Genomic DNA, 72,089 nt, shown 5'->3' with positions numbered 1-72,089 from the left:
CTCTCATTCTCTCTCAAATAAATAAATAAAAAAAATCTGATTTCAAATTTCAAAGTAGCTTAAGTAGTTTCCTCAATCTTTCATATTCTGCATCACCTAAAACAAAACTTGTAAAACAGAGGAGTTTATAATCAGGGGATATATTTGGCACATTAGATATTCCCTATGAATATGAGAATTTTTTTGTTTTGATCCCTCTAGAACCAGTTTATACTTAGGTAGAGAAGTTTCTTTAAAAAAAAAAACAAATAATACCTTATGACCCAACTGTACAACTCCACCCAGTTTTATTCCCTCTCTGCTCTGTTCTCTATTCTTAATCCTACCTCTTCTTCATACCCCTTTGATGACTTGTTAATTAGTGTTTCCCAGAACTAGAATTATTTGTCAAAGCTCCTCAAAGAAACTCCCTATTTCAGATGCATTCCACGTATGCTTTCATACCAGAATCCTGCTGTTTAATCTCTTCCTCAGAGCAAAGAGCCATTCAGGTATTGTGTTTTTTACACTAGATGAATCACTCTTTAAAAGGAGTATGCAATTAAGGTAATTAATAGCTATTTAGAACCCAATGACTATCTGATAATAAATCTTTTCAAATAAGTAGAAATGTTTACTGTGATACTGAGGTCTCAGATTTGTTTTGGATTAGTCAGTGGTAACTTAGTCTGGTAGCTTAGTCTTTCTGAAATGTGCAAATTAATTTGAAGGACTTTTAACATTATGTGCCCCGAATAATGACTCTAAAGTAGCTGAAATGGTTTCTGTATAAGTAATCACCAGATTATCGTTTATATTTCTTTGGAAGCTCCTTTAAGAAGTTCTGGGAAGTGGTAGAGAATACATTTTGTTAACAATAGCACGGATGCTTTGTTCCCTTTCATTATGAATTTCTTCCTGTTATAAATAAGGATTTACTTTTATATCTAAAACATCATAGTTGTTTATGTTTTATTCAACCCTTCCTCTAGTAACTGTGATGCATGGACACTAGGAATTGATTATTATTTTTGAATAATAGCTGAAATTATTTAAATGATGTTTTAAATATTTAAAAGATTTCCATTCATGAGACAATTTACTTTCTCACTTAGCAGATTAATTTTGGCCTTTTTTTTTTTTTTAACAGAAATCTGCATTCCAGAATGAACTCATTTAACAAACAAAACAGGTTAAAAATTAATCTTCAATGAATTTAACCAGCTCCATATACTTAATTAAACTACAACTGCCTCATTTTTGTATTGAATCTAATTCAAGTAAGGGCTTGTCACTCTTCTGGCATAATCAAACATTTCCCTTAATCAAACCACAATAATAATGTCAATAAAAATAATGGTAACTTCATGATTCATAATTTTAAAGAATCAATTTTACTAATTTATCCTCACAGTCTATACCGGGTATTATTTCCTAGATTAGATTTTCTTACAACTACCTTCTGATATTGCATTAGCAGTTAAACTACAAAGCATTACAATAACTGTAATTTTCATTAATTAGAGCTAAATTTATAGATGATTTGAATTAGATTTACCTGAATTTTGTTATACAGGGAAGACTGTTAAAACAGAATTCCAGTGCAAAATTCCCCAAATTTTATAAAGATCAACTTTTTTTTTTTCATAGAGGACTTAGTCATTAGGGAAAGAGTTGTGAATAAGGAACAGAGAAATTAATGATCAAATGAGTTGAATGGCTTCCACCAATAACTTTCCCCTGGAATTGTGGAAAAGCAGAGAACCTACAGAGGGAATTTATTTGAAAATCTATGAAGTTTTGAGGATGCTCTGGAGTCTGCCAGCTGCCAATTCAGGGCCTGGATTATAAGTACATTATTGTAAAAATCTATAATGAAATTTACATTTTTAAATCATTTCCAAGACAACATTTTCATATTAGAAAATATTATTTTAATTAAATTACTAGAGAACAAAAATGGTAGTGTTCTTATTAAAAAAAAAAAGTAAGCAAAATTTTGCTGAGATTGGATTCTTTTTTTTTTTTCTTTTTTTTAACTTCCGGAAACTTTCCCAAAGATTTTGACAAAATTTTGGATCTTCGAAACAATAGCATTTTTTTAACAGTGTACAGAAATAAAAATCTAAATTATGAAAAGCAAGCAGTTAACAAAAAGCTAAAAGATAATCTAAGAACTTGCTAGGTTTTGTAGACTTAATCTCCCAAATAAAATCCCATTTACCTGTGCATAGTATTCTGATTGTTGTGGTGTTGTCAGGAACAGTGATGGTGATGATGATGAGGGTGACAATGATAATAGTGATAATTAAAATAAGGGCCTTCTGGTGTAGCTTTTAAGGAGATCAGTGTTTCCCAGGTTTCTGTGTGACGCCCAGTGTTGATTGGTTTGTTTTCATGGGCTGGGTGAAATCTAGAGAACAAATATGATGACACTTGTATGACCAGCATTAATGACTTTCATATTTCTATTGTTTCAAGACAGGAGTCATCCAGGGAATCACAAACTTCCTTGACTCGGCTATTTAGAAAAAAAAAAAAAAATAGCCTACTCCTACCTTCTTCTAGAAGGTAGATCTAAGAAACAGTTTTGTGGTAAATTGGGATAATCCTAACTCTGTATTTGGCCAGTTCCATTTATACTGGCTTCTTCCCCAGCTGACATCAGCTGTAACTAGGCAGAAGTTTCTGACAAATGAATTTTCACAAGGTACCAATTTTAATATAACTCATATCACTATTCTGATGTAAATGAAATTGTATTTCATTGTGATTTACATTTAAATTTCCCTAATTACCAGTGAGGATAATTATTTTCATTCTGGGTTTCTCCTTCTGAGAATTTTGTTCATGTATCTAGCTATTGGGTAATTTATCTTCTTTCTTATGGATATATGTGAGTTATCTATTTATACGGATATTGCAATTCCATATGTAAGAAGCTTGGAAGTTGCCATTCCATCCTAAGAAGAATTATAAAGCTTAACAGACTATGAAATCAGCAACTCTTTTTTGGAGTCCATAACTGAGGAGAGGACACAGAGCAAACAACTGCCCTAAATACTGGAAAGATAGACAAGAGAATTCAGTTAATAAGTGAGTCAAGACTCTAAGTAAGTATTCTTAAGTCTTGACTGAGTCAAGAGTCAAAGGCAGAAACCATCAGAGCAGAACCAGTGTCAGGAAAGAAAAACCTAAAGTGTAATTGACAAATTGCTGGAGATTTGGTATGAATACCTCTGAGATTTTTAAAAACTCCAGAGGGACCCAGTCATAGAGGGAAGGCCATAGCATTGTGAGATTCAGCTAGACTCCACAATAATATTGAAGAAAAATCCATCTGGGCTTCTGGTGGGGAGACAGGAAAGGGAACATTTTGAAATATTCCAGAGCACTCTATTCTTCCTAACAAGGCCTGCCTTGGGAGACAACTCGTTAATCAAAGCCTATCATACTGGGGTATTAGCAGAGCCTAACTAACCTGGGAAAGGGAAATACCCAACCTCAGATTATTTTTCCATCCTGAGAACAGGGGGTAAAAAAATTGACAAACACTTGTGAAGTTCATAATCTAGAGGCATAGACTCACTAAAAGCGTAGACTTAATCATCAGGCTGTAGGACACTCCTTCTCCCTACACCTTACCACCACATTACTAAAGGCCTGTTTATAGTTGTTCCTTTTACCTGATCTGTCATGCCCAAATATCAGGGAAAATTTACAATACACACCAAAGGGGAAAAAAAGAAAAAGAAAAAGAAAAAAGAAAACCCTCAGTTTGAAGAGACAGAGACAGAGCAAGTCTCAGAACCAGACGTGGCAGGAATGTTGGAATTACTATACCAGGAATTTAAAACAACTATGATTGATATGTCGACAGCTTTAATGGGCAAAGTAGACAGCATGCAAGAACAGATGGGAAATGTAAGCAGAGAGATAGAAATCCTACAAAAGAATTGAAATGCTACAGATTAAACAACAACAATAGCAACACTGTAACATAAATGAAGAATGTCTTTGAAGGGACATAACAGCCCTAAATGTGTATGTACCTAACTACAGCGTCAAACTACATGAGACAAAAACGCAATAGAACTGCAAGGAGCAATAGATGAATCTGTCACCATAGTTGGAGACATACACAGAGACATGTCTATATCAGAAATGGACAGATCCAGCAGGTGAAAAATCAGTAAGAACATAGTTGAACTAAACACCATCAATCAACTGAATAATTGATATCTATAGACTACTTCATCCAACAACAATAGAATACAAATTCTTCTCAAGATCACATGGAATATTCATCAAGAAGGATCACATTCTGGACCACAAAATACACTGACAAATTTAAAAGAATAGAAATCATACATTGCTGGCTCTCACCTCACAATGAAATTAAATTAGAAAAAGCAATAACAGAAAAATAACTGGAAATCTCAACTTCTGTGCAGGTTAAATAACTTGCTCCTAAATTATACCAGTCATTTGAGAGAACTCTCAAGAGAAATTTTAAAATATTTTTAACTAAATGAAAATAAAAAATACAACTTATCAAAATTTGTGGGATGCAGTGAATAGGAGAAAATTTATAGCACTGAATGCATATGCAGTCAACCTTGAACAAAAAGAGGCTTAGGGGTGTGGACCCCCCTGTTGAATTGAAAATATGCCTATAACTTGACTCCCCCCACAAGTTAACTACTAATAGCTTACTGATGACTGGAAGCTTTACCGAAAACATAGATAGTTAATACATATTTTATATGTTATATGTATTATATACAATGTCCTTACAATAGAGTAAGCTAGGGAAAAGAGAATATTATTAAGAAAATTTTAAGGAAGAGAAAAAACATTTACACTACTATAAAAAATCTATCGGTAGACCTGTGCAATTCAAACCTGTGGCTGTTCAAGGCTCAACTGTATTTTTATTAAATCTATCCTATTGTAGATGCTATTATTCTTTAAATTTTATAAATGTTATACATGTTATATAGGTTGTTGGCATATAAAAATAAAATGGGTTTTCATACATTGACCTTTCCAGAAAATTTATTTTTTTTTTTACTTGAACATTCTTTTGAATATTTATCATATACCTACATCATCAAGTCATCCGCAGATAAGAATAGAATACTACCTCTTTCTCATTGCTTATATATATATTTTTGTTTTGGTTGATTGGTTGACCAATTCACTGTTTTAACCTTGTGTCCTAGAACTCTAGTATATTACTGAAAAAAAAAGGACAGTACCAGGCATCCTTCCTTTTCTCAATTTCAAGGAGAGGTTTTCAGTGTTTCACTATTCAATAGGATGTTAGCTGTCACTTTACCAGATTAAGGAAGTTATCTTATGTTTTTAGTTAGATGTATTTCATAATAAATGAACTTTGAATTTCATCAAATGCTGTTTTTTTGCATAATGGAGATAATCATACTTCTTTTCTACCTTTATTTGATCAATGTTGTCAGTCACATTGATTGATATTTAAATACTAAACCAACTCTATTTCTGAAACAATACCAACTTGATTGTAACTTATACACATTTTATGTATCACTGGGTTTCATATGCTAGTTTGTTTAAGATTTTTGCATCCATGCTTCTGAGAGAGGATGGCACAGTTTTCCCATCTTTTAATATCATTGTTTAGCTTCACAGTCAAAGTTTGTTGGCCGTATTAAACAAGGTGGGAAATAACTATCTTGTTGCAAATAAATTTTAAAATTTATATGAAGTAAAAAATTTCTAGAAAAAGAGACCCTTAATTTGCCAAAACTGACATAATCACCACTATACTATAAGAATTACTACCTGCCTTTTCAAGAATACTACATTTTGGACTTTGCATAAGCTTGAAATAAACTTTCCATTTTACCAACTCACTAAGATTCAGGAGTTTATCTCTTGAAATAGCTAATAACAGAAATATCATCTGTAACAAATACAAATATTACCTATTATTTACGGCCAACTTATATTTTTAAACAAAATTTAAAGATATGAAAATACTTTTATTAGATATCAATCATCATATGCATCTCTTCTTCCTTTTGATTTGCTTCTAGTATCAGAAATAGAAACCGTGGACTGGTATGGTTCTCCAACTTTCCATGGATGGAGAACATTGCTTCTGAAAGAGGATAAACTTTTCTCCCATTTTGAACAAAGAGTAAAATTTTAGTACTCATGCCATTTTTCTTTTCTCAGCCCCACAATCATAGAAGAGCTGTCAGTTCTTAAAGGAAAGGCACAGATGTCATGTTATAGTTATGGTCTTGTTGAATCATCATTCTTTAAATGACTGAGTTATAGAATGTACATTTGTTCTAAGGACACTCCCACAGACATCATGTCCTAACTTCAAGTCAACCATGAAGTCTCAATGTCAGCTCGGATAAGAATTATTCAAATGCTTTGCAGCAACTGGAATTATTCACTCCATGATGGTACTTCCTCTTCCTGGGTGTATATTTTCCCCAGAAGCTTTATCTTGTTATTTGCATCTATATTCATTTATTTTCAAAGTCCTTCAAAACTGTCTTAAGGCTTTCTACTAAATCTTCTACAAAAACTCTGGCCCACAGTAATTCTATTATTTTTTGTGATGAAATTTCACATACCTCATAGCAACTAATGATTATTTACTATTCTATTTGTGCCATATCTATCTCCCCAAGTAGATTATAAAGTCCTGAATTGTAGGGTTTATGTCTTATATTCGTTTTTCATACATTCTAGTGGGGTTTTTGGTTGTTTGTTTTTGTTTTTGTTTTTTGAGAAAGAGAGTGAGAGAGAGCATGGGTAGAGGGGCAGATGGAGAGGGAGAGAATTTTAAGCAGGCTCCATACTGAGCATGGAGCCTGATGGGTGGCTTGATCTTATAATCCTGAGATTATGACCTGAGCTGAAATCAAGAGTCCAAAACTGAACTGACTGAGACACCCAGGTATCCCAATTCCAGATTCTCAATAAGCACTTACAGGTTGTCTAATTCTTACAACATGAAACAGAAAGCAAGCACTTCTTCTCCTTTCTTTCTATTGCTTGTTTATTCCAACATAGTATTTGGTTCTTCTTAATACAATTTTCTTTTGAATTTGCAGTAATATTTTGGGTTAGCTTAGCTGGTGAACTAGCAGAGACCTTTTTAATTATAGCAAAATTAGAAGCTCGGTTTTACCACGAAAGCCCATATGATCAAGCTGTAGGGAATTATTTCATATTTATTAAACTCATGAGACATAGTTTTCTGTCCAAGATGTCATTTAGTTAACTTAGAATGGGAGCTACCCAGTTCTTTATGTGTCAACTCCATAACTAGGAAACTAGCTACATATTCTCAAGGGAACTGTGTAACCTAGTCAATAGGCCTGTTACTCAGTAAGCAATGTGTATGTATCAAAACCAAACATTCCAATACTTGGCTGCCTACCTTCTGTATGTCCGCTAGAGAAAAACATTTCTTGTTCATTTGTAATTGAACAACTGCTGTTCAATGAGTTTCAGTCTTATAAGATGAATTACTAAATGTACTTACAAGTGAAACAGTGGCAGGGTAATAACTAGTGTCCATGGAATTTTGATATGTCATAAAATGAGAGAAGTATAAGAACAGAGATTATACAGTTTATTTTTTTTTACCTGAGAAAAGCTAATATTTAAAATCACTTGTCCCTGAGTTTGACATCAATTTTAGATTCAAAAAAATCCAGAATATATTACTGAAGCATGGCTTGGGCAAAACTAAAAATTAAAACCAATCATTACTTGAAGCCTATGCATTGTCAGATTAACCTTATATCCACTTTATTTTTATTCTTAAATTAAATTTAATTTTATTTCTTTTCAATGTTCCAAGATTCATTATTTATGCACCACACCCAATGATCCATGCAATACGTGCCCTCCAAAATACCCACCACCAGGTTCGCCCAACCCTCCACCCCCCTCTCCCTTCCATAACCCTCAGTTTGTTTCACAGAGTCCACAGTCTCTCATGGTTTAGATTCCCACCATTTCACTTCTCCTCTCCATCTCCCAGTGTCCTCCGTGTTATTGCTTATGCTCCACAAATAAGTGAAACCATATGATACTTGACTCTTTCTGCTTGACTTATTTCACTCCAGCATATTTTCCAGTCCCATCCATATTGATACAAAAGTTGGGTATTCATCCTTTCTGATGGAGGCATAATACTCCATTGTTTATTTCTCCTTTAGATTAGAAGATTAAGGCAATGTGATAGAGTTATACAGAAGTACTACTCTTATCATCATCATCTTAATAATTATTATCATCATTCATATAAAAATAATAGCTGTCACTTATTGAAGTACATTAGCAGCCTTGTATCATCACTTCCCGTGTTTTTATATACACAATTTCATATTAAAATTTTCAACAATTCTATAAGTACTGACATTCTCATTTTACAAGTGAAGAAATTGAACTTCACAGAGTTTAGGGTTGCCTGAGTGGCTCAGTCAGTTAAGCACCTGCCTTTGTCTCAGATCACGATTTTAGGGTCCTGGAAATCACACCCCACATCAGGCTGGGCACCCAATGAGGAGTCTGCTTCTCCCCCTCTCTCTGCCCCTCCCCCCATCATGTGCTCTCTCTATCTCAAATAAATAAATAAAACTTAAAAAAGTTTTTTGAACTTTACAGAGTTTAAATTACTTGTCAAAGTTTACATAGATAGTGAGAATAAAATCAAGACAAATTTTTCTTAAATAAATGGGACTGGAATTTCCAGTAATGATAGACTAAGAATTTAGACCAACACTTCTGATAATTATAGTAAGAAAGATGAAAAAATATATAGTTAAAATTCTTTTGAAGAGATCAGAGAGCTAGTAATAAAATGAAGAATTTCAGGACAAAGATCTAGTTTGAAGATAAACCCAAAGAAGTTAGCCTCTTATTTGGGGCTCCTATTTTTGAAAAAGGATTCTAGGTGTCTTTAAAGATGAAGAGGACATTTGGCAGTATCAAGGAGACACGATCAAATATGGAATCCAGGATCTGTTATGGGTAGAGTGATTGGTAACCTTCACTGGACTTTTGAAAAGCAACTTCCTAAGTATAAATATATCCTAAATCTGGATATCTTTATGGGGAAAGAAGATATTCCTGCTTTAGGGAGATCATAAATCTTAATGTAAAGGGTAAAATAATAACCATCCAGAAGGTGATTTAGGAAATGATCTTTATGACCTTGAAGAAAGGAAAGTCTTTACACAAGGAGTACACAAGAAGTCAAAACCATAAGAGAAAAAAAATGATAAATTGAGCATATTTAGATCCTATTTCTCAAAAGACCCATTAAGAATGTGAAAGGCAAACCACATAATAGAAAATATCTTTGTAATGCATGTTTCTGACAAGAAACTTATATGTAGAATAGATAAAGCACTCCTGAAAGTCAAATTTTTAAGAAGGCAGACGTCCACTCCCCCCCCCCCAAAATAGACCCACTTCAGAAAAAAATAAGTTATGTAAAGTACATAATAATATGAAAAGATGTTCAACTTCATTAGTCATCCAGGAAATGGAAATCAAACCACTGTATATTGATCATTTTGGGTTAAGTTAAAAAAATGTAGTAATACCAAACGTTGTTGGGAAGAGGAGCTAAATCACTGCTGGTGGAAGAGTAAACTGGAGTAATCCCTTTGGGAAGGGACTTGGCAATTTCTACTAAAGCAGAATTTGTGCATGCCTTTTAATTCAGCAATTTCACTCCTATTCTAAACCCACCACAAATGGCATTTGCACCTGTGCTAAAACCATATACAAGAACATTCCCAGCAACACCATTCGCCATAGCTCCAACATGTAAACAACCCAAGTGTCCATGAACAAAAGAATGGCTACATACTTGTGGTATTTTTATACAATAAAATACTCTACAGCACTTCAAGTAAAAGAAGTTTGGATGCATGTAGAAACATAGATGACTCTCACAAGTGAAAGAATCAGAAACAAAATAATATGTATTATCTATTTCTGTAATATTCAAACACTTAGACCTAAATTATAAAGTTAGAAGTCCAGGATAGTGTTTGGTTTTGGAGGAAAAGACACATTGCTTGGGGGAAATTTTTTTGGATGGGGTAGGTGGCATGTAGCTTCTAGATGCTGGCAGTGCACTATTTTTCGATTAGGTGGTAATCACATGAGTGTTGGCTTTGTGACGATTCATTGATCTGTACATTTGTCCTTAGTATTCTTTTCTATGTGTGCTATTCTCCACAACAAATTTCTGGAAAAAGTACAATATACGTTATTAAAAAAGAAAACAAAATAATAAGCCTGTCAAGTATATATACTAAAAATTTACTATACTGCACAACACCTTATAAGGTACAGCGGAGGTAGATTAAAATGATAGAGAAAAGAATTCACCTGCCACCTAAAGAGATTACATAGAATAAAAGAAACCAAATGTGTTTTTAACACATGTAAACATTGTTATTATAATAACCAAATGACTTTTTCCAAGAAAACTGACATGTCTAAGGGATAATATATTCCAATGCATTTTTAAATGAAGTTTTCATAAAAAGAAAAGAGTATACATTATTTTCTTACTAACATAACATAAAATTTATAACATACTGCTGATGGTCAAACCTCTAGTCTCAATTATTATAGCTGTAAATATATTTATGTGATAAATTTGGTTTTGTTCATACAACTAAACATTTTAAATTTCTCCTCAGTAGTAAGTACTTCCCAAGTATTATAGAAAGAACTACTCAAATTATAGATACTATACATTTTATTATGGTTTGCAATATATTTTCAGCTTTCTGAAAATGCCAGTATTTTATGCAACTTCAGAAGTTTTTTTTTTTTTGAAGAGTGCATTCACAAATGGTAATTGACTGGCACAAAAACAGACACATAGATCAATGGAACAGAATAGAGAGCCCAGAAATAGACCCTCAACTCTATGGTCAACTAATCTTTGACAAAGCAGGAAAGAATGTTCAATGGAAAAAAGACAGCCTCTTTAATAAATGGTGTTGGGAAAATTGGACAGCCACATGCAGAAAAATGAAATCGGACCATTTCCTTACACCACACACAAAAATAGACTCAAAATGGATGAAGGACCTCAATGTGAGAAAGGAATCCATCAAAATGCTTGAGGAGAACACAGGCAGCAACCTCTTCGACCTCAGCCGCAGCAACATCTTCCTAGCAACATCGCCAAAGGCAAGGGAAGCAAGGGCAAAAATGAACCACTGGGACTTCATCAAGATCAAAAGCTTTTGCACAGCAAAGGAAACAGTTAACAAAATCAAAAGACAACTGACAGAATGGGAGAAGATATTTGCAAACGACATATCAGATAAAGGACTAGAGTTCTCTTCTTTTATAATTAAAAAAAAAATATGTAGATATCTTAATTGTGCTCCCAGAATTAATTCACTTGAAGTGGCAGATTTTCATTCCTGGTGTGAACTCTGATTTCTATCTGGAGTCCTACTTACATATTTCTCTTTGAAAAAAGAGTCCATTTTTATTTTTATTTTTATTTTTTTTAAAGATTTTACTTATCTATTTGACACACACAGAGAGAGAGAAAGAGATCACAAGTAGGTAGAGAATCAGGCAGAGAGAGAGGAGGAAGCAGGTTCCCTGTTGAGTAAGAGTCCCATGTGGGGCTCGATCTCAGGATCCTGAGACCATGATGTGAGCTGAAGGCAGAGGCTTAACCCTCTGAACCACCCAGGTGCCCCAAAAGTCCATTTTTTTTAAAAGATTTTATTTTTTTATTTGACAGAGATCACAAGTAGGCAGAGAGGCAGGAGGAAGCAGGCTCCCCGCCGAGCAGAGAGCGGGATGAGGGGCTCAATCCCAGGACCCTGAGATCATGACCTGAGCGGAAGGCAGAGGCTTTAACCCACTGAGCCACCCAGGCACCCCCAAAAGTCCATTTTTAAATGGCACACTGAGTGCAATTTATTTACTACTGTCCTCATATTTATTTTTAAAATATAGAATTACTTTTTGTAGGCACTGTGGCTAATTTAAATAATAAAGCAAGACAAAATTAATAAATTCATATGCTATATGTAACTAATAGCAGTTACAAAAGAAATTATTCTTTCCCATTATTCTGATAAGGATTCAACTTAGTTTTTCTGAATATTTTCTTCATTTGTTTCTTCTCTTGCCTTTTACCCCTGTTCACATCACTCATCTCAGGAACCTCTAAATTCCCAGCTCAGGCTTGTCCCATTGTCTGATATGAGTCCTTCTCATTCCTTTCTCCAACTCACTAAAAAGTGTTCTTTGGAAGTCACAAAATGATTTCTGCAAAATTTTCACGTCCCGAATCTCTTCTCCAAATATTATCTTTTTGCTCTAACGGGGACCTGACTTTCCTCCAGCATAAAGATTTCTTCACCGCCATTTAAAGTGGTGGCTATTCTTTCTCCCCAACCCTTTTCACCACTGTCCATATGGGTGAAGAGGATATTTCCTTGCTCATCATTGCCAATTCCAAATCATTATCCCTCTTTACTCCTTGGAATCAATTGTATGCTACTATAACTCCATGTGGGATGTATTGAGAATTCATATAGAAGGTGTAGTAGGCTGAATAATGTACACCAATACATATCAGTCCCCAATCCCTAGAACTTGGAAATGTTACCTTATAAGGAAAAAGAGTCATTGCAGTTCTAAGTTAAAGATCTTGATATGAAGAGATTATCCTTGATGATTGAAGTGGGCTGTAAATTGAACTACAAGGGTCCTTTATTAGAGAGAGGCAAAGGGAAATTGGACACACAGAAGAGGTGAAAGGCATGTGAAGATGGAGACAGAAACTGGAGTGATTTGACCACAAGCAAAGGTATGTGGCAGCCACAAGAAACTGGAAAAGGAAGGGGGGGATACTGCCCTAGAGCCTCTGAAGAAAGGTTAATATGACTTTTAGCATGAAGAGCAGTGGACAATGACCTGAGATAAAGCTGCTCTCAGCTTTAGTGAGGGACTAGATCCTGGTAGACCTGGTGGATCATGTTAGGGTTTCTTCATCCTAAAGCAAAGGTACAGTTATTGGATATTTTAAGCAAGGGAATGATCTAATCAACTTAGTATTTTAAGGATATTACCCTGCCTAGAGAAGGGCTGTTGTGTGGAGGGCAGCAAGAGAGGATGTAGAGAGCTTAGTTACAAAGGACTTGTAGAAATCAAGGTAGGTTCCTTGGTCATGAGAGCAGAGCCCTTATGAATGAGATTAATACCTTTTTATAAAAGAGACCCTGAAGACCTCCCTTGCCTCTTCTATCAGGTAGTGCCATAATGAGAAGATGGAAGTTTAAGAACCAGGAATTCAAGTTCCCATAAGGTACCAAACTTGCTGGCACCTTGATCTTGGGCTTCCTAGCATCCAGAACTGTCAAAAAGAAATATCTGTTGTTTTCAGGCTACCTAGTCTATGGTATTCTAAGGTAGCAGCCCAAAGAGACTACAACAATTAACCAATGAGCAAGGAAGGAGTTGGTTTCAAAGCTGTAGAGTCTTTGCTTCCATTTAGGACATGTCAGAGAGGCCAGTGTATGTCTAAGATTATGTCAGCTTCAGAGGTCTATATGGCATTGATTGAAAGCCTTGTTTCAACTTCTCCTCTTCCCAGTACCTCTTACTTCACTGACTTAGAGATGTTACTTCAGTGACCTCTATCCAATAAACATATATACATAAGTCTCTGTCCTAGAGTCCATTTTCTGGGAACTTATGAGAGAGAATCTCTGGCTTTTAAAAGAATTTAGTTCATTTATACTTATTATGATTACTCATATATCTAAGCTTGTTTCTGCCATTTTTATGGTTTTGTTATGCTTACTTTGCTTTTATTATTTCTGCTTTATAATGGATTGAGCATATTTCTTTATTTTTATTTTATAATTTCTTAGGTGACTTAGAAATTACATCTTATTTCAATTTATGTAATGATTACCTAAAAGTTTCTAGTAAAAACTTAAACATATATCTCTGCCATTCCCTAGACTGAAGAGTATCTATAGAAGAAGATTTTAGCAGCCCTTTGAACTAAAATAATCTGAGATTTTAATTTTAGAATTCTTTTTTGTTTGCATGTTATACAAGAATATTATTGGAAGTTAACCAGGTTTCTCTGGTACCTTTTAATAATCTCTCTTTGATCCTAGTTAGTTTTTGTAGTGTTCATTAACAACAACAACAAAAAAGCCTATATATTTTTCTTACAACTTGAATGCCAACTTTGGAGCTCTACTCATACCACAAGTAAATTTTAGAAGCTAAATGTAAATAAAAAGTAAAATGACAAAAATAATAGAAAAGAATGTAGAAAACGTTGTACATTTTTTAAATGTAAAAAACTTGCTAAGCAAGACACAAAGCCAAAAAGTAATAAAGGAAAATAACTGAGTTTGACAACCCAAGATAGTGAAGCTTAAATATGATAAGTATCATTTATAAAGTTAAAAGAAAAATGACAGACTGAGGGGGGGAAATTTTTACTGCATATGTAAAAGAAAAAGGATTATTTGGGTGCCTGGGTGGCATAGTTGGTTAAGTGTGGGGCTTTTGATTTGAGCTCAGGTCATGATCTCAGGATCATGACATCAAGCCCTGTGTCAGGCTCTATGTTCAGCACAGTGTCTATTTGAGATTCTCTCTCTCACTTTTCCTTGGCCCCTCCCACCTGTGCTCTCTTACTGTCTCTCTGGGAAGAGGAAGGAAGGAAGGAAGGAGAGAAGGAAGGAAGGAAAGAAAGAAAGAGAAAGAAAGAGAGAGAGAGAGGAAGGAAGGAAAGAAGGAAAGGAAGAAAGCAGGAAAGAAAGAGGATTACTTCCATAATACATAAAGGGGTACAACACAGCTGTATGGAAAAGGCAAATAACCCAGTAGGAGAAACAAACAAACAAACAAACAAACAGGAAGCACTATAAACAGACAACTCACAGAAGTACATTGAACAGTAAAACTTTGGGAAATTATTTTGCCTTAATTGAGTTGCAAAAGCTTAATAGTTAATGAAATGCAAATTAGAACAATTAGGATATTATTTTTATTAAATTAAAAATGGCAAGTTGAAGAATGCAAGGAAAGTAGTGGGTTGTTACAATCTATATGGGATTATTTTGCAATATATGTCAAAATTCAGCAGTAACATTTCTAGATAACAATCCTATTCATATATTTTCAAATATGCATAAAAATGTATTTCAAGTATTATGGCAGAGACTAATAGCTACCAGTAAAATCCTCTTCTCTTAAAAAAAAAAAAAAAATCCTTTTCTCTTTCTAGCTGTGTGCTTTCCAGCCACTGTTTACTTAAATGTGAATGTGTGACTGATTTACCATGTGAGCAGAACTCATGTGTACTGTACTTCTGGTGCAGGGCTTTTAAGAAAAGTAAGTGTGCCTTTTCCATGATCACTTTCTTCTTCTGTAGGCTGAATACAACATGATAAGGGTTCCTCGTGGATGGTAGGGCTCCATGATGGAAGCCTCCTGGGTCCATGAAACACTTTTTTGAAGAAAATTACTTGGTGATCTGAAACACCTGCGTTGGACAATCATGTGAGCAAGACATAAATTTCTATTATGCTTGAGACATTATGTTTTTACTTTGAATGTTATAACAGTTTTGTGTTATCTAGAAAATACAATATGTTCCCTGTAGCATTCTGTTAATTAGAGGAAACCAGAAAGAGCTAAATCTATCCATCAACATAGGAGTTGCTATATAAATTATAGGAAATCTAAGTAATGTTTTCAGCACATAGAATGAAATTGTTCAAAGTTGAAATTTTCATGTTGGATATCTAACAATTTCCTTATAAGTCATTAGCAAATTATTTTTAAAGTGTCATTTTTAATAAGAATTAAAAAAACAGATAAAGCAATTCTCAAAAAAAAAAACAACACAACATCAACTCACACATAATGATGCATTATTTTTGAATTATTTTAATTCTCGCTTACCACTTTTTTGGCACTTAAAAAGCAAACATCACAGACACTCACCATTGATCCTCATTGAAAATCAATTGCAGATTAAAAAATAGCCACAGGAACTTCATCTACTTAAAAAAGAACACATACCTTTGTTCAGGAAATAATAACAAAAAAAGGCTTAAAGATGCTGTGCCAATTGTTTTATTTTTAAAATTAAAGCAGTAGCTAGTTCATTTCTACACGTAAGTTACATAAGAAAACCACATAGTCCTTTTTTGTCAGGTTTATGATCCAGGAATACCTTTCTCAAAGACCTGAGAGCCTTATCCTTGGAATGTAAATATCATAAGGGGTGACACTCCCATCTCCCATTTTCCGTGGGAGCGTAGGAGCCCAACTTCAGTGGCACCTTACTCCTATTTGTAAAACAACATCCTGTCACAAAGATACGAAAAATTTCATTTTTGTCTGGATGAAACCAATTAGCTAACACAGATGGTCACCTCAATTACCAGGTGAAGCTAGGATGAACCATGTCTGACAAATAGAACTTTGCAATTCTGCCAATTCTGTCTTTTCTTCCCAGTTTACAGGCAGCAGTTTTACCCTCTTCCATATTCTTTTCAGACGTTAGTTTCACTATATACAGATGCTGTAAGCGTGAGATTTCAACAAGTAATGCATTTCCTATTTAAATCCTGAAAACTTTTATTTCATTATTCCCATGCTTAGCACGGTTTAGAAATCTCAGAAATAGAAATTAAACTAGAAAAATAATTAATTACTTAAAATATTAAGAGAAGGATCTGCATCTATGGTTGTTATGTATCAATTATAAAACAGCTTCTGCGTTTCTCCTCAGTCTTCTTCCTTTGGCAGGAAGAAGCCTGAAAATCAAGAGTATCTATTCATTTACACCACCAGAAGTGCTAGAATTAATAAGAGAAATATTCTAGTGCTGATAAAGGCTTCATTGCTGTGCATGCGGTCTGATACAAGTTGTTTCTTTGAAAATGTTTTGTGAATTTCTTGAATGTGTTAAAATGAAGTTGTTAAATTCTATATGTTCATATAAAAGGATATTAAGATAATAGCCCTATTATTAATATAGTGCCTTATTGTAGTAGAATATATGATTGGCCTTATATAGTTTCTAAGTGGTCAGTAGGGCTATAGGAGGACAATGCAGCAGGAGTGGTGGTAAATGTAGAATTGTGCACCAGAGGAGGTTAGGGTTGACGACTGGTGTGTGTTTGCATAGTAGACTATGTAAGATTGAGGAAGAAATGGGAAGCTACAAACATTTTGGTGCTATATTAACTTCTTTTGTGTGTGAACTATTTGGTTTCCCACCTCTAGAGGCTGGGTTGCCCACAGGATTGGTTTTACTGCCTTGAAGACACTTCACAGGGTTTGTGACTGCTGGGGTTCTACCCTGTATCTTGTTCCCATTCTGTCTTGCATCATGTGGCTGTCTGATAGGATGACAATTTATATCGGGGGAAAAAAATAAGCAATGTGTTCCACCAGGTAATGCATGTATGTTTTCATAGTAAAATATAAGAATTGATTTTTGAACTTCTTTCAAAAAGTATTGGTGAGTCATTCTTTTAAAAAAAAATCAAGTTGAAAGATAACTGATGACAGATCTTTCAAAAGCCTTCCAATATACAACATTGATTTCTGCCAAATCTGCCTGTAAGCCCATGTTCATCAAAGAGTGATCCACCAGCAAATGATTATTTAAAATGCACATTGCTAGACAACCCCAGCCCAAATGTATGCAGGTTTGGGAAGGGGGCCCAAAATGAATTGTTGACAAATATTTCTGGTGAGTTTATAGACACTTACGTGTGAAAAACATTGCTCTAAGAGTATTTGAATGAGTTATAACAATAAGAACAACAACAAAAAACTCCAGGAGCTAAGGGAGTTACTGTATATCCTTTAAAATTGTACAGGGTTTTAACCCTGAAAGGATGAGACCAGTGGTTTTTGACATGTACTGAAACTAGTAAAAGAATTAGGAGTATCCCCTTGGGTACCCAGCTGCCAGATTTTTTAAGAATCTAAATAAGGTCTGTAGTTTAACTAATAATACTGGACTAATGTTATTTCCTGTTCTTGGTAGTTGTCTTATGGTTATACAAAATATTTACATCAGACACAGTGAGGTGGGTAATTTAATAAAACACTTTTTATTATTTTTGCAACTTTCTATAAGTCAAAAATTAATTTGAAATGAAATGTTTTTTAAGCCACTAAAGCCTTTGAATAATCCTCAGTAAATCTTATTGCAGAAATAATAAATAAGTCCAGTATTTTGAATGACTGTGGCTGTATTGTCAAGCTTAAAAATTAAATAGCTGGTTATTTTACCAGCAAAATGAGTTTATTAGGAAATAGAATATTGCAATTCAGGATAAGCCAAGTATGGCACACTTAAAGTGTGAAGGGAAGGCTTTTCTAGGTCCATTCCTTTGTACCATACCTAGTTCATAGTATAACAGAGCTATGGTAATTGCTCTTTTCCTAGAGCAGGTCATCCTCCTAATTTTTTTTTTTTTTTTTTTTTAGGCAGTTGAGGGGAAGTAAAGAGCTCTTCCTGAGTCTGCTGGGTTTTGGTGTATTTTTAATCCAAAATAATCTTCATGCCACGATGGCCCATCCTGGAACCACATGCTCCCCTTGGGAGACCAAATATATATTAATTAGTATAAATCACAATATTACAATTGGATTAAGAATACATTATTAAAATAAATTCCACATGTTTCTTTTTACCTTTTTAAAAATATGTCTACTAGTGTGAGGTGATATCTCATTGTGGTTTTGATTTGTATTTCCCTGATGCCGAGTGATATGGAGCACTTTTTCATGTGTCTGTTGGCCATCTGGATGTCTTCTTTGCAGAAATGTCTGTTCATGTCCTCTGCCCATTTCTTGATTGGATTATTTGTTCTTTGGGTGTTGAGTTTGCTAAGTTCTTTATAGATATCACCTCACACCAGTCAGAATGGCTAAAATCAACAAGTCAGGAAATGACAGATGCTGGCGAGGATGCAGAGAAAGGGGAACCCTCCTCCACTGTTGGTGGGAATGCAAGCTGGTGCAGCCACTCTGGAAAACAGCATGGAGGTTCCTCAAAATGTTGAAAATAGAACTGCCCTATGACCCAGCAATTGCACTATTGGGTATTTACCCTAAAGATACAAATGTAGTGATCCAAAGGGGCACATGCACCCGAATGTTTATAGCAGCAATGTCCACAATAGCCAAACTATGGAAAGAACCTAGATGTCCATCAACTGATGAATGGATCAAGAAGATGTGGTATATATACACAATGGAATACTATGCAGCCATCAAAAGAAATGAAATCTTGCCATTTGCAACAACATGGATGGAACTAGAGCATATCATGCTTAGCGAAATAAGTCAAGCAGAGAAAGACAACTATCATATGATCTCCCTGATATGAGGAAGTGATGATGCAACATGGAGGCTTAAGTGGGTAGGAGAAGAACAAATGAAACAAGATGGGATTGGGAGGGAGACAAACCATAAGTGACTCTTAATCTCACAAAAGAAACTGAGGGTTGCTGGGGGGAGGGCGTTTGGGAGAAGGGGGTGGGATTATGGACATTGGGGAGGGTATGTGCTTTGGTGAGTGCTGTGAAGTGTGTAAACCTGGTGATTCACAGACCTGTACCCCTGGGGATAAAAATATATGTTTATAAAAAATAAAAAATTAAAAAAAAATATGTCTACTAAAAATTAAAATACATGTGTGGCCTACATTCTATTTCTGTTAGCACTGATCTAAAGATGATAGTCACTTTTATTATTTTGGCTTATTTTTTTATTGAACCTTTTAGAATGTAATGAGAACTTTGAAATCTATTCTAAGTTTGGTGGAAAGCCATTATAAGGTTTTAAAACAGAAAATGATGTGACCAAACATATTTCAAAAGGCTTCAAGTGGTGGTTGTGTAAAGCAAGAAACTGATTGTCAAGGCTGAGTAGGAGCAAGAGACAGAAAGTTAAAAGGCCTTTGTGGTTGTCTGGGTGAGAAACAGGGCTATTGGGACTGCAGAGGTCATAAGAAATTGTTGCAGTCTGTTAAGTTTTGAAAGTAGACCTGGTAGCATCCACTAATGGGTTAAATGTGGTGGAAAGTTTGGGGTCTGAGCAATTGGGTGCATGGTGATGCCACTGAGATGGTAACACTCAGAAAAAATATGGAATGGAAGTTGGAAATCAAGACCTCATTCTCAGACACGCCCTATTAGAGAGGGCTTTTAGGTCTATGGGGAGCTGTTAAATAGGCAATTGCTTATATGGGACCGGAGTTCATTGAAAAGGTTGTAGCTGGAAATACAAATTTTGGCAGTTGAGAAAACTGGAGACCAACTATTGTCATGGAATGGCCAGACAAGTTGATTAGCCCAATTGCTGTCTAAAGAGAGTGAGCTGCAGAAACAGGTTTCCAGTTACAGAATGAGTAAGTCACAGGGATGAAATGTACAGCATAGGAGATACAGTCAGTGGTATTGTAATAGTGTGTGTAATGAGAGATGGTAGCTACACTCACGGTAAGCATAGCATGATGTAAAAACTTGTCAAATCACTATGTTGTACACCTGAAACTAATGCTAGCATTGTGTGGCAACAATATTTCAGTAAACAAGTAAACAAATCAGCCTCAGGTTAACGGATGTGCCTTGATAACCATGAACAGGAAGCTAATTGTAAATAGCAGAAGCTCAAATGGAATGAAAGATTTTAGGAAGCTACTCTGCTATTATAAGTGCTTTTATGTTTATTTTTCCAGAATGAACTCTATTCCACAATAGTAAGAACAGCTGAAAATGATTACTGAACTAATGAATCTAATGTCTCTGGAATTTTGGAGCTTCAGAGAATAAAGGAAGTAGCAAATGATAGTCTTTTCAAAAGGAAGCAGATGATTCATTTACTAACAATGGACAAGTGAGGTTGAGTTTAGGCAAAATTCGAGAGGATGTTATTATTCTAAAAAAATTTCAGATGTGGGATGTGAGAGAAAGAGAGGAGTCAAGAGGTTTCGAGCCTGAACAGCTGGAAGAATGGCATTGACTGAGGTGAGGAAGATACTAGGTATCACATGTTTGGAGGCAAGACACATGGTGTTTGAAATGATTACTAGACATCTTAATGAAGATACAATAGGCAATTGGACATAAGAATTTGGATTTGAGGAGAGAGTTCTGTGGTAGAGATAAGAATCTGGAAATGTCATCATGTAGATGGTATTTAAAACCATGAAACTGGGGGCACCCGGGGCTCAATCAGTTAAGTGGCTAACTTCAGCTCAGGTCATGATCCCGGGTTCTGGGATTGAGCCCTGCATGAGGATCCCTGATCAGCAGGGAGTCTGCTTTCTCCCACTCCCTCTGCCACTCTCCCTGCTTACATGTTCTCTGTCAAATAAATAAACAAAATCTTAAAAACAAAAGCAAACAAACAAAACAAAACAAAAAACCCAAAACAAAACATGAACCTGAATGAGATCAGCAAGGAAGAGTAACAAGGTCTTAGACCTGGAGTCAGCCAACGTTAGGAGGTCAAGGACGAGGATGGCAACCAGAAAATGAGACTCACCTATGAGTACAAAGTTCGAGAGTAGTAGGAAATCAGAAATATGCAATGCCCTGAATGAAAAAGAAAGTTTAGGAAGGAGGAAGCAGAGATCAAGGGTGCCAATGCTGTTGATGAGACATTTAAGATAGTTTAAGATAATCTACCATTAGATTTAGCAACATGGAGACTAAAATGTCCTTGCAAAGAGCAGTTTTAGTGAAATTTTAGAGCCAAAATTTGACTGAAATGTGCTTAAGGAATAACAGAAGGACAGGTATAGGAGACAGTAAATACAGACTGATTTCTTCAAAAAGCTTTCCTACAACATCTTGGAGCAGCAACTGGTGGAGAAAGTGGCGTCAAGATAATTTTTTTGGGTGTATGTGTGTTTGTTGTTTATTTGTTTAAGATCAAGGAAATAACAAAAAGAAAATGACTAAGTAGGAAGGGGAGGGAAGAGTTGCGGGAGCAAATTAATTACGTAGGTGCGAGAAGGTGGGAGCTGGTATATAGGTGGAGGGATTGGCTTTCTATCAGAGCCCCGGGGGCAACAGGTAGGAAGGCCGACGTCAGGAGCAGCTACTGCCATGGGAATAGACGTGGTGAAGGGTTTCTTCTGAGAGCTTCAGTTTTCAGTGGAGGAGGTGAGAAGCGAGATCGTCCATGGAGAACCGGGATGGAGAAGGAGGCATCAGGGGAACTGAGGGGAGGAAAAGATGTGAAATAGACATCTAAGAGAACGGGAGGGCGACCAGCGAAGGGTCACATGATGTTGGGGAAGCACCGAGAGTCTACTGGAGGCTTGTGATCCTGAATTTGAAGTTAGACCTGTCAGTGTGGTTTTGTATTTTTCTCTAAACATGTTCAATGGCATGGTATAGGAAGAGAGTAGGTGGAGATTTGGATTTTTATCAGGGTTGTGGTAAAAAGCAAGTGTCATATGGCGGTGAAGCAAGAGAGAAGTCCATGAGTCAAAGGTATGTGTGGGGATGGACTGTGGTATTTACCTAAGCTGGGTACAGCTGTGCCAAAGTGGTATTGATTAATGGGTCAGTGTCAACTAAGGAAAATCTCCTACTTGCATGTCACAGGTGTCTGTCTTCCTCTCCACCCTGAGAGTTGTACACTAAAAACTTTATTAGGACAAAAAAATTGTAGTCATGATTATTAAAATTGAGACCAACAATATGTATGAATTATTTCCTTATACTGGAATCCATTCCACATGTACAGTGTAGAAATCGATACAGATGTGTCAGAAAACCATTAAGGACATTATGTATCAAGAAATAAACAGGTACAATATGATATGTGATATTATATGATAGGATCATTATATAATCCATACCTTTTATTCTGTATTTGATTGTGTACCCTGTGGGAAAGTGTGGGGAGCAAGATTATTTATCAAGCAATATGAGATACTTGGAAGTACTGTGGTAAAGCCCAGAATTATAAAAATTATAGCATAATACACTCATGAAGGCAATATTATTATTTTTTTCTACACAAAGTAATTCCTTTTTAAAAATTTCTCATGTATTGCTTTGTTTGCTTATTTTTATTACTACCATCATTCTTTATTTAATAAATCTTTATTGAGTATGTGCCATAAATAATAGACTTTACAATAAACTCTGAAGTTTATAAAAGTGAATCAGTCATGGTCCCTTCAGGGGACTGGCTAGTTGTTGAAATCAGGTCTATTCACACATATCTAAAAGCCATGGGAAGCAAATATATGTACAGAGAGATTAAAAAAAATGGTAAGAAGCCACCAGCAAAGAATTTGGCAGTTTCATAAAAAATTAAACATGTGCTTATCAAGTGATAATTAATGCACTCTCAGCTATTAATCTCAGAGGAATGAATGTTCACAAAAAAATCCTATACCACTGACACACAAATGTTGTAGTAGCTTTAATCATGAGAGTCAAAAATTGTACACAATTCAATTCAAATGCCCTTCAGTGACTGGATGGTTAAGCAAATTGTGGTATGTACCTACCATGGAATACTACTCAGCAACAAAAGAAGGAACCATTGACACACATGAATTGGATTGATGTCAATGGAATTATGTTGAGTGAAAAAGCTAACCTCTAAAGCTTTCATATTGTATGATTCCATTTATATACCATTCTTGAATAGACAAATTTATAAAGATACAGAACAGATTAGTGGTACCAGGTGTTAGAGACTGAGGACAGGGATAGGGAGAAAGCCAGGTGGCTGTGGGTAGCTTGAGATCAAACTATGCTATATCTTGTCTGTGGTGGTAGTTACACAAATCCATGCATGATAATATTACATAGAATTAAATACACACATACGCATATAATTGCATGTTTTTAAAACCAGTGAAATCTGAATAAGATTGATGGATTGAAGGATGATCTCAATGTCAACTTCCTGGTTATGGTATTATACTATAGCTAAGCAAGATGTTTATCATTGTGAGAAACTAGGTAAAGTATACACAGAACCCTTCTATATATACAGTATATAAGTATACACAGAACCTTACTATATACACAGAATTATATTTTACAACTGAATGTAAAAGTATGATTTTCTGAAAAAAAAGTTTAAAGTTTTTTTTTTTTTTTTTGATGGTAAGGAATTTCAGAAAAAAAAAGGATGTTATATCCTGTTGAGAGAGTCAAAGAAAGCTTCAAGGAATGGTCATCATTAAACAAGAAACCAGCTCATTCTGTTAGTCTAATTATCTCTTCATTTCAAAAATATTTATTCAAACTATTATGATCAAGTACCAATTGCTTAAAACAAGATTACAGTTTAATTACAATAGTTACAATAGATACCATTTCTTGAAACCTACTATATTCTAAGAACTGTGCTAAGCACTTTCCAACAGTATCTGATTTTAATCCCTACAATCAATCGTTTAAGGTAAATATCATTATCCCTGTCTCATAAGTGGGTATATTAAGGTTTAGAGTGTTCAATTAGGTGGCTTAAGTCACACAGTTAATATAAAATCTGGATTACTTCTAAAAAATCAATGAGTAAACAATAAGAAAGCTGTTTTCTGCATAATAAGAAAATAAATCAATATTTATTGAAAGCCTGTTACATACAGAGCACTTTACTAAGTACTGCGGGAGGAGAGATTAAAGATATAGAAGGAACTCCCTACCTCTTACACAATTAATAAATATTCTTCCAGTCATGACTTCTTAGCTTTCTCCAATGAGTTAAAATAGACATGTTCAAGAATGCTGAAGCTCTTTACGTGTTATCTTTCAAAAGAAATTATTTTAAAAACATGATATACTGTATTATCTATTTCTCTGTGCACATTAAGTTTGAACTGTTGTCCATATTTTCACTGTGACCCAAACTGTTTCTCAGATTTTTTTAAAAGAAAGTATCAAAAATATTTCTCTGAGTACTATGATGCTATTGTTAAATTAAACTTCTAAAATTTCTCCTTAAGTTAAGTCTCTTCAAGTTTGTTTGCAGAAGAAATTACTCAATTACCTATTATAAATTTTTAGTTTAGAAACACCCCCAGAAATCTGGAAAATATTAATCATGATGTAAATTTATACTTATTCATTTTTAAGTCACTTTAGAAGGAGAAATTGTATTTTGTTTGCTTGTTTTTTTTTTTTATAAGAACTTAATACAGAATTTGTACTATGGTTTTTATTACTTCAAGATCCAGACATCGGTATCCTTAGATTTTTCTACAGCTTGTAGGCGCCACCTAGAGGCCCACCTGCAGAATGTACTAAAACAGGGGAATCCATTTGGAATAGAACAGAGAGTGATTTTGTTTGAAATGTATTTAAATTTTTGTTTAAAATTCACCACTTGCATCAATTTTGTTTTTTCAAAACATCTATTAAATGAAACAAAAATAATTTATGCAAAATATTTCACACTGTCAATTCATGTCAGTTTCCATTTTATTTTAGCCAAGCACCTAAATCTGACCCTTTCATATGCCAATATTATTTGGGTGAGTCAAAGTCAAATTTTTCCTTCTCATATTGGTTTTCAAAGTGATTATGGTCCAATACAGAACTTGGATGAGTAACTGTATATGAGGAGGCAAGGGTAATGGAAAAATTTAGTGTAATCTCACCATGTTAACATAGCATAGATAATGGCATGAGTTGTAACTAATTTCATAATGGCCTAGATCACCTGCATGCTGTGTCTCTAACTGCTCAGTAGTTATTTACCAAAACTAAAATTATGAAAGTGGTTGATATTCGGCTTTTACTCTTCCGTTTTGTCTGCAAGCAATTAGTAATTCAGTGCTGTACTGGACATAGCAGGGTGGCAGCTTCCAGGATACATTCCTATGATATCTTCCCATCTCAGCCCAGAGAAGTCCAAGAGGTCAGTGGTCCAATCCTGGGCTGGAAATTCAGCAGCAGGCAAAAGCGTGCCATCACCTCAAAATGGAGTTCTGGCCTCCATTTGCATGACTGTATCTACACCCTAATACCTGGACCTTATTCCCGTCAAGGCTTTGTATTTGAAAAAACTTGAAAACGCAAATACAGAAGCACCTGGTGATAATCCTATTTCCTTCAAAATTCTGGACTGATTCTCTTGTCATTTTCTTCTTTTCAACAACAACAACAAATCTTAACACATAAGGTATACTGGTTGTTTTCAAATGAATTTCCATAACCTCAGATCTTAAAATAATTTGAAATACATTGAGTAGTATTATTTTCCCATATTCCCCTTCTTCCTGAACTATCATAATATCAACCAAATTGATGATATTGTTATTATATATTGATATCCTCAACAGTGAAATATTAAATAAATATTATTTGCTTTACCTTAGAACAAGTACATTATATAGAGTTTTTTAATTATTGTAGGCCACAGGAAAACAGAATCATCCCTACACTCATCTCTGTACTTGTTAGCTAGAAATGAAAATAAAACTGTATCTTGGTTTCTGTGCATTTCCTGAATTCCCATTCTTTTTTCAACATGAAGTATTTGGTGTTCTGGGGTCTGTTTGCTTGACCTGTTGTAACAAATGTGATCATTTTCCTCATACCATTAAGGGAGGGAAAAAACTCTTAATACTTCTTTGTGCATAAAAATATGTAGGTTTTTCGTTTTTTATATTCCCTTCCACTCTGTCCCACCCCTTGAAAGTGGAGATTTATTAAGATGAGAGATTCTGGGGAAATGAAAGAAGGAATCACTTCAAGTTGTATATATGCATAAGAAATTTATGTCAACGAGCCAAAATTTTGATGACAAAACTTCTAGAAAACAAGTGAATGCAAATCGGGACAGAACATATCTGCAGAGCAGGAAGCTCAGGGTGAAGCAGAGCTAGGAAAGAAACATGCACATCAAGCAGACAGTTTCGTTAGATGGGTCCAATCCGGGTGATCTGCAAGACTTCTTTTGGGATTCTGTCTCTCTGAGAACCTCTGAGCATGGTCCATACACAAACCATGTGTTCCATTCTACTAGGGTTTTCTCTCTTAGACACAAGTTTTGGAACGGATCCAGTCCCGGAAAGCAGTCACTCTAGTGTAAACACCGGGCTTATTGGGTTGGGCACATTCATCGCCCCAGCTCACTATTCCAGCAAGATACCAGATATCTCTGGCATCTGCACTAACCAGTGGTCCTCCGGAGTCACCCTACAGGAGAAGGGAGAAATTAGTCATTAATAATGCAGTTGATTACAGCAGCATTCTTTATTTTTCTGACTCCAGTTTAATGAAAGGGGCGATTTTCAAAAGTTTTCACTGTGCTCAAATGCAGAAGCCATACCCCCGTGTCAGTAATTCACATCAAGGAGAAGGTCTACTACCTAGGGTATTGGCTTACATTCGGGAGTCAGCACACCGAGATTAAAGGCACCATATCTTTGGAGAACAGTATTCTTCTCTGGTATATCTGAGAAGAGAATTCCTCATATCCCTTATCACTATGACATAGCTCCCCAAAGAAGGGTGAAGAGTCTATTACTGAGAAAAGCACAGACACCAGAGATGGACACCTGGGTTTAAATCTCAAGTCTGGTTCTTCCAGGTAGCTAAGACCTTTAATTTATATTTAATGCTCCTAATAATACCTACCTCCAGTGATAATTTTGAAGATCAAGTAAGACAGTATCAAGCGCTTAGCATAGAGCCTGGCATAAATCAGAACTTAGTAAAGACATGTTTAAAACCAGAAATTCCAATTGTCTATGCATTGTGAACTCTAGAGGCCTGTTTCTTCATACAGGTCATAAAAACAAGGTACAGGCTGATTTTTCCTCAAAATCCCGGGGTCTCTAATATTGACCACCCACTAAGTGTTCAGCACTCTATGGAGCTCTTAATTAATTACATATTATCTCATTAATTCGTGTAATTCTAGTAACAAAATGTGAAGTGAGGTTTCATTTTCTCCATTTTAACAATAAGGAAACCAAAACTCTCAGAAATTAAGTAACTTGCCTGATGGCACATGCTATTCAGGGGCAGAAATGAATTTGAATCCACAGCGGTCTAACTCAGAAGTCCAGATTTCTTGCCCTGCATTGTATTAACTTCCCTGTGCATTTACTTTTGTTCATGTAAAAATATTAGCTAATATTAACGGTAACTAAATTTGTAATAATGTGTCTGTAATTTTTAAATCAGTTAACAGTAAGTGTTTACCTATACCCTCAAATGTCAAAAGATAGTAAATACATGCCCTCAGGTACATACAAATAGATCATTTTGGTAACTGAAACCCAAGCCTATATGAAAGCACCGATTAGGATGAGGAAATAGAAGATTCCAGAGATCACAAAATTTAAAGCTATCTAAGAGAAAGGTACAAAAGAGTCTGAGAAATAAGTAATCAAAGAAAAAAGATAGCAGTGTACTTAACAGCCTTCCAAATTGTATCAGTATCGTATGATAATGTCTACTGACAAGTATCAAATAGGCAAAGACTGTCCTACTAAGACTAGTTAGCTTACACATGATTAGTGAATGGGGGAGTTAAATCAGTGTAAGATAGAGATTGTGATGGTTTATATGTGTTTTGTCTTAGGTAGGGAAGCCAGGGTAATGAGAACAGAATTATGATCTTCAGAAGAGGAAAAAGCTCTCAACTGAGCTGTTGCACAAGCAGAGGTCCTTGGGGCTCTACTTTTTTTTTTTTTAAGAATGTATTTATTTATTTGAGAGAGTGAATGAGAGAGAGCACAAGCTGGGGAGGGACAAAGGGAGGAACAGACTTCCCCCTGAGGAGGGAGCTTTGGGGCTCTCCTTTAATAAAATATTTGTAAAGTACCTGTGCCCTGGACTCCCCCTGCCAGAGAAACACAGCACAGCTTCACTCCCTCATGCATCCTGGCAGGTTACACTTTCTCCTCTACTCAGGGCTACCCTCTCATGTGCACTGCCTTGGCCCCAGCAAGCTGGTCCGTCCATTCTGTCATTTCTCTGCGTTTTTAACAAACCCCACGTAAGTAACCAGTCACCCTGGCCATTCTGCCTGCCCACACCGTCCAAGTTATTTTTCAAGACACAATTCTGCTGCTGTTGTTAATTCTCTGGGTAAAAAGTTGCATAGCCTTTGAGGGATCTGTTGGTCTGTCTCTGGCCCTTTTTTCCCATAAATCCTGTTCTTTTCAGTGAGTGGTGTAGTGTGAAACAGGAAATTTAATAAGGATTACATATCATAACAGAAACTTTGAAACTAGAAGCCAAACCAGGAAGTCAATTTAGTGGTTACGATATGAAGTAATGAAGGAATAGACAAGGGTGTTAGACAAAAAGTATGGGGCAGAGATACATTTGGAAGACATGGTAAAAGAGAAAAATATCTCCAAAGACTTAATCGATTAGATGTGAAGAAGATCTAAAAGGAAAAGTAGACTTCAACAATAAGGAAACCCAGTAACATAAAGGAGAAACTTGAAAATGGAAAAACAGATACAGACATACCTCATTTTATTATGCTTTCTTTATTGTGCTTTAAAGACACTGGTTTGTTTTTGTTTTTGTTTTTTACAAATAGAAGGTTTGTGACAAAGTAAAAAGTTACTTTGTCAAGTAACTCTGCCAGTGCTGTTTTTCCATTTTGTGTCTCTGTGTCCCAGTTTGGCAATTCTCATAATATTTCTAACCTTTTCATTATCATATTTATTATGGTGATCTGTGATCAGCGATCTTTGATGTTACTATTGTAATTGTTTGGGGGTGCTATGAACTGTGCCCTGTATAAGAGGGGAAACTTAATAAATGTGTGTAGTCTGACTGCTCTACCAGCAAGCTATTCCCCCATCTCTCTCCCTCTCTTCAGGCCTCTCTGTTCCCCAAAAAGCAATAATATTGAAATTAGGCCAATTAATAACCCTACAGGGGCCTCTAAATATTCAAGTGAGAGGAAAGTTGTGTGTTTCTCAGTCTAACCAGAAGGTAGAAATAATTAAGCTTAGTGAGGAAGTATGTCAAGAGCTGAGACAAGCGGGAAGTTAAGCCTCTTGCATCAAACAGCCAAGTTATGAATGCAAAGGAAAAGTTCTTGAAGGAAATGAAAACAGCTACCCCCGTGAACACAGGAGTGATAAGAAAACAAAACAGACTTATTGCTGATGATGGAGTTTCAGTGGTCTGGACAGAAGAAACAAATCACAACATTATGTTAAGCAAAAACCTAGTCCAGAAAAAGGCTCTAACACTCTTCAGTTCTGTGAAGGCTGCAGGAGCTCAGGAAGCTGCAGAAGGAAAGGTCAAAGCTGGCAGAGATTGGCTCATGAGGGTTAAGGAGTTGTCAGCATAACATCAAAGTGCAAGGTGACAAGGCAGCTGCCAATATAGAAGCTGCACTAGCAGCTGTAGCTAAGAAAATTCATGAAGATGGCTTCACTAAACAACAGATTTTCTAATTTTTTAAGATTATATTTATTTATTTGACAGAGAAAAAGTCTGAGAGAGCACATGCAGGGGAAGCAGCAGAAGGAGAGGGAAAAGCAACTCCCTGCTGAGCAGGGTGATGGATGCTGATCCCAGGACTCTGGGATCATAACCTGAGCCGAAGGCAGATGCTTAACCAACTGAGCCACACAGGTGCCCCAAAACAGATTTTCAATATAGGTGAAACAGCCTTCTACTGGAAAAAGATCCTATCTAAGACTTTCATAGCTAAAGAAGATAAGTCAATGTCTGGCTTCAAAGCTTCAAGGACAGGCTGACTCGCCAGTTAGGAGCTTATGCAGCTGGTGACTTTAAGCTGAAACTAAGGCTCACATACCATTCTGAAAAATCCTAGGAATCTTAAGAATTATGATACATCTACTCTTCCTTTGTTATAGAAATAGAGCAAGGCCTGAATGATTGCACATCTGTTTACAACATGCTTTACAAAATATTTTAAGCCCGCTGTTGAGAATGACAGCTCAGAAAAAAGGATTTCTTTCAAAATATTACTGCTCATTGGCAGTACATCTGGTTCCCCAAGAGCTCTGGTAGAGATGTACTGCAAGATTAATGTCGTTTTCATACCTGCAAACATGTGGGCCAAGTAATAATTTTGACTTTCAAGTCTTATTATTTAAGAAGTACATTTTGTAAGGCTATCGCTGCCATAGATAGTGATTCCTTTAAAGTAAATTGAAAATCTTCAGCAAAGAAAGCACCATTCTAGATGCCTTTAAGAACATTTATGAGTAATGGGAAGAGGTCAAAATATCAACATTAAATGGAATTTGGAAGAAGTTGATTTCAACCGTTAGGGATAAATTTAGGGTTTGAGACTCGAGTGGATGAAATCATGGCAAATGTGTTACAAATGGCCACAGTCACCAAACTATGGAAAGAACCAAGATGCCCTTCAACAGACAACTGGATAAAGAAGATATGGTCCATGTATACTACGGAGTATTATGCCTCCATCAGAAAGGGTGAATATGCAACTGTTGTATCAACATGGACGGGACTGGCAGAGATTATGCTGAGGGAAATAAGTCAAGCAGAGAGAGTCAATTATCATATGGTTTTGCTTATTTGTGGAGCATAAGGAATAACAAGGAGGACATGGGGAGATGGAGAAGAGAAGTGAATTGGGGGAAATTGGAGGGGGAGACAAAGCATGAGAGACTGTGGACTCTGAGAAACAAACTGAGGGTTTTGCGGGAGGTAGGAGGACGGGTGAGCCTGGTGGTGGGGATTATGGAGGGCACGTATTACATGGAGCACTGAGTGTGGTGCATAAACAATGAATTCTGGAACACTGAAAATAAATTTAAAAAAATAAATAAAAATTAAAAAAAAATAGCAAAAGAATTAGAATTAGAAGTGGAGCCTTACGATGGGACTGAATTACTGCAATCTCACCATATAACTTTAATGGACAAGGAATTGCCTCTTATGAATGAACAAAGAAAGTGGTTTCTTGAGATGGAATCGACTCCCAGTGAAGATGTTGTGAAGATTGTTGAAATTATAACAAAGGACTTAGAATATAAATTTAGTTGGTAAAGCAGTGGCAGAGTTTGAGATGATTGACTCCAATTTGAAAGAAGTTCTACGGTGGATAAAATGCTATCAAACAGCATTGCATGCTATAGAGAAATCATCTGTGAAAGGAAAAGTCTATGTGGCAAACTTCTTTATTGTCTTATTTTGAGAAATTGACTAAGCCTCCCAACCTTCAGCAACCACCACTGTGATCAGTCAGCAGCCATCAATACTGAGGCAATATTCTCTAGCAGGAAAAAAATTACAGCTCACTGAAAGCTCAGATGATGATTAGCAACTTTTAGCAATAAAATATTTTTAAATTATAGTATATGCATTGGTTATTTTATACATAATGTTATTGTATACCTAACAGAGTACAGTTGAGTGTAAAAATAACTTTTATATGCACTGAGAAACAGAAAAAACCATTTGATTCATTTCATTGTGGTAGCCTGGAATGGAACCCACAGTATCTTCAAGGTATGCCTGTAACGTTTCATAATGCCTGTTGAGTTTGAGATGGCACATATACAAGTTTTAATCTTATACTAAAAACTTAAAACTTATAAATGAAAACGTTTTTGGAGTAGGTGGAAATGTGAGACTGAACTGGGCAAGAGTTTAATTCTGATTACATAGATTTGGAAGTCATTAAAAGGACAACTGAGTTCAGAGAAAAGATAGTTTCTTTCAGTGAGTAGATAGAGAAGAGAGAAAATTTTCACCCAAGACCTGAGTCTTAATGGATAGTTAGTCTTAAACAGGGAGAGAGAAAGAGAAAGCAGGATAAAGAACCAGGAATGATAGTGAAATAAGTCAAGCGGAGAAAGACAACTATCATATGATCTCCCTGATATGAGGAAGTGGTGATGCAACATGGGAGCTTAAGTGGGTAGGAGAAGAATAGATGAAACAAGATGGGATTGGGAGGGAGACAAACCATAAGTGACTCTTAATCTCACAAAACAAACTGAGGGTTGCTGGGGGAGGGGGGTTGGGAGAAAGGGGGTGGGGTTATGGACATTGTGGGGGGTGTGCTTTGGTGAGTGCTGTGGGGTGTGTGGACCTGGCGATTCACAGACCTGTACCCCTGGGGATAAAAATATATGTTTATAAAAAATAAAAAAATTAAAAAAAAAAAAGAGCCAGAAATGAGTGGTAGGAGAAAGAGGAGGGGAAATCAGCACATTTCAGGATTATAGAACCCAAAGAAGAATCTATTTTAAGAAAGAGGAGGTAGCCAAATGTCACTGAGAAGAAGATCCAAGTAAAGATTTTTGCATATGATGATATTGATGAATTTTGAGATTTTAAAGTATATGGAACTGGTCAAGTGTCAAAAATTGTGAACACTGGGGACGCCTGGGTGGCTCGGTTGGTTGGACAACTGCTTTCAGCTCAGGTCATGATCCCGGAGTCCTGGAATTGAGTCCCGCATCAGGCTCCCAGCTCCATGGGGAGTCTGCTTTTCTCTCTGACCTTCTCTTCACTCATGTTCTCTCTCACATAAATAAATAAAATCTTAAAAAAATAATTGTGAACACTGGACCTAAAATGGGGAAAAAAAAAACATGGTGCCAGAGATAGGAAAAAATTGGTTTTCAGAAGTAGGAAAGCAGGGTTTTATAATCACAAACTGAAACTTTGTTCCTTCTCTTTAATTCCCCAAATTATAAGGAAAAGGAACATTCACATCAAATACCATCATGGAAGTGGCATTGTAGAGTAGAGAGCATATTTACAGATGAAATTATATGACATCTGGGATTTACTTCAAAATAGATCTGAAAAAATAGGGTGGAGAAGGAAGAGATGAGAAGATTGTGTTAAGATATGTAGGAATGAGGGACGCCTGGGTGGCTCAGTGGGTTAAAGCCTCTGCCTTCAGCTCAGGTCATGATCTCAGGGTCCTGGGATCGAGCCCCACATTGGGCTCTCTGCTAGGCGGGGAGCCTGCTTCCCCCACTCTCTCTGCCGCCTCTCTGCCTACTTGTGATCTCTGTTTGTCAAATAAATAAATAAAATCTTAAAAAAAAAGAAGATATATAGGGATGAAGTAAAATTGGTCATGAGCTGATAATTGTTGAAGCTAAGTGATGAGTACATTGGGGTTCATTATATAACTCTCTTTACTTATACATACATTAGGAAATTTTCTGTAATAAATAATTTATAATACAAAAGAGTCATACAGCTCTTCCTTGCATACTTTATAGAAGCTGAGATATTTGAACAAAAATCATAAATGATGATCACAAATGCAAAATCATATGTTTTGGTAATGTTAGAGGCAAGTAAGACCAGAGATTAAGGCAAGAGAAGATCTAGAATATCTAAACTATGATTCTATGACTATCAAGAAGCCAAATAAAATATAATTGATTCTTGCTATTCATAGCAGTTCTTTTTTATGAAGTTGCCATAAACCCTGAATTAGTGAATACTGAATCATTGCTCCAGGGGGAAATAAAGGGTTTGATTTCCATGAGCTTCTGGTCTTATCTTCATCAACTGATCAACACATATCCATATTTTATGTATGCTTCACTTAAAGACACATTAAGATCTATTATTAATTCATTCATGTGGAACTCATAGCCAACAGCACTGTAACTCATGCCTGTATGACACTTACCTAACACACAAATTTTCTCCATGTGGCACATCACAGACTTCTTGTACCTTACTTCAGCACTACACTTGGGAACTATTTTAAATGGTGAAGTTACCAACAAAAATGAGAAAAATGTGGCACTAAATACACCAAAAAAGATACACAAATTTATGGTATGAGAGCTGAAATAAGAAGGCAGCACATTTCCTTTTGACCTCAGGTGGGAACATGCACATTGGGTGACTCATATTTTTTGCTATTCTGCCTTATCAAGTGCCTTGATAATTGATTTGGGATTTACAAACAAATTTTAGCAAATACATGAATTCATAGGCACAGAGTCTGCAAATAATGAAGGCTATGGGTATATTTTCATGTGTTTCTTTTATTCAATTGGTTTTATTTTAGTATTTTATTCACAAGATCAACTTGAATTTTCTGTAGAATTTTGTAATGGGAACTATCTATATTGTCCCTTGTCTTCCTCCAGGAATAATCAGGGTCTCAGAGTGGACAAAGAAACACAATGAGTTAAGTCTAATCTTTAGTGTTTGCTAAGAGTATGGAGAAAGGTCAGCTGGGTGAAAGAGTTTAATGTAGCAAATTGAACAATGCTGAATTGACTGACCCAGAGGTAAAAGTTGGGAAAGGACAATGATGAAGTCAGTCATGGATTAATGGAAGTAAAGTCAATGAAAGAAAAAAAAAAATGTAGTGTATATGTAAGAGAGAAAAAACATGAAAAGTTGAAAAAAAATTCTTAGAAATGAACAATAAATCACTATATGGATCTAGACTGTAGAATATATAGAATAACATGTAATTTCAAAAACCAATTTGAAACTTAGAGGAGTGCACATTAAACATAAGATCTGTCAAATCACAAAATTAAAATTATACCCATGGAATGAGTATTGGCCTTGATTCTATCAGCAATGTAGATGAAGACATAGAGATCATAGCTGTCATAGCAGGCAAACAGTGCTAGCTTGTGTGCTGGAAAGCAAAAGCAGGGTTCAAAATGATGTCTATGCTCTAGACAAAGGTAGAATAGAATTACTTATTTTTACCCAAACTAAATTTAAAAGATAATAATTAATTAATTTTTTTTTAAACTGGACTTTAGAAATAAATATAAAAAAACACTGAAAAGTAGATAGAAGATGCCAGGAGACCTAGGAACCCGAGGACTCAAGGAATGATAAAATAATGAGCTCCCTGGATTTGCTTTTTTGCTCTACTTATCCTGAACATAGAGCTTATAAAAATGTTAATCTAGCAACCTGCCAACAGATATGGATGAAAAAATAGCCCCGTGAAAACCTTTCTTTCTCTAGTCAAAGAAACTGAAGTGGGGCAATCTATGGAGGACAAAAAAAATCCTTTTATTTTTTATTTATATATACTTTTAAATATTTTATTTATTTACTTGACAGAGAGATAACACAAGCAGGGGGAGTGGGAGAGGGAGAAGTAGGTTTCCCACTGCGTAGGGAGCCTGATCCTAGGACACTGGGATCATGACCTGAACCAAAGGCAGATGCTAACAACTGAGCCACCTAGGTGCCCCTGGAGGACAAAAGCTTTTAGATACTACCTGCTCTACTCCAACCAAACACAGAAAAACTGTGGCCCTATCTTAACCCCCAACAGTAAAGGCAAAGTGGGGAGCCTAGGCTTCTACCCCTACCAGGCTGTAAGATCCCCTCCTCCACCAGAGAAGGCTGAGTTGGAAACTAAACTTTGATTTCTGCCAGGTGATAATGAAACCCTTCTCTTTCTTTCCTATGGTGACCAGCTAGAGAGCATAGACTATAACTCTGTAGAAATGAGGCCTACCTTTCTCACTTAGGGTGATGTCAGAGGAGACCTCGTGCAAAGTCAGGGCTATCCCCACTGCCAATAGTAATGAGGCCACTACCCCATGATGTCTGTGGAGGCCACAAATGGAGCAGTAACAAGGTTCTCCCGGCCAGACTGGTATCAGAGGAAGCTTAATACAGAGCCTAAAATCCCACTTCCATCCAGCAGTAACAAAGCTCTTCTCCTCTATTTGGGTGTCAAAGGAAGATCAGTAGGAAATGAGGTAGAACCTACCTATTCCAGCCAGTGTTATGTGAGAGGAAGCATGCTAAAACAGAAGAATTTAAATAAGATCCAGAGTTTTATAATACTCAAAATGTCCAAGATATACCTGGAAATCACTTATCATACCAAGAACTAGAAAATCTCAACTTGAAAAAGAAAAGACAATCAACAGATAGACTGAGATGAGACAGATAGTGAAATTTTCTGACAAAGATTTTAAAGCAGGCATTACAAAAATGTCTTAATGAGCAATTACCACTATGCTTGAAACAAATTAAAAAATAAGAAGTTTCAGCAAAGAAATAGCAGATATACAGAAGGATCAAATAGATATACTAGAACTGAAAAATGAAATAATTAAAAACCTGTTTGGATGGGCTCAATAGGATAAAGATGACAGAAGAGAGAATCGGTGATCTTGAAGACAGAATGGCAGAAATTACACAATCTGAGCAATACAATCAGGAATGGGGATGGGGGAATAAAAATAAGCTCAGGGACATCTGATACTGACAAAACAACTAACATTGCTATTATTAGGCTCCCAGAAGGATACAAAAAAGAAAGTGGGGCTAGGAAATTATTCAAAGAAATAATGGTGGAAATTTTCCCAAGTTTGTCAACAGACATGAATCTGCACATCCAAAAAGCTGAGTAAGGACATTTTACTTATTGCTATAAACAAACAAACAAACAAACAAACAGAGTAAACCCAAAACAGGATAACCCAAAGAAATCCATGCCAAGACACAATCAAACTTTTGATAAAAACTTTTTGATAAAAGATAAAGACAAAGAAAAGTCTTGAACACAGCAATAAAGAAATGGCAGATCATCTATAGGTAAAAAACAATTCTGGTAATAATACATCTCTCACCAGAAATTCACAGAGGCCATGATCTAAATGCTGAAAGAAAAGAACTGTCAATCCCAAATTCTATATCTGACAAAATTATGGTCCAGGAATGAATAAGAAATGAAGAATTTTGTAGACAGTAAAAGTGAGGGAATTTGTCATTAGCAGATGTACATTAAAAACAAGGCTAAAGGAAGTTTCTAAAACAGTAAAAAATGATAAGAAAAAATCTTAGAAAACCAGGAAGGAATAAAGAACAAAATTATGAATAAACAGACTTTTCTTCAACTCTTGAAGGAAAGTGGAACTTGAAGCAAAAACATTATCTAATGTGGTTCTCAATGTATGTAGAGGAAATATTAAAATTTACATTAATACTATCATTATAAATGTGGAAACATAAAGACGCTTAAAGGGAAGTAAGTTTTCTTACTAGTAAAATCTCAACACCAGTAGACTGTGTTAAGTTGTGTATATACAACTGAGAGGAACCACAAAAATTTTTCCACAGAGATAGCCTAGTCAAAAATACTAGTAGATAAATCAAAATAGAATTCTTAAAAAAAAAAAAAAGCTACAGTATGATTCTATTTATATAACACTGTCAAAATTACAAAATTGTAGAGATGGAAAACAGATTCATGATTTGCAGGTGTTAGTAATGAAAGAGTGATACAGGATTTACATTGGCCATAGCAACTGCTTTCTAGATATGTCTCTAGAGGCAAGGGAAACAAAAACAACTTCATCATTATAAAAAGCTTCTGCACAATGAAAGAAACAATCAACAGAACTACAAGGCAACTTCCAGAATGGAACAAGATTTTTGCAAATTATGTATCTGATAAAGGGTTAGTATCTAAAATATATAAAGAACTTATAAAACTCAACACCCCAAAAATGAGTAATCCAATTTAAAAATGTACAGAAGACATGAATGGACATTTTTCCAAAGAGGACATACAGATGGATAAAAGACACGTGAAAAGATGCTCCGCATCACTCATCATCAGGGAAATGCATATTAAAACTACAATGAGATAGCACCTCACACTTGTCAGAATGACTAAAATCAATAATACAAGAAATAGCAGGTGCTGGCCAGAATGTAGAGAAAGGGGAAAAACCCTCTTTCACTGTTGGTAGGAATGCAAACTGGTGCAGCCACTCTGGAAAACAGTAGGGAGATTTCTCAAAATGTTAAAAATGAAATTACCCTGTGATCCAGCAATTTGCTCTTCTATGTATTTACCCAAAGAATACAAAAATACTAATTCAAAGGGATACATGTACCCCAATGTTATAGCAGCACTATATACAACAACCAAATTATGTCCTTCAACTGATGAATAGACAAAGAAGATGTAGGAGTGTGTGTGTGTGTGTGTGTGTGTGTAATAGAATATTACTCAGCCACAAAAGAGAATGAAATATGCCATTTGCAATGACACTGATGGAACTAGGGAGTATTATGTTAAGCGATACAAGTCAGATAAAGATAAATGCCATATGATTTCCTCATATGCAGAATTTAATAAACAAAAAAAGCAAGCAAAGGGGAAAAAAAGAGAATGTGAGGTAAACCAAGAAACAGAGTCTTAGCTATTAAGAACAAACTGATGGAATCCAGAGGGGACTGGGTGGGGGGATGGTTGAAATAGGTGATGGAGATTAAGGCGTGCACTTGTGATGAGCATGGGGTGTTGTGCGGAAGTGCTGAATCACTGCATTATACACTGGCAACTAATATTACACTGTATGTTAACTAACTGGAATTTAAATAAAGATTTAGGAAAAAAAAGAAAGTGATAGAGAAATAGGTGTTACTATAAAGAAGATCTTTGTGGTGATGGAATAATTCTCAACTGCAGTGATGGTTACACAGATCTGCATATGTAACAAAATGCCATTGAACTAGAAGCACACATTGCACCGATGTCAATTTCCTAGCTTTTATATTGTACTATAGGAATGTGAGATATAACATTTGTGGAAAATGAATCAAAGAACATGGGAAATCCCTCTATATACTTTCTATAAATCTCTAATAAATTCAAAATAAAAAATGAAGAAAAATTCTGCAGCATACTACTAGGTCAAACCACATACCTGGCACGCATCTCTTTTTCCTTTCAAGGAGCCAGCACATAACATTCTAGGAGTTATGGCACCATTATAAGATTGGGGTTCATTACAGGTTTGAGTGTCTATGAGATCCACCTGTACTTGCCAAAGATGATTTTGACTACTACCTAAAGGGAAAAAATAGTCTTTATATTTGTATATATACATATATTCTAAAAACCTCAGGAAAATCAAAATTATTAAATGAGATGGCAATATAGAATATGTTTTTTTTCAGGTACAGTCATATTTTGGGAAAGAATTACTTCTTAACTACTTTAAATGAAAAGTTAGGTACTTATAAGAGAATCTCAAGTTGTTCAAGTGACTTCCATCTCGTGGCAAAACTTGGAATCTTATTTCAATAGAGAGAATGGTGACCTTATGATTCTCTCATCTTCACAATTGGGTATATTAATGATACCCAATCTCTTATGTGGTCAATTCCCTATTAAAAAGTTCAGCCATGTTTATTGGACACCTTACCAAGCACCATTACTACAGTAATAGTGAGGCGCTTGATAGCAACCTATAGCAATGAAGGAATGTGTGTGTCTTTTAAATGACCTTGTTCACAAATGGGGTCAGAGTTTCCCACGTCCATATTACCAACCTGCCAACATATTTTGGCATAATGACACTCCATTCTTTAAATGCCTTAGAATACCAAGTTGAGTTCCTATGGTTTGACTTCTCTTCAAATGCTCACCGTCATTTTGCAGTGCTCCAAATCCTGTCACAAACATCTCACTGCCTGGGTGAAACTCATGGGATGCATCAGGGAGACAAATCCTATGTACTGCATTTGTGTAGGGAACAGGGCTGGAAAGCTCTGCAACTGAAATATCATAGTCATGTGATGGATACTTATATTTTTCATGGACAACTATTCTTCTGAGTCTTCGTTTCATCTTTGGAGGGTTTATTGTTACTCCAAAGGAAACAGTCCATCTGTCTGGGTCCTTATACCTGAGGGAAAAGTTCAAAGAATAAATTCTCCTTAACCATACTACCAGTGTAATGACTTATATTAATAATAATTTAAGCTGCTGGAGTCAATATAAGTTTTCTTTTTAAAATTACAGTTTCTATGTATAGAAACAAACTCTTTCTAATCTGAGAATCAGACTCAGGAGTACCATCAGGTAGAAAAGCCACAGTAGCATGGTTGTTGGAAGACACATGCCACTCTGCATCTGAGTTGTTCAGCCCAGATCGTAGGACTTTTTGACATTTCTAGGAATCAGTGACCCCGAGAAACATATGGGAAGCATATTTTGTACAGAATGAAAGAACCAAATGTATTTTATGCACCTTGTTCCCTACCCACAAACACACATTTCTCTGAAAACTGAAAGAGCTATGCATAAATATAACAAAGTGGTACTATCCTATATACACAGGTATTTTGCATTGGGTTGAAAGGTCTCCATTCTTTGTCATACAACTAGTCAACTTACTCAGCTGTATAATTTACTACCAAATTTCTTCATACTTAATTCTTTCTTGACACGTGGAATTTCCCCACTGAGATGAAACCAACTATCCCCAACCCCATCTCTCATAGACATACAGCAAAGATATATATATGGGTCTTTGACATCAAGCTCAAAGTCAAAAGATGATGTTAACATTTCTTTAAAACTCTTGCTTCTTTTGACAAATTATTATTTATTTATCAATGGATAATTTATCTACATGTATTTTGAAGCCATTTCCATTTCCAGACTATTAAACCTCTTACTAAGGATTATGAGACATATATTTTGACATATATTTTATGTCAATTTTTTGTGACATATATTTGAGATACACTTTATTGTACCTCTTTGTGACATATATTTTATCTTTATATTAAACTCATCTCTTTCCAACTTCTTGAGGTATTTCCTTCCTGGCAAGCCGCAACGCACTTTGCTTATCCCCAGTCGTTCACAAGCCAGTCATTCAGGACTTACGTTCTAAAGCAGTGAGCAGCACTCACAAGCCACGTGCTGTTAATTAGAGTTGCCCCACAGCGATGGGTGCCATCCCATTGCAGGCTAGCTTGCCACGGCCATTCGCCCTCTTCCACCTGTGTCCCACCGACGATTCGCAGACTCTGACTTGCAGTTTTACTCCTCCGTGTCCCACAGCCTGCCAAAGAGAGATGATGCCTTACTTCACCGTGCTTTTAAGTGTCAAATTGTGTCACTATCTCAAATTTCTTTTGTACTTTGTGCTCCAACAGTATCAGACATTTTCTCCTCTTACTTTTCCTTTAGGTATAGCCGTTCATTAATTTAACAATTACTTATCTTGTAAGATTTAAGTCAACCATTACCTCCACTATGAGGCCTTCTCTCACAATTCCTCTGCCCCCAAACTAGATTAGTTACGGCTCTTTTGATACTTCCATCATTGTTGTCACCTTCATCATCAGCATCATCATCTGTGTGTGTGTGTATAATTATACACATAGCTACATTAATGTCTGTCTCTATATACATGTGTATGTGCTAATATAGTTACCAGTACTAATTATATATATACTAGTTATATATATTATATATACACACTACTTATATATTATTTATATATAATAATATAAAACCTGTAACAGATTTTATTATATATACACTAATTACATATACATATATACTACATATACATTAACTCTCTATATACATATATTACATAATTTTATATATAATGTATATAAAGTTTATAACAGGGTTTCTCAACACTGACACTATTAACATTTTGAGATGGGTAATTCCTTGTTGTGGACAGCTGTGCCAGTCATCACAGGATATTCAGAAGAATTCCCTCACCTACACATATTAGATGCCAGTAGCATCCCCCCTTGAAATCATGATAACCAAAATGTTAACCAGGCATGACCATGTGGGGGTCAAAATTTCCCGTTTGAGAACCACTGCTTTAGAATTATGTGTTCATGCATTAGTCTCATACACCTACTCTCATTAGAGTATGAGCTGTTTTAGACAAGGATTATATCTCATTCATTTTACATCCCTTTTGCCTTATATACCAGTAGCACACAACAGTTTCATAATAAATATTGGTGGAAAGAATATACATCATTGAGGTTAACAGGATTATTCTTGTTTCTCATGTTCAATCAAGTTTGTGAATTAACCAATATTCTAAGGGGTGAGTAGCACATTTCCTTCCATCTTTTAAGATACGGACATTATGTACAAATTCCATAATTACCAAATATATCCTCTCAATCATGACGGGGGACTCTGCTGTAGAGGAAGGGAAATACTAAGCCTAGAGTCAATACTTTTAAAATATGGGTGAAGATATTATCTGAGCCTTTAGTAATTTTATTGATATATACTCCAACCCCCTAATTGTTTAAATTTCCATAATATGAGATTAATGACATCATGCAGATTTTATTTAGTGTAGAGTAATAATAAGTTTCTGCCTGTAGCTAAAAAATACCAACATAAAGATGACTTTCATATAATCTTTAAAAAATGTTTATGAGAGTGTATCGTAGATATCTGCTATTAGAATATTGAGTCTTTTCTCCCTTTTTTAACAACTGTACAACTCATTTCCACTAGACACCTGCTGGGCAGCTATCTATCCACTCCATAGTTCTCCAATTTTTTTTGTTCTTTAGTAATAAAAGTGTAACTCAATGATAAGATAAAGTATCCTGTGCTTTGCACAGACCAATCAAATTTTATTCTGACCCTATAATATCACACAAAGTAAGCCTAAATGATTTAGTGTTAACTTTTTACATTCCGGTAATGCAATTTTAATAAATATATTACACTTACAGCTGTTTAGAAAGTTGTCTGTTTCTGTCTTGTTGATTTCTGAAATACACAGAAATGGTGAATAGAACAGGGCCAGCACATCAGAATTTCATAATGCCTCTGAGTACTTCAAATAGGAAAGGCTGATTAATTCCATTATAAGACAGAACCTCTAGGTTTAAAAAAAAAAAAAAAAAGCAATGCTGTTAGAATATCATAGAGAGAGCGTGTTCATTGCCTTGGGAAAAGGGAGGTCTAAACAGTGTTTCTTAATCTTAAATTTTAGCATGGATAATAGTCACATAAGGAGCATCTTTAACCTGTCAATTCCTGTTCCTCTCCCAGTAATTCTGATTAAGTAGTTTTGTCCCAGGAGGCCATGTTTTCTGTTTGAAGCAGAGCTTCCTTAGAACTCAGAAAGAAGGCAATAGCATTCTACTAAACACAAAACACCCAAGGACCCTATTATAACCTTTTTTGCTCCCATTTTTCTTATATTAGCCAATAGCTTCTGCTGAAAATAATGACATACAAGGACTTTCCAGTTCTTTCTTGCTTAAGCTAAAGGTAGAGAGCAATGGTAAAATGTGCACATTAACAACAAAGGAAATAAAAATTGTCAAACTAGCCTTGCATAGTGTTTCCATTGTTCTGGGAAGAGTCAAATTCATGCATGTGTGAGCTATGAAACACAATTGTACACATACTTAAATTCTTTTGCATTTATATTTGAAATCAATATTTTACAATATGAAGATGGATAATATAACTATTGCTAGTATTTTAAAATTCTAATTTTTTCATTTAGAATGGCATTGATTAGCAAACAAAAAATACCATGACAAGTCCAGAGAGACTGTAGAAAAAAGAAAAGTCATATTTTAATACCCTTAACAATACATTTTTGTTGCTTTTTGAAGAGTCCAACATTTTGCACTAGCTAGTTCTAATTACTCAAACCTTCCTTCCTAAGCAAGCAGGGTAGGTGATCATCAGGTCAGGCCTCAGGTTAGATCTATCAGCTTTTATGCTAGCACACTATGTTCATACTTTCTACTTGTTCCATGTCCAATACTGTGTCCACTAGTCACATGTCCCTACTAAGTTCTTGAAATGCAGCTAGTCTTAACTGAAATGTGCTATAAATATAAAGTATACACTAGATTTCAAAGCCTTAGTACAAAAAAAATATAAAATGTCTTAGGGATAATTTTTCTGTTGACTACTTGTTTAAATAATAGTTCTTTTATATATTGGGGTAAGTGTCACATTATTTAAATGAATCTCATATGTTTAGTTTTGCTTTTTCAATGGGCTACTAGAATATTTAAGATCCTATGTTTAGCCCACATGATATTTCTATAGCATTGTTCTATAGCACACAACTTGACTCTTAACCAAACTTTTACTTCTACTGAGGATCTTCTGTGTTTCTTACTTGCTAGTAATGAGGATCTATCCTTGCTTATTTTGTTCTCCAATACCCAACAACAACAAAAAACTCAAACTATTTAAATTAGCTGTAAACTAAGTATGAATAAAACAAGTATAAATAAATTATAAATTTTTCATTGGTGAATGGGCTAAGGGAAGAAAATGTAACAAGGTTTATCAATGAAACTTGAAAAAAAATGTGTGGATGGCATGAATCTTTCCACACATCATACTCTAGAACATAAAATGGAAACAAGATGAAGGAGAAGAATATACAAAGCTACTTTCTCCATTTATAATTGGCTGCTATAGCTGAAGTGTAAGGTCCAATGCAGGAAAAGAAACCAGTTCCAGAGGTAAAGACAGACTTGCGTAGGAGGCATAAGTTTAGAGTAATATAAAAAATAAATAATTCATTTTAATCCCAAAGAAATGTTCTATTGGTAGCAAGAGTCAATAATTGAAGGACATCCAAAACAATTTTTAAAAAATCAGTGCCTAAGGGGCAACTGGGAGGCTCAGTCATTTGAGTTTTTGTCTCTTGATTTCGACTCAAGTCATGATCTTGAGTCATGAGAATAAGCTCCATGTAAGGCTCCATGCTGGCTGTAGAGCCTGCTTGAGATTCTTTCTCTCCCTCTGCCCCTTCCCTCCTCTCTACTAACTGCCCATTAGTGCCTAAGACCAAAATTAAGATGGAGCTGTTTTATGTAAGAGAATTAAACTAAATAAGAGAAAGAAACTTACTTTTAATTTCAACTGATGCAGGATCTAATTTAGGGGGTCCTACAGCATCTTGCAGCTTTTCAGGTAGAACTTGTTGGATAATTTTATCAATGGCTTTAGGATCCTCAGTAGAGCGAAATTTAAAAATCAACAGCATATGAGCCAACACTCCATGTTCCTCTTGACTGTGGACCAATAAGATAAAAATATATATATATGTCTTTAAAAGATATAGTTTGGAATTAGATTTATGGTAATATAACAATCTATTTTTTTCTTGATCATTCATTTGAAACACACACAAAAAACAAACTTATAATGTAATTTAAAAGATCCAACTTGGGGTGTCTTCGTGGCTCAGTTGGTTAAGCATCTGCCTTCAGCTCAGGTCATGATCCCGGGGTCCCAGGATTGAGTCCCCACATTGGGGGGGGGGGTTGGTCCCTGCTCAGTGGGGAGTCTGCTTCTCCCTCTCTCTCTGTCTGCTGCTCTGTCTGCTTGTGCTCCCTCTTTCAAATAAATAAATAAATAAATAAACAAACAAACAAATTTATTTTTTAAAAGATGTAAAATTATTTTTAAAAATCAAAATAAAAGATCCAATTTATTTTATTCTATATTCCTATTGTTTACTACATATGAAACTTCTGAATCGGCCACCCTGATAGTAAGCTAATACACTCACAGTCTCTCTAACACCAAAATGTCTAGTTGTTAATATAAAAAGACACTCTCTTGTCAATCATTTAATACTACCAGATATAGTGTATGGTCAATCCGGAGTCAACTCTGGCTTTGGTTTTCAGGTTTAATTCGCTGTGACTTAAATCCAATCATATCTCTTAAGCAATGTCAAGCTCTCCTAAACAACTTCTAAACCTAAGGATATTAGAATGCTTAACCAAATTGTCTTGACTTCACCTAATTATATTTTCAAGATAGAGCATTAATCAACCTTAATGTTTTTAGAATGAATTACTTCTTGGATGCATCCTTGACTTCTCTTTCTCGTTCTTAGTCAGCTACTCTACCCCTTTTTCTTCACATGCAATCAGTTCTCAGAGAGTCTTACTCCTCACTCTACAATGTATTGACTCCTTATATAAACTGTAAGTGGGAATATAAATTAGAGCCTCATTTTAAACAAAATGGACATTTTGTTTATCAGTTATACATTTGATGATCCATTATCTCTGATACAGCACTCTTTTCAAATATACTCGTGTGTACAAAGAGATTTATACATGTTTATCATAATCTTGCTTTTAAATCAGAAAAAATATGTAAAACCCAAGTGTCCATCAAAAGGACATTGGCTGAACTCCTGACATTATTTGTAGTGAAATACTATATAATGAGTTGTTGAGAAGATGTCTTTTGTTTCTCACCTCCTTTCACTCACTGAGCAAATCTGTACAACAGTTATTTATTCTGTCTTCTTTCTCTTAGACTATTCCTATACTGGCTGACTAATAGAAATAAAACAAACAAAACCCCGTCTCTACCCCAGATATTCAATTTATCTCTCACCTTCTCATCACAGCAAACCTTCTTGAAAGGATAAATTACACTCTGCCTCATATTTACTTTCTTGCATTCTGCTTCCTCCCTTTCCATTCTACTGAGCCTTTTCTCTACACTAATTGACTTCCTTATTGACATATCCAGTGAATTCTTTCCAGTCATATTACTTGGTTTCTTGGGAGTATTTTGTCAATGCTGTAAATTTTTATCTTTCATGTCAGTGGTGCCTTTCTCATGTTTCTTTTTTTTTTTCTTCTCCTTCCCTGTATATTACCTAGGATTCTATTTTTTTCCCCATCTCCTTAACTATTGTTTTCTTCAGGCTTTCTTCATCATCATTTTTTTCCTTGCATTACCGTTTTTCTGAGAAATTCCGCTTATATCCACATGTTCCAGTACTCTTAGTTGATAATGAACAAGGCATATCTTTAACTCAGTTCCCTTTTCTTCCGCTGAGTGAGACCCTATTTCAGGTTCATGTGGTCCCCTAGTATCTCAACTCAACATCTTTAATACTGATGTCATCTTCCCTACAAACTTGTGTTTCTTCTTATAGATTTCAGAAGAAATACTAACAAGTAGGAAGAGTACTAGGAGGAAGAAGAAAACAAATTGGAAAGTGATTTGGAAGGTAAAACCTGTAGAACTTAGTTATTCATAAAGTGTGAGGGGCCCAGGAAATGGAGGAATGTAGATTGACATCCATGTTTCCCATTAGTGTACTTGGGTTTCACTTGAGTTAGAGAATTTTCTGTGGAATTTCCATGTGGGGATGTGCATAGACACATCAGTTTTGATTGGAAATAGAAATTTAGATTTCAAAAGCATATGAAGTCATGTGGGTGCATGAAGACCCCTTGAGAGATTGAAATTTTAAGGCTGGGAGAAGTAGATACAGATCCAAGAGAGAATAATATTTCAAATGCAGGAGAATAGATGTCAGCTAAGTGATAGACTGAGAAGGAATTCTTGGAGTTTTTGTCATTGAAATAATACTGGAAACAGCTTTCATTCTATTTTTGAGAAATTCAAATAATTTGTATTTAGACAATATATTATTTAAGATCCTAATATAGTATTTTTCTTAAAATGGAGTGCTCTGAAATTCTATTTATTGATGGTTGACTATCGATCAGATTTTCTTAGGTAAATATTTGGAGCAGAAAGGGGTAGAGAAGAAAATGGAGAAATAGGAGATTAAGAACACCTCATCTACTACACTATTTTACATAAAGGACGATTGGCTACTAAACTAAGGGATATGGCTTAGGTCCCTATTCATGCTAATTAGTTTCCAAAAAAATTATTCGATCATATAGCCACCAATAACACCTCTGTCTTTTGAAATTATTCACCACACAAATGCTTTCTTATAGTTTTAGAGAATGTATAAAGCAAATTGTAACCCATGACCTAGAACAGTTGTCAAATGAATGTTGGTTTAATTGAATTATATGATATCACTAACTTTTCACAACAGTATTTATTAGTGACCAAGTTCACAGCTTTAGTTTTAAACTATATTCAGAAGTCAGCATTTTAGTTCTACATACCTGAACCTGATAATGTGAGACTTGATAAATTCTTCCCTCAAAGGAGATTTATGAAATGCATCTTTCACCTGTTCCAAAAATGTTGAAAATATGTCAGTGAGAATAATTTCTTCAAGTCAATTTAAAGCTCTAAGGAAAATTTAAAAACAAAACAAAGCAAAACAGAAAGTATTAATCAACATTTCACAATGCACTCAACTTGAAGAATCTTTTCTGGTATTCTACGCAGTGATTTCAAATGAACTCTGCATTAGAAGTTATAGTATTGGGGAGACATAGTAGTGGGGCCAAGAGTGACATCGACACTCAGAAAGATACTAAAAAGAATAAACATACTTTTTTTTTTTTTTTAAGAAAGAGAAACTGTTCATACTCTCAGATAGAGACTTCCATGTAAGTAAACACAGGAAATGAAGTAATTCTGCCAACTGATGGTTGAGTCATAGATATGAGTGTGTGACAGTGTCACACGGTTCTTAAAACTAGTGAAAAATTTGCCAAATATAGTAGCATAACTTGCTTCCAATTCAGTATTAAAAATGTTCTTAGAAAGGCCCATGTGAACTAGGATACTCAGTCTACCTAATATGTTCTGTTAGGTTTACTTCAATAAGGTAAAAAAATGCATCTTGTGGAGATATTTCTTACTACTATAATTAAGAATTCTAACCAGCTTAAATTTTTAAGTTAGGAGTCAAGGTAAACATGTCAAGTATTTCTTGGTCTCAGTGTGTGAGACCAAGAGACTAAGTAATCTGACAATGACTACAAACCAGGCTCTTGCTCTCCTGGTCTATACTAATAATTTTTCCACTTTTAAAAACATTTGATTCATTTCTGAGGATGAACGTTGAAGCCTTTAAAAGATGAGCACCCAGGGGCACCTGGGTGGCTCAGTGGGTTAAAGTCTCTGCCTTCTGTTCAGGGTCATGATGCCAGGATCCTGGGATGGAGCCCCGGATCGGGCTCTCTGCTCAGCAGGGAGCTGCTTCCCACCCCCTCTCTCTACCTGCCTCTCTGCCTACTTGTAATCTCTGTCGGTCAAATAAATAAAATATTTTTAAAAAATAAATAAGTAAAAGATGAGTGTCCATGTGTCTCCTATAAACTTATCTACCCAAAAGTAGTCCAAGGTCAGATATTTGTAAATATAAAAATACTATTCAAGTATGTGTCTGGATAGTTTCAATCTTATGGTCTTTTGCTCATGGTGTCTTCTATAGAATACAGCAGTCATATTTTGGGTCACCCTCAATTCCCAGAATTTCTGGACTCTGCTGATTAAGACTGTAGCACTAGCTATGGAAGAATGAGTGGGAGGGACATGAAGGAAGGGCTAAGGTCACTTGCATCAGCCCTGCAAGACATACTCTCCCAAGTCATGTATTGACAGTTTTGTTACTTCTTTCTGGCAGGGCTGCTTCCCATTTTTCAAAGATAAGCAAGATTAGTTGAATGAATATTATGGAAACTAGGTACCAAAAAAATGGATGTAAAATTATAACAAATGCCCTAGAAATGGAGGAAAAAAGTGCTTACCATCGATTCAATTTTCTGGCTCATTTCTGTGAAGTTTTTAGAACCTTCTCTTCCAAAGTCGCCATAGAGTTTGTTACTTGTAAATGACAATGTGCTATAGTAATTGTAGGTCTTCCTTTGATCTATGAAGGGAGAGGGGAAAAAAGAATCATACTGTTTATCAGATGTACGTAAAGCATCATTATTTCCATGTTTGGTGATTTCTAGAAAGACTGAGACCAGAGAGAAGGGCCCTACCTCAGATCATCATCTCTATCACCTTGCCTTGAGCTTCATGGTTATCTCAGAATAAAAGATAACAGCATTCATCATTATAAGATTTAGAGTATAAAATCCATAAGAAATGCTTGTTGTTCCTATGGGCTAATTAGTTATGTATTATCGATTCCTGAATTAGCCACGAGAGGCAGCAATTCACACCATCTGAGCATAAAAACAAGAATGGACTTGGAAGTTTCCCAAGAGTAAATGCACTTTTATATTCCAAAAGTAGATTTCTCCCAACTCAGTAAAATTACATATTAATTTTGGTCTCAAGGACTATAGTGTAGGAAAATTAATTTGGGGTAAAGAAGATGAGGGTAAGGATGAAAATGTTTGAGGTTCAGCTAGGGAGCTAGAGCTGCCATTTGGCATAACCTTCCAGGGATACTGGGCTTCGCCTGGCTCCCTTGTCACTCCACTGGTTTTCTCCCACCAGCCACAGAGATTGGCTTGTCTTGCCATTGTGTACATTTTCTGCATCCAGTTAAACAGCCCACATTTTTGGCCCACTGAAAATTAATAGAGCATCCATCTACACATCTATATGAAACAAGTATGAGCCCTAAGAAGATTCATTCATTCAACAAATATTAATGTTAACTACCTTTTCTATGAAAGAAACTAATACTCAATACTCTGTGTTGAGTATTAGGAATATTATGGTGATCAAAACAGCTGTGTGTGTGGTTATTGTAGGATAATGGAGTGTGCTTCCCCTAATCTCAATTTCTTTCCTCTTCTCTCTTGCTTCTCATTCTTTCCTTCTTCACTAGAATCCCAGAGGAAAAGGAAAGTAACAGTAGGCACCTGTGTCCCAAGCATATTCATGTATCTCATTTAATTTACCATAACTCCCATGGGAAGGCAGTATTGTTCATATTTAACAGATAAAGACTACAGTCTCAGAAATGTAAATAAGTTGCCCATCCCCAACATGACATAGCCAGAAAAGACAGAATTGGGTTTCAAGTCAAAGTTTAATTCTCAAAGCACAAACCTTCTTTATATACCACTTCGTGGAGTGGGAAAAACCAAACCCATTCACCAAAGCTGTAGGAGACGTCTCTTATACATAAGAATTATGGAAAAAACTACTGGTAAATTGCAAAAGAACATCCCAGCTGTCCCAAGGATTTGGTTGGATTGACAAGGCTAAGGAATGGCCAGTGATACAAAAAGAGATGAAGGGCAGCCTGAATGGTCAGTACCTTCCGGGAATTAGCACCAAAGTGAGGGGCTAGGGAGGTTTTGCCTTTCTCCCTCTTTACTTAGCTCCCTTTCAGTGAACAGCCTTGACATGAATGGCCAGAGTGAACTGAAATGCAGGTAGGTCCCTGGAAATATACATAATCTCAAGTAAAGTTTTTAATTTACTGAAATATTAGACATTGGGTCTAAATTGGGCCTAAGAATCTGCATTTCTAACCAATTCCCATATGTGATAATGCAGATGATGGGACATAACCCCTCATTGGGAAGTTAGTATCTAGAGAGGAGAATGGACTCTTCCACATTTTAGTCCTATATATATATTTTTTAATTTGATTGAGGGCACCTCAGTGGCTCAGTCAGTTAAGCATCTACTTTCAATTCTGGACATGATCCCAGGGTCCTGGAATCAAGCCTTGCATCTGGCTCTCTGCTTAGCGGCGAGTCTACTTCTGTCTCTGCCTCTCCCTTCTGCTCATGCTCTCTCTCTGACTCTCTCTCTCAAACAAATAAATAAAATCTTTAAAAAAATTATTAGATTAATAAATTTGAAATTACCATTCTAGAAGCCCCAAATGGTCAAACACCATTGATTTCATATACCTCAACCAAATTAACAACTTGTGTGTAGTCAATATTTTACTTTGAGTCAATAGACTCAAACAGGTCACTAAATGTCAATATTTCCCAGTTGCTAGAATTATATGGCATGTGTAGTTGTTGGAAAATATTGGGGACTATTAACAGAAAAATAAGAAAATTAAGGATGAACATTAGTTTATTGACAATTTTCTGAAAAAGTTTGTGAATCTGTTATCTACAAGGATGTTGCTCATAATAGAGTCACCTTCTATCATTCAATTCACAGAGGGACAGAAATGCAGTCCCAAAGGCCCCTGAACACCAGCTGCCACACACAATGCTCTGTAGTCCTGGGCTTTATACCAAAATAATGTCGTTGTTGTTTTTTTCAAGGTAAGTCACCTCCATCTTAATCTGTCTGTTTCTGTAACTATTTATTTTAGTTTGCTTATTTAGGTATGCCAACTCCTAAATGCTCATGTGCTATATCCACTCTGTTCTTTGTTTCTCTGTCAGAACAGAGGGCAAGTCACACATGTAAGACAGTAACTGTTTATTCAGGTGTGCTGTGTAGGCAGTGTGGAAGTTGGGTATTCCATATTACTAAACTGATCATTCAAACAATAGGATGCAGGAACAGGTGACTGGAAAAATCTTGCCAGGTTTTCATTGTATGCATGTGAGCAAGATGGCTTGGGAAGAGGCAAATGGAGAAGCAGTAAGAAACATTTTCTCTCACTGAGACAATGAGACCTCTAGCTTTAGTAGGAATTCTTTGTGATGTCAAACAAACCAAAGTATGTCCCTTTGAAAATATCATAGGTTTGATTCACTAATCTTTATCATTCAGTATTCAATAGATATTAATTATTTAATATGTGGCAAGATCCTTCTAAATTCTGGGAATATTAAAAATTAACAAAACATAGTGTTAAGTACCTGTGAATTATGACACTTACAATATAATGAGACTCAATATATTCCTAATGGAACTGTAGAATTATAAAGTTATTTTAGCCATTTTTTTTCTTTTTAATTAAAAAGACAGTCCACAGAAATAACCAAAATGTAGATACTCCAAAATTTAAGGACTTAAGTGTATGAGTAAACTCAACCAAAAAACGGTCTTTACTTTAAATATATTTTCTTTAAACTACCCAGAAATGATCTACCTTGCTTTAGAAATTGAGGCTGGAATTGAGATTATGTCTGTCAGTGGAGGACGATAACCAATTTACAGATCACCTTGTCTCTTTACAAGAAAGCAACTTGTGCAAATTCCCAATTAAATTAGAATCAAGTAATTAGCTTCTTTGGTTACAGTGTCTTGAACATCAAAGCATTAGCTAGTCACTAAGGGAGATATTAAGCCAATAGGTCATAGTGGAGTCAACTAATTATAACTTGAGGCAGAGTAGAGGGAAACTTCAGAAGGGTTGTTATACCCTGGAAGAACAGTCCTGAAGTACCCTGGGGACCTTTCTAATAACAGAGCAGACTCATGGTTCATCTAGCTGTGAGATACCTGATTACCACAGAGTGAACCTCTTTATAATTAACCTTCTCAGCATATTCTATCCTCTTTAATCACATGCAATACATACCAAAATGAGATTAAAAACAACAGAAACAGACACTTACTAAACAATATATAATTATGAGCATTTTTCCAGCTTATTAGTACAGAACAGAGATGACTTCTCTATGATCCTTGATTATGTAATTATCTTTTGGGCTCTCAGGATGTTAGTAAGTTGGAATAATTTTAAATCAAGGTGATTGCTCTGCATCCTCAAACAACTCAACACGTTCAACTCTAGCTCTCCCATGGTCTTCCCCTATTTAATATTTGATTATCGCTTATTAATGAACATAAAAACTAGCATGCTATTCCCAGCAGGAAGCATTGCTACATCAAAGATAGAAGAAAGAATCCTCCTTGGCTTATAAGGATTATGTGAGAGAGACAAGGCAGGTAAAGAATGCTCTGCCAATGAGTTGTAGTCATGAATGAATAAGCCTGAGGCAAATCAAAACCAAAATGCACATCAGGAAACATTTGGGGGTAAGTGACATGATGCCAGGGAAGCCCGTACTTACTGTATCTCACATAATGAACAGTAAGTCCAATGCACACGGCCACGACAATCAGGGAGATAAAGGTGATGAGGCCAATAACCCAGGGTTCCAAACAAAGTCTCTTCCTGTTCTTCACCACAGCTGGCCTGAGAAAGCAAGCAAATAAATGGGTTATATCACAGGGCACACCACACCCACTCCTTGGGTAAAGTAGATATCTCTGGGGAATTCAGGACCCTCACATGGTAGAATACTGTTTAGGTTTGGAACTGATTCTGGTCCCAGGCTGCTGAAGCCAATTCCGGCTCTGGTTGCCTGATCTTAGGCAAGTCATTTGACATCTCTCTACCTGTTTCCTCATCCATAAAGGGAAGATGATTGTGATAGTACCTATCTCATAGGATTGTTGTAAGGATTAAATGAATTATTACATATAGAGTGTCTACAACAGTGCCTGGCATGTAGAAAATACTTAGTAAGTGTTAGCTATGATTTATTGCACTGATTATGTCCAAAATAATGAGTTAGGCACAATCAGAGCTATGAAAATGTTTAAAGCCTGGTTTTACCACTTTAAAATCTTAAAAGGTCTGTGAAATATGTTACAGCTTGATCCATTCTGTTCCAGATAAAATTTCTATTTTACTCTATTTTTCTGAATTATTTCCAAACAAACTTTGAGAATATACTTAAGAGATTACCGGAATTTCCTCTAGAGAACCTGAGTGCTTGTACTCTAAATTTCAGTAACACTACAAGAAATCCCTTCTGCATAGGATTCCCTCAACCTCTCCCATTTTTTTTCTGCTTTCAAAAACATGTTACTGAAAAATGTTGTCAGTTGGGCTTTTGTTTAATTAGACAATTGCTGTTTCCTTGTTTTTAGTAGTTGCTAAGCAAACTCAAAAGTTAGAGAAAATAAAATAAGAGTCAGAGTTGGCTAAGGAGTTTGAATATGAAGCTGTTATTTTATATTTCTTGAGGTATTTATCATGCTGGTAGAATCACTGGCAAATATGCTTATCTCCAGAGCACTGCCTGGTACGGGAGGGCTGGGACGAAGTGTGGTGTGATGCTGAAGGAACACAGAGAGGTCAGTCACAGGGGGGAGGATTCTCTATCTAGCTCTTCCCTTAACAGCTATGTGACTTGGACAAATCATTTAAACTCTGAGCTAAGTTCTTCCTCTGTCAAGAAGGGACAGTATAGACATTCGGTCTGAAGCACATGGTTGATTCTGAGATCCTGAATGAGATCATGAACGTGAAAACTTTCTGCAAATTGCACAGCTACTTTTGCAATAAATAATTTCTGCTTACAGGAAGCAAGGGGACTCAGTTTCCAATTATGTAGGACCAAGATGTGACATCATCTTGGGACCTATCCCATCATAGCTTGGCTCTGCCTCGATGTTTTGTTTTGTTGGAACTTGGTCACAGAAGTCAAGACTGTCGTCATTACTACATGACTCTGCCCTCCTGAAGGCACTGAGATACAGTGAAAGGCTCTAGAGACTCTATCTGGTCTCCTGTATTGTTCCTGTGATTTTCCTATGAGACTATACAGCCAAGGACATGTCATCTTCCTCTCCCCAATCTCTTCAATGTTCAGTCCTCCCTTAAATGATATTCCAAACACCTGATCCTACAATGGCAATTACTGAAAGATAAAAAGATTGCTCCATGAGGAGGTCATTAATTTTTTATGTGCAAATGTGCCTAAAAACCCTAAAAATTAATTCCTGTTCCTTCATCTCTGAATACTTGCTCTTGCAGAAGAAAGAAGATGTGCATAGCAGATGTAAACAAAACTTTAGGGGAAATATGGGGAGGGAAGGGCTTCTCAACTAATGTCAAAACATGCCAGATGAAGACTATGAATTTGTAATTATAGCAAATGTGCTGTAGTTATCAAAAATATATGATCACTGTGTAGAACTGTGAAATATGGCAGAAGTTCTAATTGTTCTACAACTTTTGATCAAAACAGAAAATTAAAACAACACAGCCATTAAATTGATAGGATAAATCTAGAAGTATCAAGATGGAAATAGTCAATGATATTTTACATTTTAAGGAAAAAATGTTGCAGAAAAATATGCATTGTATGTTCCAGGTTTTTTAAAATAATTTTTAAAAATTTTTATTTATTTATTTGATAGAGAAAGACAGCATGAGTCGGGGAAGGGGCAGAGGGAGAAATAGACTCCCTGCTGAATAGGAAACCCAACTCGGGGCTAGATCCCAAAGGCCGTTGCTTAACTGACTGGGCCATCCAGGTGCCCTCATCAAAAACATTTTGAATAAACTATGAGGAGAGTCTGATTTTGAGTCTTGCCACCAACTTATTTATTGTATAATCTTATACCAGTAGATTCAATTCTCTCTCTTATATTTTCCATGTCAACCAGAGATGATAATTTCAGACCCCACCTAACATGATGAACTATGTAGAGATAAAAATAGTAAAGTGGTTTTTTTTTTTATTACTTTGAGTTCACAAGAAGAAAATTATCAGCAAGGTCTATTATTATTATCATCATTATTTTAATTATTAATAATAATGGTAATGACCATATTACTGAGATGTTTGTCATTTGAGACTTTAAATCTTCCCTTCTTAGTCTGTATGGCATTGCTTTGCAAACTGATTCAGCCTGTTTCTTAATTACTTTCTGTTGCTCTCTCAGCAAGAGATTAAGTAATGAACTACTTCAAACCACGCGTGGTAGAATTGTGTTAAAAAAGATAGGTAAAATGGAGGAATAAATCCATTTGACGTATCAGTAGACAATTACATAATTAACCCCTCCTGTACACAAGTCCTTGTGATTATTGTGGCCTTTTGAAACTTATCTGAATCTTTTCATGTAAAATCACTTTCAGACTGGATAAATTCTAATAGCTTCAATAGGGTCAAATTTATTTCTTTCTATGATTTTTCCTTTCAATTTGTGGAGAGTTGTGAGTAGATGATGAATATAGCAGTTAAAATACAGGTACATTTTTATAAACCTAAAATTGTCAGAAGACAACTAATATGTCCAGAGTTGTATCCAGAGTTGTGCTATCACTTCTTCATGTGTCATTTTAAGAATGGTACTAAAAAGGAAAAGCAGCAACAGCAACAAAAGGGCAAGGACAAGCAAAAGATACTAACACAAATAAACCTCATAGCGAGCCCTGGAGAGTAAGTCCCGGCTCATAGGGCTTCAGAGGAAAGTTTATCAGAACGAACCCCTACATAACACCACCACTGTAGACTGATTAACAGTAGATGACTAATTCTTTGCTCATCCTCAGTAATGGTAAGCGGCAATGATATTCTTAGTCTTCCTGTTTCACCAGCCCAGTCCAGCTGAGATGTTTTAAATGAATATGTGTACATTATCTATAACATTGGTGGTTCCAAAGCATTATTATCAACTACTTAAGCCAGAAGTCAGCACACTCCTCTGTAAAGTTCCAATAGAAACTATTTTAGGCTTCCTGGGTCACACATTCTCTGCTGCAACTACTTAGCTGTGCCCTGGTAGCCATAAAGCAACCATTGACAATGCACAAATGCACATGGTTGTGTTCCAATAATACTTTATTTCTGTGCGCTGAAATTTGAATTTCATCTAATTTTCTCATGAATAGTTTTCTTCTTTTAATTTTTTTTCAACCATAAAAGTATAAAAGTCATTCTTAGCTCAAGCACTGTATAAAAACAGGTGGTGGGCCATAGTTCACTGATGGTTGACTTAAGCAATAGTCTACAAATCAATGCTAATTGTGTTGGGAAGCTGTAATAATCTTTTCACTTTCTAGTCTCATCTGCATGGCAAATTTAATGTAGTCTGTCTCCAATCCCATTGCCACTGACTTTATTCTGGAATTCTCACTAAATTGTGTCCTGTAGCTTAATACCAGCTTCTCTTCTGTCCTCTTAACCTCTGAATCATTCTCCATTCCAGTAAGCTATCTTCCTAGAAGTGATGTAGCCAATGGCTGAGACTACTAAAAACCCAAGTTGGCCTTAGCCTGGCATTCTTCTTTTCCCCGTTAACTTTTCAGGCTCTTTGCCTTTGTTTCTGTTTGCTTCCTACCTGGAGTAACAGGATTAATGCTTTGTTTGCATCTTTTTTTTTAATTAATTTATTTATTTTCAGAAAAACAGTATTCATTATTTTTTCACCACACCCAGTGCTCCATACAATCCGTGCCCTCTATAATACCCACCACCTGGTACCCCAACCTCCCACCCCGCCTCTTAAAAGCTCATCTGTATTTAAGAGCCTGTTCAAAAAATCCCCTCCGCTTCAGTTAGGTCTACCTTGAGCATTGTGTTGAAGTACATATTTTGAGCTCCTTAAGGGTAGGGAATGAGCCTTACTATCTCTATATTCTCAAACCACATGCTCAAGATAGGTTCACAGAAGGAACTGAATTGAAGTTGACTAAACCAGATTAAACTGATCATTTGTCAATACCACAATATGGGTCTCCATATCTCTCAAAGCACTTCTGGTTTGCCTTAGTCTTAGAAAAGAACTTGGTATATACGCACAAGGAAAGACAGGTCGGACATTGTGGAGAATAATTATTATTTAAGTAAAACCTGATTTCCATAAAACACTTTATATAATGATCACGTTTTGTGGTTAATATTCCTATATTACACATGTTTAAAACATGTGATTTTCCAACTGTGATTTGATCTATCCACTGTAAAGTGTTATAATAGTATAGAAAGTAACAAATGCAATGAGGGGACATTAATTTCAGGAAACACATTACTTGGGGCTATTGCATGTATGCAATGCAATATCAAAACAAAAGCATAAAGAAAGATGTCACAGTGATGTAAGAACCTAGTACTTTATGACATTGCTAATCCCCTAAGTCAGTGCTTAGGATTTCAAATATCAGTTAATAAGCATTAATTCAATTTTTATTATGTTTTTGTCACCAGCTTATTTCTTTAGCTGATTGAGTCGTACCCACTTGTCCTATCCACACAAATACTTCAGGAGATTTCTTCTCTGTGGAAGACTCTTAGCAGCAGGCATGGGAGAGCTCTTTAATCTTTCTTACACCTTGTCCAATAAGACTATAAAAATATACAGGTTGGAACTAAAATTTGTATACGTGTTCATGGATCATATATTTTCATTGCTTTTTCTAAAAATAAATACAAATTACTTCTAAAATTGCAAAGAACATATTTCCTTCCTGTTAACTGTTACACAAACATATTTATAAATTATCTACTAACATCAGCAAGGCCCTTGGACTGGATTATGTGTGCATTCTCAAGAATGTTAACTACAAATAGTTCTCATACAACAAGGTGGGAGTCTAATTACCAGAAAACCATTTCCATTTTCTCTGTACAACACTAAGATAAATGGTGAGTTCATTGTTTTAATAAAAATGTTTGAGGGACGCCTGGGTGGCTCAGTTGGTTAAGCAGCTGCCTTCGGCTCAGGTCATGATCCCAGCGTCCTGGGATCGAGTCCCACATCAGGCTCCTTGCTTGGCAGGGAGTCTGCTTCTCCCTCTGCCTCTGTCTGCCATTCTCTGCCTGTGCTCGCTCTCTCTCCCTCTCTCTCTCTCTGACAAATAAATAAAAAAAAATCTTAAAAAAAAAATGTTTGAGCATATATTACACCATGTTCTAAATTAGCCTAAGATAACATAAGGAGAAAGATATATATAGATATAGAGAGAGAGTATATATAGATATATAGAGTAATATATATAAATATATACATATATGTGTGTATATATATATATATATATATAATTACTAAGACTACATTAATTCCCATCTAGACATTTCCTTAAGTCAGGCCACAAAATTTATAGCTTTCCAGCAGCCAACTCCAAAACAAAAATAAAAAGACAAAACAAACAAGCAAACCCTCTTCAGGTAACTTTTTCATGGCAACCATAAGATAAACAGTGAACAATTATTTAGTAACAATACAATTCCTTTCCTCATTAAAAAATTACTATGTAAGGTAATGAACTATAGTCTCCATTGAAACCAAAATTAGTTTTGTAATACTCTTAGTGTTTTCTTCAATATGGGCAATATTGGCAAAGGACATCAATTACTATTTAGTAAAAACAGTTGGATGGTGTGGGGAAGGGGAGCAGTATGAATCATTCATACCAACCTCTATGATAATTTTAAAAAATATCTAACAAGCTTTGAAGCTTTTGAAATCTTCTGCACAGCAAAGGAAACAGTCAATGAAACAAAGAGGCAACCCAGAAAATGGAAGAAGATATTTGCAAATGACACTACAGGCAAAGGGCTGATATCCAAGACCTATAAAGAACTCCTCAAACTCAACACACACAAAACAGATAATCACGTCAAAAAATGGGCAGAAGATATGAACAGACACTTCTCCAATGAAGACATACAAACGGCTAACAGACACATGAAATAATGTTCATTATCACTAGCTAACAGGGAGATTCAAATCAAAACCACATTGAGATACCACCTTACACCAGTTAGAATGGCCAAAATTAACAGAATAGGAAACAGCAAGTATTGGAGAGGATGTGGAGAAGGGGGAACTCTCTAACACTGTTGCTGGGAATGCAAGTTGGTGCAGCCACTTTGGAAAACAGTGCGGAGATTCCTTAAGAAATTAAAAATAGAGCTACCCTATGACCCTGCAATTGCACTATTGGGTATTTACTCCAAAGATACAGATGCAGTGAAAAGAAGGGCCATCAGTACCACAACATTCATAGCAGCAATGGCCACAGTTGCCAAACTGTGGAAAGAACCAAAATGCCCTTCAACAGACGAATGGATAAACAAGATATGGTCCATATATACAATGGAGTATTATGCCTCCATCAGAAAGAATGAATACCCAATTTTTATATCAACATGGATAGGACTGGAGGAGATTATGCTGAGTGAAATAAGTTAAGCAGAGAGAGTAAATTATCATATGGTTTCATTTACTTGTAGAGCATAAAGAATAACACAGAGGACATCAGGAGATGGAGAGGAGAAGTGAGACCGGGAAAATCGGAGGGGGAGACGAAACATAAGAGACTGTGGACTCTGACAAACAAATGGAGGGTTTTGGAGGGAAGAGGGTGGAGGGTTGGGTGAGCCTGGTGGTGAGTATTATGGAGGGCACGTATTGCATAGAGCACTGAGTGAGGTGCATAAACAATGGATTTTGGAACACTGGAGAAAAAATTAAAGAATAAAGGAAACTCAATATAAAAAAAAATCTAACAATACTTCCTTAACTATTATTGAAATGGCTCTGTAATGGGATTTTCATATTATAAAGTATCTAAAGGTTATTGAAATTGTAGGCATAAAAGCATAGTATTACTTAGTACAGTAATAAGTACAGTACTTACTATAGTAGTAAGTTTTTAATAAACATTGTGACTCACCATTGTGACAGAAAACCCTACCACTCATGAACTTTTAACTTTAGCAAAACCCATAACTTAACCATTCCTATATTTAACCAACCATAACACTCAAGTGATAGTATCTTTCCTCCCACCTACTTTTAAAGGAAGTTGTGAAGATCACATATGCGATCATCAGACTTTGTTAAATACATGTATTATATTCTGGCAAGTATCAGTGACAACTCAACAGTAAGGAATGTCTCTGATCTCCACTGTGTGATGAACAAGGTATTTATTAAGTCCCCAACCAGATATGGTACTGCACAGGAAACTACAAACTGAGACTCAGGTTGACACTTTGCCTGACCTCTAGAAATATGTAATCACAGATAGATGTGGTGCCACAAAATTTAAATATATTATTAAATAATTAGTATGGGTTTATAGACTTATAAACTGAGCTATTTTCATCCTTAATTCTACTAAGATATTTGCTTTCTTTTCTTCAAACTCTTTTTACTTCAAGGTAATAAACTGCCACAATCTGAGTAAGGAACTTTAAAAGCAACAGTTTCCACAGAAATGTTGACAAGGGATGCCACTGCAGCCAGTCATGGGGAATTGTACACACTTAAAAATATATTTAAAAAAAAATAAGAATTAACAGGGAGTGTGTAATTATGTGGTGGCAGGTATGATCAGAAGAAAAGTAGTTGAGAAACATAAGCTCAGAGACACTTTCGAGGCTGTTAATACATAACATAGAATTTCAGAAACTTTTTGTAATGTTAGATGTCTTCCTACCAAATATTTCTCATAACTTTGTTTAGACACCTCCTGCGAGAGTTGGCGTGATAGAGTAGAATGAGCTCTAAACTGTTAGTCCAGTGACCTGCATCTTAGACCTAAAGGTTTCTGCTTAAGGATTAAGTCCTTTCATCTAAGTCTGAAGGTTTGAGACGAGAAACCTGAAAGCATATTCGACATCAGATAAGTTCCAGCATCCGTAACCCCCAACTTGTGTGATGTTGAGGGCCCTCTCATTTTCCTCATCTGCTAAAAGCAATGAGTATTTTAACTGATCTAGATACTCTTTATCTTCCACCAAAGTTAGTGCTCCATGCCTCACATTACTTAAAAATGCTTAATATATTATAATTAAAATTTAGCATTTACTAAACAATTAGCTTTAACATAATTTTTCAAATATCTCATTTTTATGGTTGCCACATGCCAGTTAAGTGGAATGAAGTAAGGAACTGCAAGTGATTTTAAATAATTCAAGTTTCATATGAGGAAGTCATAAATTTTATTACTTGTCTCCTAAGCCAGTTTTAAAATCTCTAGAACAGTGAAATTTCATTTTATGTAAAACAATGATGGCCCTTAGAATTGGAATGTGTCAGTTGAAAGACACACTAAGAGTCTACAGTATACTCCGGATTGCTTTTTCCTGGCAAACACTATAAGCCACACACAAAGAATCCCTCCAATAATCTAGAAATTCCTTTTTATAATAAAACCCTACCAGAATTAATGTACCAATGAAGGGCAATTGGAAAATGCATGGATTCTGTTAATGTTTAAATTATTCTCCCAGAAGTGAGATTTCTTGATTAATGAATTTCCTGTCCAAGCTGCTGACCTATAATAGGTGGAAGTATTGAGTCTTAACTTTTGAATGGAACACCAAATTAATACCATAATAGTATAAGAAAGGTGTTATCCAAAAGAATAAAATATCTTCAGTTACCAATGCTATGGCCTTAATTTACATCTACTTGCTGATGACTACCAGATCCATAACTGCAGCTTAGATCACTTGGCTAACCTTCTGACCCATACATCTACTGCCTTCTTTTCATCACAATAGAATATACCTCTAGTCATTCAAATTTAACATGTCTGTAGTAGATCCTTGTTGGTGTCTACCCCAAATAACTTTTTCTTAATAATACAATCTTTGATATTTGTTGAGCACATAGCCATCTTGGAAAATAGAATAGTGTCCCTTGTCCACAGGCCTATCTGCCTGCCTCCAGACTTGTTTATACTAATTCCATTTTTTATAAGTAACTGTTACCCTAAATTTCTTGTCCCTCATATATAGCTAAATCTGATGCTATTACAATATGCAAAACAAATCAGTTGCAATCAAGGTGAATTGCCACTTTTTTGTAATTATCTTTGGGAAACTAATTTTTTATAGTTTATATGGGAAAGATGATAAAATAATTTTATGTAATATTCTCTAGCAGCTGATTTTAAGATACTCTTGACTATACTCTATGGCTTTAAGCAAATGATTTCCATTTCTTACTTATTGGATAAAGGTCTGGGTTTTGGCATCCAACACTTTGGATTTAGTCCTGGCTCTGCCTCTCACTCACTAGGTGGGCCTGAAATTACTCACTCTCTCAGATTCTACATTTCCCCACCTATAAATGGGGCTACTGATAGGACCTAAGTATAGGTTCTTCTGAGGGTTAAAGAAATAACGCCCACAGAGCAATTGGGATCAGGCCAGGCACACAGTGCTCCACAAATGTTGTCTGTTGTCACTATATCCTCCTTCATAGTGAGAAATTAATTTGTTTTCAAAGTGGGTAGAAAGTCCGTCAAATTGCCTCCTGTGTGCCTAAGGGGATAAGGAGAAGATAGAGCAGTGAGGCTGCCAAGATTAGTGCCACTTTACCCATAGCAACTCTGCTGCATGTGTCAAGGGTTTGCATTAGGTCTTATGTGCGAACGGAATTCAACTAAGAAAGACGTATGTTCCAACTCCAGCTCTACTAACCACTTACTCAGAGATTTGGAAAGCTCTGTCTTCCTAATCTTTGGTTTCCCTACCTGTAAATTCATGGTAATATTAAAATTATCTACTTTACAGTGTTGCTGATAAATACCAAATAAGAAAATAAATGGTGGAATCAACTATACAGAATATACACTTGTTTCTTCCTGTTATATGTACCCTCTGTGGATTTTGCTAACTCTGACCTGGCATGTCAGCTTTTAAAATGAACAACTAATTTTTAAAAGGCCATATATTTCTATACATCTTCAAATGTAATAGTGATACAGTAGCAATAGTATTTCCTGAGTCATCTGTGTTAATTTAACCCTTCCACTTGATGGTATTGGATTAGGTTTACAGGTGAACAGGAAGAACAGATTCTATCTCTAGTGCTGACTGACTCACCAATTCCTGTAACCACATGCAAATTACCTAATCTTTGAAGGTTGTATCACCTACTATATAAAACACAGATAGCAAAGCTTCCTGTCTACCAGCCTTAAAGGTCCACTGAGAAGACTATTCATTGAATAATAGCATTGTTCCTTGTAAATATAACTTTTATATCTTTTGACACAATCAGACAGTTAAATCATCCTAGCAGTAGAACTACCAAAGTGGATACAAGAGACGTGAGGATGGTTACACCACTGTAGTTAGGAGCATAGGTTTGGAGTCAGATGGACCTAGATTAATTCCCAGTTCTGCCATGTATTACCTCTGAGAAGATAATGTTATCATCTGAACCTCAATTTCCTCATCTATAAAATGTATGTAATAATGTAACCATAGGTTGTTTTAAAGATTAAACACTTGTGATGTTTTAGAACAGTAGTTGGCTCATAGAACATGTAAAACAAATGACAGCAATTATTACTTTGTTCTGTACTGACCCACAGTTTAACTTTAAACAAAGTGGTAAGTTTTTTTATATCTGCTTTTTCAGCTTTGAAAAAGAGTTATCCTCTGACATTTTCAGATGAAAGATTGGAGGGTAGAATTTAGTCATGGTACATGGTACTTTGGATTCCCCTTAGTTCTATTACCTCAGAATTACTATTCTAAAAAATCTCACAAATTGCTCAACCACACAGACCATATATGTAAGTGGGAGATGTTTTCGCACGCAGATTCTGGCATGACTTGGTGTCCCTAAACCCATTTTCCCCCGCTCAACCTCTTAGAAGTTTCTTATTCTCTAATCCACTCATTTCCAATGTATTAAATTATGCTTGAAATTGTGAGATCATTCTTCCTAATTCTCATGCACTATCTTTGATGAAAAAATGTCTGAAGGAGTGCATTTTGAGAATTTCTTTGTGCATCTCCTCTAAAACCTAATGCTGACCAAGCCATGAAAGACAGCCAGAGCATGGACCACCTTCCATCTTAGATGACCTGCTCCGCAAATGCCCAACTCACCCCATTCTCAAGTACTAAAGCCATCAGACCTACTTATGAATCTCAACGCTGATATTGAAATGCATGATTTGCCTTTTTTTCTTGAATTGTTCAATTTATTCCCTCCTTGTATCGAAGCAATGACATATTTTTGGAGGAAAGCGGACAACAATGAAAAAATAACAATAAGGTTCATTGAGACAATTACAGTTATTACAGACTGATGAATCCTTCCATGATACACGGTCCTAAGTGAACTTGATTTTCATGAAATAGCAAATGCTGTAATCCGTTTTAGAAAACAGTGATGATGCAATTAAGGTGCTGTACTCTCAGTCACTGATCGTCTTTAAGATAGTGTAGAGAAGTTAGGTCATATTTTCATCTTATTTAAATACAAAGACAGTTTTAAGAAAATCTAAAAAAGGGAAGTCCATGCATCTTTAAAATGTTTCTTAAGTAAAATTATACCACTATCCTTCCTCTTTCAGCATGTATGTACTTTATTTCACATCAACCTGTGTATGATCGGTTTCTTTGCCTAGACAGTGTATAGCCATCTATGCCTATAAATGCATCTGCATTTTCTCCAGTCTGTATCTGTGTGTATACCATGTGTGTGTGTGTATTCCTTATCTCTGTCAGAATGCAAACTTTCCAAAGACTCTTCCTTTAGCTCTGCACACGTGATAGACAATGTGTTCACCATACATCTTAGAGCCAGAAAAGCCAAGCTCAGATTCTACATCCAACACTTACTAATGCTGCACAGCCTGAGTTGCACTGATTCCATCTTTTAAAGGAGTTATTGCAATAAGTGTTTCTCAAGGTATTTCCAAAATTAAATGAGATCACATTTTACAAAATGTACAATACATAATAGGTGTTCCACAGGTAGTTTTCTTCCACGCAGAATTTAATATACATGAGAACTCAATAAAAATTGTTACATGGACCAGGACTGATGGTAGCTGATGAAGTGAGGCCCTATCAAAACTTGGAGCAGGATCCCATAGAAGCTCTGGGCCTAAACCTCAATATGATAACCCTTCAGTACTACTACGGACTGACTTCAAGTTGGGATGGGGAGGGGAGATAGGCTTGGCTGGCTCTATGTTAAGGTTTCCCTGAAAACAGATTTTTTTTTTTTAATAAACATATATTTTTATCCCCAGGGGTACAGGTCTGTGAATCACCAGGTTTACACACTTCACAGCACTCACCATAGCACATACCCTCCCCAATGTCCATAATCCCACCCCCTTCTCCCAAACCCCCTCCCCCCAGCAACCCTCAGTTTGTTTTGTGAGATTAAGAGTCACTTATGGTTTGTCTCCCTCCCAATCCCATCTTGTTTCATTAACCAACACCTTCTCTGTTAGACATAAACTTCCCAAATCATGTTTTGTACTCCCATCAGTTTCCCATACCTCCTGGATTTATCCTCTCTTCTTTAATCATCACTACATTGCATAAATGAATGCTCTTCTCCCTTGGAGGGAAAGGTGACTAGGGAAAGATCACCACCCATTAAGATATAATTATACCAATTTAAATAAAGCAAAGGGCTGCCTCTTCTAAAAGCTGACCTATTTCATTTCTGCTTTAATTCCTTTCTGTCTTACATATTCCTTTCTTTTTTATGACTTTATGCTGTACATTTCTCAAACTTTAGTGTGACTAAGAATTTAACTTTTAAATCAAAATATCATTGCCATGCCTCAAGCAGAGATCCATGAGAATTTCTGGGATTGGAACTAAACTTTTCTATTTTTAATAAGTACCCAGTGATTCTAATGGAGGGGATCCCTGTGTGGCCCACACACAGACTAAGATGGAGCTCTGATCCTACTAAGCAAAAATTAAAGTTGTCCATTTTTTTTAGATTTGAATATTACTCATTTCATCTCTGTGTATCTAAATTTATGTGGATATTATCTATAAATTCAGTCTGCTTATCCTTAATTCTTGTCAGTGATTGCTGGTAACTACAGTTGGTATATATACTCATCACCAATAAATATTTATTTAATAAATATATTCTCCTCTTCCCAACTCTCTACCCCTTAAACTTATTCCTGATAAAGTTTTCTTTAACCTTCTGCTCTCTGTGTGTGCATTTTTATAAAATCCAAGTGTTATTCTTTTCATGCTGAAAGAATAGCAAAAAAATAAGAGTTTGCGGGAAATGGAAGAATATGAAGAATAATATTTACCTGGTCCAAATGTCTTCTTACTTTTAAATTCTAAAATATTGGTTTTCATTTAGAACAGGTAAAGTGAGGAAAGGGCTCTTAGAGATTTGGCTAAAGAGGAAGGAGTGTGCCATTTGATAAAAGCCCACAGTGTTTCTTATATGCCTTCCAATTATGAACAACATCCTTAAAAAAATTGTCTACATATTTCAATTACATCTCTTTCTTCAAAGCATTCCAGTTAGTGCACTGCACTTGGTCTGGTGCATAATAAATTTAATCCCTTTCCGTTCTAGCCCATTTTCTTAACATCCCCTAGGTTGACAAACATAGACATGCTCCAGTTTATAAATTTATAGAGTTTTAGACCAGAAAGAAATTATTTTGTTTGTTTATTTTTTTTTCTTTGAGAGATTATCTTCCCTCTACTATGAAGTACCAAAAATACTCTGAATACCAAAAAATAGGTGTATCTTTTGCTTCAGATTAGAGTACACTCAGAAAAATGCTTTCCAATACCCCCACATAAGAACTACTCTACACAAATTCTCGACTAACTGATATCTAGCATAGACAAAGCCTGAAATCCATTTAGTATCTTCAGTTTGATAGTGATTATATGTTTAAATAAAACCTCTCTTTTCTATAGCACTATTCTTACAGATAACGTAGTAAAAAGGGTAGGACAGGAAAAAAAAATCAAGGATTATGAGGAAGTACTCACAAAAGGCAGGGAGGCTTAAGAAGTCTGACTAAATTTGTTATGTCTATAGCTCTTAGTAGCCTCATTAACATATACAGAAGAGTATTAAACTTTTCATAACAAGTATTAGAAAACTTTCTATCAATGACAGAGCCTGAGTGTTTTTCCCTATTAAGAGTCCACTGGTAGTTTTACATTTCCAAACTGTTTTCTTCTCAAACTAGAAGTTTTTTTAATAAAATGATATGCCAAAATATGAATTAGAGAAAATAGAATTTTAATCTGAAGATAAAATATTTTTCAGAGCCCAAACTAGTACATGGAAACCTTATTACTATTTAATTTCTAACTTTTAATGAAAACAATCTCAAAATAATTTTGACTTATCTGTTAGAGAAGTGATTTTGGTCAGGTACATCATTGGATTAATTTTTTAAGTCAACTATAATAATTTAATCATACTATCTTCTTAAATTATTTCTTGCTCTTGAGAAACATTTACAGTTTTTAAAATTTAACTATTTAAACAGAAATGAATGTAATTTTGATCTGCATGACCTCAGATTTATTTTTTTCTCATGCATACCTTTGAAAATAAGAGTATTTTCCCAATAAAACAAAGTCCAAGCTAAAAACATGTTCTATTCTTGAAACTAGCGAACTGGCTAACTAAAAGACAGCTGTCAAACATGATGTACCTTTATCCTTTGTTGAACTCATCTGAAAGTACATAGAAAAATATTTTAGGATGAATCCCAAGATGACAAGGAACACTAATATAGAAAGAAGAGAAATGTACTTCTTGACATAATTGCATGTTAAATATCAAAAGTATGTTTCTATATTAAACAAATAGTAAATTAAAGATCCACACATTCTCTGGTGTGGTTCTTGCCATTTTAAACTACAAGTAATCTTAAGACAAAGGAAAAGGGAACTCACTGATACATTGCTGACCAGCAGGGAAGAGTCCTGTGGAGACCAAGGTCTGCAGTCAAGTGCGTGCATCCAGGCTATATCAGCAATTTCATGGGCTGGATTAAGGTGAAGAAAGAAGTCACTCATGATCTAAATAGAACCAGTCTGACGGGTCTTGACTAGTGTGATGGGAACTGTGTGTGTGACTAGTAGGACAAAGACAAATTTTATATGGAGCAGGAGAACATAAATAATTTATAAGCACTTTCTAGGAGCAGGAACTTAAAAGCTATTACCTTAAGATTATGCTAGCTTAAAAGTGTTCATGTAAACCAGAATTTTTATAAAGGTCAGATGTTTAAATTTAAAGAGATCTTAAAATTACATTGCTTTGCTTCCTCATTCTTTTCAGTGAAGAAATGGACTTTTAACTTAAATGTTAAGTGATGGTCAGAATCATATAGTTTATGACCCACAAACCAGAAGTAATACCTATATTTTAAAAATTTATCCAACTTGCTTTCTACTTTAGCCTGCATAGAATGAAAGTTTTCCTTTGGTATTGACTATAATCAGCAGTTGAAAATACAATAGAGATTAGAAAAGCATTAGTATATTAAAATTATGTGACTTCATTCTTTCAGAAAAGTCAAGTTGTTTATAAATATTAACCCCCAATTGAGACAGTATATTTCTTTCATTATACTGGAGACAAACGTATCAGCCAACTCTGAGTCATTACTCTCTTACTTCTGAAAAGCAAGTAATGTACTTAAAAAGTGTGTGTTTATACATGTATATGCAGATACTTGTGTATTTGTGTCAGGCATAATCCTGAAATCACCGTCCTTAATCCCCATAAACGAAATTAGGTGTTCTTCCTCTGGGCTCTTGTGATATCATAACCCTTACTGCACTGAGTGAGAATTTTTTGTTTACTTGTATCTCAACTGAATTCTTAACAGACAGTAATCCTATTCTTAGTATATATGGGACCACAAAAATACGCATGGAAAGAGCATAAGAAGGAAAGAGGAAGAGAGTATATGTGATCAGTTCTAAAAAGCCACCATAAAGAAGGCAGATTGGTACTCCTATTCATTCATTCATTCATTTTGGGGGCACTGTTGAATATTGCCACACATCCATTTTGCCAGTGGTTCATCTAAACAGATGCAGAAATTGGGATCCATAGTAAGTGTGTGATTAGGCTACCAAGAATTAGAATCAATCTCTGGCAGTAACCAAGAAACCTGTATGTTGGTACACGTTGTTCTTGGGACTAGAGAGAGCATCAAATGTACCCTTTTTATTCTGGCCTATAGATCACTTAAGACTGAAGAATAAATAGCCGTACATTTACCTGAAGCTATTAAACATATAGGATCAGGTTTCTGTCTACTCACTTGAAAATATAATTTAGCCAGAAATAAAGAGGCAACAATAGTAAAGTAAAAACTTCCAGGTTACAAGATCAAATTTTTCCTACTATACAGCCTTTAAAAAGTGAAAGCCTCGCTAATGAATGTTTTATACTGGTTTAATAATGCTATATTCTATTTAACCCCATATTCGATGAAAATATTGATTATATTCTTGTTTTCAAGGAAAAATCAGATCCCTCTTTTGTGTATCCCTGGGCCAAAACCTGGTCAGACTCATATTAACAGAATCTCATGACTTTTTTCTCTACTAAAATCCAGATTCCAAATAATCTGGAATCAAATAATAAAATCCAGATTCCAAATAATCAAATAAATTATTTATATGGTCCTATGGTTATATATGCTTAAGGTTATGTGCACCTAAAGACAGAGATGCAGAAAACGAGAGGGCTTTCATAATTTTTTGAAAACCTCATGGATATATGCTAGAATTACAGAAAAACGGAGATTAAGGTTATGCAGATAGAGAATGAGTGGATGTCAACCAAAAGATAATAAATCCTAAATATATCCTTCCTATGTTAATGGCCTTCGTTCAGCCTACTCAAAGAGCATTTGTGTGTGTTATCAAATTTCATGATATTACATATTCTTTAGTAGACATTTGAAGGATAGAGAAGAAAGGAGGAATCAAACATTAGACTAAATTATCCACCAAATGGAGCATTTTATATTCCAGTATTTCTCTAACAGTTATTCTTAGAGTTGTAGGATACAAAAACAAAGTCAATCATTTTTAACTTTGTTGGTCTCTAAGAGGAAAAAAAGGATTTTAGAGCAAAAGTTTGTCTTTCATTCAAATATTTATTTTCTTGAT

The 72,089-nt window shown here is 35.5% G+C and overlaps 2 protein-coding genes across 2 annotated transcripts in view; both read right to left on the bottom strand.

The window, feature by feature from the left end:
- The window catches only part of LOC309862490 (transmembrane protease serine 11B-like), a gene marked incomplete at its 3' end in the record, with an annotated part of 19,114 nt that extends 16,861 nt beyond the window's left edge, over window positions 1-2,253 (bottom strand). Inside the window, exon 1 of the mRNA XM_082726378.1 lies at window positions 2,204-2,253. Within this exon, the coding sequence (XP_082582504.1) occupies window positions 2,204-2,211 (8 nt within the window). The 5' untranslated portion in view covers window positions 2,212-2,253. The remainder of the gene's footprint in view (window positions 1-2,203) is intronic.
- Window positions 2,254-26,800: 24,547 nt separating this feature from the next.
- Window positions 26,801-69,916, bottom strand: LOC309863157 (transmembrane protease serine 11E-like). Its single transcript, XM_082727617.1, has 10 exons — window positions 69,852-69,916; window positions 54,444-54,568; window positions 50,289-50,410; window positions 48,750-48,817; window positions 45,694-45,857; window positions 43,534-43,572; window positions 41,689-41,866; window positions 40,440-40,699; window positions 39,716-39,858; window positions 26,801-27,239 (listed from the first exon to the last, which is right to left on the bottom strand). The coding sequence occupies exons 1-10, from the start codon at window positions 69,857-69,859 to the stop codon at window positions 27,078-27,080; spliced, it is 1,269 nt and encodes a 422-aa protein (XP_082583743.1). The 5' UTR covers window positions 69,860-69,916; the 3' UTR covers window positions 26,801-27,077.
- Between the last annotated feature and the right edge of the window lie 2,173 nt (window positions 69,917-72,089).

Source organism: Mustela nivalis, assembly GCF_964662115.1.
Source record: "Mustela nivalis genome assembly, chromosome: 4".
NCBI classification, from domain to species: domain Eukaryota; kingdom Metazoa; phylum Chordata; class Mammalia; order Carnivora; family Mustelidae; genus Mustela; species Mustela nivalis.
The sequence above is the reverse complement of the archived record's forward strand: the minus strand, read 5'-3'. Positions and strand labels throughout refer to the sequence as shown.

Bases quoted from the DNA above. Each gene is read 5' to 3' on its own strand.
- LOC309863157 (XM_082727617.1), bottom strand. The intron at 50,411-54,443 runs GTAAGTACGGGC...CTCCCTTCATAG, and splicing joins TGTTCATTATGTGAGATACA to ATCAAAGGAAGACCTACAAT. The intron at 45,858-48,749 runs GTATGTAGAACT...ATTGGTCCACAG, and splicing joins TCTCACATTATCAGGTTCAG to TCAAGAGGAACATGGAGTGT.